The following is a 55717-nucleotide window of genomic DNA, read 5'->3' as shown; positions in this document are numbered from 1 at the left end:
CTTGGCCCACAGCCCCACCCCTTTCTGCCCCTTCCCTGTGACCCACCCCTGTTCCATCCAGGGTCGCTCCCCCATTCCGCCCACCCCACAACCCATTTGTTCCTTTCTACCCCTCCCCACTCCGGCAGCCCCCAGACTGGAGAAGGTCTGTCCCAGCATGGCACAGTCCCAGGGCTGTAGTAGGGGTCCAGGTGCTTGGGCTTCCCCTGCCACCCCCCGCGCTTATGTGGGGGACCAGGGTTGGGGTGCCGGGGTTTCTCCCGCCCAGAGCTTCTGCTGGAGAGTGGGGTCGGGCATGGGGGCTTTCCCTGCTGCCCTGCGGCTTCTGCCAGGGATGGGGTCGGGAATCACCCGGGGGCTACTGCTGCAGAGGGGGCAGCTGCAGGGGATTTCCCCCATCCCGCGGCTTTTGTTGGGGTTGGTGGGTTGGTGGGGCTGCTTTCCCTGTCCCTGCGGCTTCTGCCAGGGATGGAATCAGGAGGTTGCTGAGGGCGCTTCCTTCATCGCGCGGCTTGAGATGGGGATGGGAGTGTTGCTGAGGGTGCTTCTCCTGTTCTGCGGCTTCTGCCAGGGATGGGATTGGGTGGGCCACGAGGGCTTCTGATGGGGATGGGCCAGGGGTCCACAGGGGCTTCCCCTGTCCCACAGCTTCTGATGGGGTCAGGGGGCTCAGGGGCTTCCCCCACCAGGCAGCAGAAGCTGGGGCCCCTGGCCAAGACCTCATGGGCCCAGTGGCTAATCTGTCACTGGCATTTGAGTTAGCTGTCAACTTTCTATACAATCTAAAATATATAATTATCCCAAGCAAGATGGTAAAAATGCCCAAGCTATGACTATAGTAGTGGGTTTACAGCTCTAGTGATGCTATGCAGTTACTGTAAATATGGGTATTAATTTTGCTAGTATATACATGGCCTGAAAGGGTATCAGAAAAGGAAGCTAATGCAGACTCTGGAAGGCAGTTACAAAAAAGCAGCAGCCAGAACAGAGTTTTGTTTAAAATACAACCACCACTACCTTCTTTCACCTCCCAAGAGATAATAAATACCTCTTTCAAAAAAACAAAAAAACACTGCTTCAATTAACTGGCTATTTTTTGTTTCTAAATCAGTGCAAGACCAAAACATTGCAAATACCTGAGCAGAATTCAACCTGGAAATATTCACTTTCCAATGGAAAGGCAGATCTTTTTAAAGAGACTGACTTTTACGGGGCGGTAGAGAGAGTTACTCCTACGGACTACTTTGTGTGTGTGTGCGCATGCGAGGGGGGGGGGAGGGGGAAAGGAATGGAATTCTGGTGATACTTAGCTAAATAGTTCTATATATTGTAATTTTTGGCAAATCCCATTCCCTAGAAAAATTCATACATTTTTGTGTAGTATTTCTAAAACTGAAAATGAGATTTAATAAATAAATTCCTGTCTTTCTTGGTGTTAGGGGGCTTATTCCTTCACCCATCTACTTCCCTGGTCCTTCTTGCATGAACAGAGAGCAACAATACCCGAAGTCCAAACGTGCAAACAATTTGATGTTTATTGGGGTGAACTTCCAGCAAGCATGATTCCAGTTTCCTTCTTTAGTGTCCCCCCGCCCTTCCCAGCTCTGAGACCACAGAGCCTTAACTGTGTCCCTGTTCCCATTTCCACCCCCCCTTAGCAAAACGTTATTCCAATTTCCCCACCCCCATTCCCTGTTCCCATTCCTCCCTTACTTCCTGATTGACTGCAGACTATATAGTAAAACTTGAGTTCTGCTTAACTATACCTTAACCAATCATTTTCCTGATATTTAACTAACCAATCCTAACATATTGTAACATGCTTATTTAACCAATTATATCCCACCACCTTATACAGCAGACAGAAACAATCACAAAACCAGACAGAGATTACACAGACAAACAACAGGGAAATGGGGACTACAGTGATAGAACAACACAGAAATGAGGATTTCACATCCCAGCTATTGATAAATGAGTTCTTGCCAGACAGGATGCTATCAAACTAAGTTTCCTTTTACATCTTCTAGGTACTTCCCTTTCTCTGGAGGCACTAGGCATTATCAGGACAGGACTGTATTCCTAACAGCCCAATAGCACCTTATTTCAATGTGACTAGTTTGGAATGTAAAGATGTGACTGTTCGCTTCCCAGCTTGTGGCTGCCTCTGCTGCTTAGCCAAAGGCCTTAGCCTAAGAACAGGGCCTCAGCCTGTAAGAGAAGGCCCTTACACTGGCAGACAGTGATTTTGATTCTCTCTTTTATACCTCTATAACTAGAGAAGTGATAAGGATACACCTACATTCTTAGAGTATAGGCCTTTACAGACAGGCCTGAATATCTGTATCCTAACACCTGGTGCTGTGGATTGCAGTCTTTTGTTTGTGCCTTGACTCTTTCCAGCTACATTTAATAGTGTTATAATACATATGAGTATTATAACACTATCTATTTACAACTATCTAAGGCTCCCATCTAGCAAAACACTGGAGCATGTGTTAGTTTTGTTGTATGAGTAATCCTATTTGAAGTCAATGAGACTACTCTCATACTTAAAAGTTAAGCACAAGCTCCACTGTTTTGCTGGATTGAGGCCTAAATGTTTGGCTCAATTTCTTACTTTAGACATGTTAAGCAATCTCTTCTGAATCTGGAGACCGAAACTGTCTGTCTGGTATTGATGGGTGAAGGTATCATGTAATGGTATGGCAATAGCATAATGTATCCTTTATTATGATGGTACCAGTCATGACTCTATAGTTACAATTGCACTAGTTTTGCACATAAAGCATCTTTAAGTATGAAAAATACAGCATACCTTTCCCCAAAATTACAACACCTTGAATACAGAATGAATTTTTTAAGAATTTGTAAGGAAATCCATTAATTAGCATGAGTTAAAATTAATTCTAAAACTGATCCTTTACAAAATTTAGCACCTTGTCTTTTCTATTCCATTCCTGATACTATGGTGATTGGGGTGGTATCTGAGCACCTTTCAATATTGCATTGACATGACTAACATCTGTCACTTATGGTTTGTTCTTTCTCATCCTGTCCCCAGAGGGAGAATTACATACAGAGTGGAGTGTTTTGTTTTAGATGGGTCTGGACTCTGTGTGTGTGTGTGTGTGTGTGTAGTCTTTTGTTGCATATTTTGCTGTATGTTTATATTAGGGAAGGCAAGGTCAAAGAAGCCACCCCTTTGCCCTTGGAGCGTAAGGTGGTGAGATTTGTGATGGTTAAGGCTATGATTTAGTCACTGAGATCGCGCAAGTCCCAAAATCGGTGACTTCTGGCAACCTCTTAAGCGGTTGGGTACCCTGCAGCTCCCAGCCACCACCAGTGGCGTACCCCACTGCTCCCAGCTGCTGTGGGTCGTGGGGAAACCCCAAGCTCTCAGGTGGCTACAAGGGAACCCCCGAGGTCCCCGGTGGTGCGGGAACTACAGAGCTCCTAGGCAGCAGGGGAACCCTGGAGCTCGTGGGTGGCACCTGGGGATGGCAGGGGAACTTCTGGGTGGTGGCAGCGGCGGCTGGGGAACCCCTGAGCTCGTGGGGGGGGGCCCCAAGCTCCCCTGAGCTCCCAGCCACCGTGAGCCCCCGGAGCTGCAGGTAGTGGGGGTTCCCTACGGCTCCCAGCTGACAGAGGAGCCGGGGCACTGTATAACCATTTAAAACAGATGGCTAAAGCATGATTGGGAAGCATTTTATCATAGTAATAGCCTATCAAAATGCATTATTCCCCATCACTTTTAAAACAACATATTTAATGCTCTAAGCCAAAATGTTAAGATAATTTGTGTTTAATTTATATCTTGACAATTACTACTTAAGGACATGTGAATATTTTCTGCTGTTTCAAATCCTGAAATCAAATTATTTTGGAAACAGCAACTTTAAAGGATTGTCCTTGTTATCCTGGGTTTATATCTGGAACAATTAATTTTATGTAGATTTTTGTCTTCTGCTAACCAACCATTTAGTCAGCTGTGGGCCTGATCCAACTCCTGTTTGAAGTTGGCTTGAGCCTTTTTAGAGACTTAGTGGTCATTGGTTAAAAACAATGAGGAGTCCGGTGGCACCTTAAAGACTAGATTTATTTGGGCATAAACTTTTGTGGGTAAAAAAGTCTCTTCAGATGCATGGAGTGAAAATGACAGATACAGGCATAAATATATATTGGCACATGAAGAAAAGGGAGTTACCTTACAAGTGGAGAACCAATGCTGAAGGCCAATTGAGTCAGGGTGGATGTTGTCCACTCCTAATAATTGATGAGGATGTATCAATACCAAGAGAGGAAAAATTGCTTTTGTAGTGAGCCAGCCACTTCCAGTCCCTATTCAAGCCCAAATTGAAGGTGTTAAGGTTGCAAATGAATTGTAGCTGAGCAGTTTGAGGGACTGGAGCAAATGCCTGTATCTGTAATTTTCACTCCATGGATCTGAAGAAGTGGGTTTTTAACCTACGAAAGCTTATGCCCAAAAACTCTGTTAGTCTTTGAGGTGCCACCGCACTCCTTGTTGTGTTTGTGGATACCGACCCCTCTGATGCTTGGTCTTAAGTTAGGTCACGAATATTTACATACATTACACAGGTTCAGATTTTGGCAGCCAAAACATCCTTCATCCTTTTCAAACTTGTAAATGGTGTTCAGGGCAGCATAACTCTTTGTTTTATAAGAATGGGGATTTGCCCCAGAGTGCTTCTCCAGATTTCCTTTCACTGTACCCCTGCATTTCAAATTCGCAGCATATCAGTGATGGTGTCTCCAAGGGTCCGTGCAGTGGTTTGGGATCCTTGGTTGTAATAAGATGCTAAATAAATGTGCAATTATTAACTATCTTCTCTGCTGTGTATGCTGGTAGCTTCTGTGTAAAAGAGGTACAGTGCTTTTACATTATCAACCCAAGGCCCTCCTGTCCTTTGTACAGGCTGCCCTTCTCAGTAATCCCTGGCTGGTAGTATGGGTCCCAAGTAAAAAATGTGAGATCGTTCTTAGCTAATCTAAATTTTGTTAAGAAATGTTGCTGGCTATTGCTCACCTCCTTCAATCCTACGGTCTTGCTCTGCAACCTTCTGCTAACCTTCTGCGGGGGGGGGGGGGATTTATTTTTTACTCCTTTTTGTCTCTGACACTTTGTCATGCTTGGCACTACACCGAACTATGTCTGGGTCATAAATGAACGCGGCCAGGCTCTGCCCTCCACCCTCCTTTTCCCGGCTTGCTATCTGCAAAGTACTTTGCCCCCTCGTCGTGTTGTCCTACCCCTACCTTCTGCCCTATGTCTCACTCACCTCTACCCCGCCTGCCCCTTTTCTCCACCGTCACCCGCCAGCTTACGGAAACTGCCGTCCTTCCCCACTCCCCATCCCCTCCCAAGCGGTGCAAACCAATGGGCCGCTTTCGACGCAGGCGAGACGGTTTATAAGGCAGCCCCCGCCGGGCCCCTCCCCTGCCCTGACCCTCTCTCGCCGCACGCCCCAGCCCAGCGCGCGCTCCTGGCCGCTTCCCCACAGCCCAGCAGCGACGTCCCGCCTTGTGCTTGGTGCAGCTCCGGCTGGGGGGGTGAGCGCTGCCTAGTCTCCTCCGTGCAGCGCTCGCCTGGGGGGGCGCCCTTTGCACCGCTCCCCAGCTCTCCCCGCTGCAGAGCGGGGCTCGGGTTTCAGCGGCTTGGCAGCCCGGCGCTGCTGGTCTTCGCTGGCCGCTGAGCATCTTGGGGGCTGCATCCGTCTGCGCTCCGGCCGGCTCTCGGTTCCCCGAGCCAGGATGCTGCTGTGGCTGAGCTGGACAGGCGGCTGCTGCCTGCTGCTGCTGCTGCTCCCCGGCGGCGGCGGGGCTGAGCGGGCCGCCGGCTGCCCCGAGCGCTGCGAGCGGGCGCGCTGCCCCGCCGTGCCCGCCGACTGCGCGGGCGGAGAGGCGCTGGACGCGTGCGGCTGCTGCCTGGTGTGCGCGGCCCAGGAGGGCGAGCCCTGCGGCGGGCCCGCCGGGGAGCCGCCCTGCGGAGAGGGGCTCCAGTGCCGGCTCCCGCCCGGCGGGGGAGTGGCGGCGACGGCCACGGTGAGGAAGCGAGCCAAAGCCGGGCTCTGCGTCTGCACCAGCAGCGAGCCCGTGTGCGGCAGCGACGCCAGGACCTACGGCAACCTGTGCCAGCTGCGGGCGGCCAGCCGGCGCTCCGAGCGCCTGCAGCAGCCGCCGGTCATCGCCATCCAGCGGGGCGCCTGCGGCCAGGGTAAGAGCCGGCGGGCGCCTCCCCAGCCGCCGCGGGAGTGCGGGGCGGGCCGGGCCGGGGGGAGCGAGGGTCTGGGATTCCCTGGGGCGCTAAACCGGGCTAATCCAATGGGCAGCCGCACTCTTAATGATCCGTATTACTTGGGCAGATGTCCGCTCCGCTGCCGAGCTTTGTAGTGAGCCCCGGGCCTGAAATCGGCTCCGCTGACCGCAAAAGAACCTCGTCGCCCCGTAAGGATCGGGGGTTGTGTTGGGCACCTCTGTCCGGGCGGCGCCCAAAGCCTGCTCAGGGCTCGGCCAGCAACCCAGGTGCCTGCTGCTAATCTCGTCTCCGTTTTATAGTGCCCCATTAACAACGGCTAGCTGTGTTACTTGCGATCTCGCCATTAATCTCAGTTTTGACTGGGTAGGTGCCCAATAAACTGACGCATGTAAAGGAGATAAACGAGACAATGAATGTTCAAGTCTCAAGACTTGGTCAAGGATTCCAGAGCAAGCCCCTTTGCTCGTGAATGGCCTTGTCGAGCTCGATTTTTAAGATCTCACCCCACAGGCACACAGTAAATTGCAAAGAAGAATGGAGTGTTAATCCAGGGTGGTTTTTTTTTTTTTTTTTTTTTTTTTAGTCTGTGGTTTCCGGGAATCCGTAGTTCAAACCATTCAGTGGCCATTCAGCCTGATACAGTGTACTGGTCCTAATAGAGACTTCAAACCTAAATTTATAACAGGTTGCTGCTCAACACCTTTAAAAATGACCATGTAGACTGTTTTTCATTTATGCATTTCTGTAGGTTTTGTAGCAAAACGAACATTAGCAAATAAACTATAATTCTTAGCCTCTTAGAATTTAAAACAATTTTAAATAACATTTTGGGGTGAGGGGAAGAGGAGATCCTCTGCTCTTGCTTGAAGTGGCTTCCCCTTCCAGTTGTAGCTTACATACCTGGGTGAGTGGGAGTGAAAAAGTTTTAGCCACGTGGCCTCCCACTAAATTAGTATAGGGGAGTTGGGAAATCTCTGAGACAAACTAGCAAAATCTCAGTCTTATCAATTGTCATTGTCATCATCATGCAGGGAACTGTCAATATTGAGTAATAAGGCTCCCTAAGTGCTTTATAAATTGGTATATAATTTCTACAGGAAGATTGTACCACTGAAATGCAGCCACCTTGGTGGTAAAATAAGTTAATTTTATTATATATGCACAGAGGAAAGGGTTGTCCTTGACCGATATTTGGCTTTCAAGTTTGGTCAGAAACTAGGCAAGAATGCAATATTTTTAGTATGCAAAGTAACAAGGAAAATTGTTTTTATGTTCCACTTAAAATAAAACAAATACCCCCCCATCCCATCCTTTAAAACTAGATACAATAAATTTTATCTGAATGAAATTGTATTGCCTGATGTAGGTTCTGAGAAATACTGGTGAGGGGGTTTATAACTGGCTACTCTTTCATGAAGAGATGTCATGGAAAATGAAATAAAAATACTAAGTTGGCAGCTTCTGTTGTAAAACCAGGTATTACTAAATGAATGCAGTATGTCCATGACAACAGAGCAAGCAGTGAGCTGCTGCCACCCACCTCATCAGATGTTTTATCTTGTTCTGTTTAGTAATAATACGTTTAGGTGGGAGTGGGAAAGATATAAACCTAAAAGCACAATAGGTCAACTTTCTAAATTCTCTTCAAAAGGAACACAGGATCAGCACAATACAAGTAACAGTGCACATAATAATGAAGAGGCATAATGTTTTCTCTTTGGTATTGTTTATAAGCATTTATGGTTATGCTAATTGAATCTGACAAATTAGGGGAAGTGAATATTTATTTGTAGTTTAATGAGATTATTTTTCCCCATAACAAAAATATGATGGGTTTTAAATTAGTTTTGTTAGGTATAGTTAAATGTATTCCAAGGTAGAGTTCTGTAAATTTGAGCGGTTCATTGATCATGTATATTGAAATGAAGTCTCCTCACATATTATATCAGGATAAAAAAGGTAATAGCATTCTGTTCTCATATAAATGAGGCCCTACCAAATTCAAAGTCCATTTTGGTCAATTTCACGATCATAGGATTTAAAAAAAAAACCCATGATTTCAGCTATTTAAATCTGAAATGTCACTGTGTTGTAATTGTAGGGGTCCTCACCCAAAAAGGAGTTGTCGGGTGGCGGGGGTCGCAAGATTATTGTAGCGGGGGGTTGCGGTACTGCTATCCATACTTCTGTGCTGCTGCTGGCCACGGCGCTGCCTTCAGAGCTGGGCAGATGGAGAGTGAAGGCTGCTGGCCGAGACTCCAGATCTGAAGGCATCAGCACAGAAGTAAGGGTGGCATGGTATGGTATTGCCACCCTTACTTCTGCACTGCTGCCTTCAGAGCTGGGCAGCCAGAGAGCGGTGACTGCTGACGGAGGGCCCAGCTCTGAAGGCAGCAGTGCAGAAGTAAGGGTGGCATGGTATGATATTGCCACCCTTACTTCTGCACTGCTGCCTTCAGAGCTGGGCAGCCAGAGAGCGGTGATGGCTGACGGAGGGCCCAGCTCTGAAGGCAGCAGTGCAGAAGTAAGGGTGGCATGGTATGGTATTGCCACCCTTACTTCTGCACTGCTGCCTTCAGAGCTGGGCAGCCAGAGAGCGGTGATTGCTGATGGAGGGCCCAGCTCTGAAGGTAGCAGTGCAGAAGTAAGGGTGGCATGGTATGGTATTGCCACCCTTACTTCTGCACTGCTGCTGCCAAGGTGCTGCCTTCAGAGCTGGGCGCCCGGCTCACAGCTGCCATTCTCCAGCTACCCAGTTCTGAAGGCAGCGCAAAAGTAAGGGTGGCAATACCATGACCCCCCTAAAATAACCTTCTGACCCCTGACTCCTCCCTTTTGGGTCAGGACCCCCAATTTGAGAAACGCTGATCTCCCCTGTGAAATCTGTAGAGTGTAGGATAAAAGCACACAAAAGACCAGATTTCACCAGGGGAAACCAGATTTCACGGTCCAAGACGCATTTTTCATGGCTGTGAATTTGGTAGGGTCCTACATATAAATAACAGTAAGAAACACATAATGAAGTTACATGCATCTATTATACTCTTGTACATGGAATTGCCATACTGAATCAGACCAATAGTCCGTGTAGTCCTGTTTCAAGTCTCTTAACAGTGGCCAATACCAGATACTTCAAAGGAATATGCAGCATCTCCTCCAAACCCATCCTTAGGCAGGAGTGGGATAATCTGTCCCCCATTCCTCTAGAAGGTTTCATCTTAATCACTTACAGTTAGAGATTGTTAAACCCTGGATCATAAGGATTTATATCCATTCCAAACTTTTGGAAGTTGTTTACAAAAAATAGGATAGAATATATGGCTCAGTTTCTAAAATATTAGTCATGTTTAGTGATTCAAATGTTGTTCCCCTTGAGGTCAATCATTCTGATAAAAAGCATGCAGAAACTTTTCATCATCTTTCTTCACAGAAACATCTGCAACTGTTTGAATGTTTTACTCTTTCGTGTTCAGTAAAATAATATCTGTGTGGCTCAGTGCATGTATATTCCAGCTCTGAGTGAAAAACTTTTGTGGAATAGGTTTTGAGTGTCAGAAGTGATTGATATAAGTGTAGTGGTTGTACAAATCTTGCTTTAATGGAGCATCATATTTGGTACACAAACAGAAAAGTGAGATCTTGAGTTTTGTACTTCTCGGTACAAATTTTTTAAAATTTAAAAGCTATACTATATTCTATTAGAACAATCTCAACCAGTTAACTTCAGCAAACACTCAAAGCTTTCATTTCCTCAGTAAAATATAAGCCTTTGATTTTAGATCTCAATTCATGAAAACAATATTGTCTCTTGGTCTTTTTGCAGAATGGTCACAGAATTTGGGCTGTGTTTGAGCAGTAGGGAAATACCACTCTGCTGTTGGTTATGCAGATAAAGCATAAGCCTGAATTGACTCATTCAGTTCATAGTCTTACATTTTCAGTAGAAAACGTAAAAATTATTTTTAGGGTAAATTTTCAATAAAAAAACATCAAACATCCAGAAATAGAGCATGTCTGGACAATCATTCTGCTCCTGTAGCATCTCTGATTAGTGCTTTGTTTGATGTCTGTATCAATGAGAACAAAAGGGAGGTGCTGGAAAAGCAGACCAGTTGTGTGACATCTCATCCCTGGTACAGAGCAAATGTTGTTGTAAGCAAAAATGTTTCAAACATAAAAAATTCCAAAACAAGGACACAGAGGCTAGTCTGTAGGCAGGCGAGAAGGGAGGGAGGCTTCTAGCGATTTCTGATAAAGCAAGCATTGCCTACTGCATGACTTGTAAAACTTTAGCTGTGGCTTTTTTTTTCCCAATCCTATTTCTAACAAGAAGGTTTTTTTATTCATATCCAGTGAAGTTCGGTTTCCTAACTATAAAATTGAGGAGAGGAGGGAGAAATCCTATAACAGTCTTTTATTTGTAGAATAAATGTACTGAGTATATCATGAATTGCATAAGGAAACAGGGCAGTGGATTTGTAACAGTTTCCTTCAAATTCAGAAAATACAAAGCATTTTACATAATATTGGGTCATTTTAACAACTGATATAAAACAATCCATAGTGCAAACAGTCAAGTACTATGTTCAAAATCCCTTTTTTCTTGAAGTTGTCTGAAGATATGCAGCTGTTGACCATAAAGAACAACTTCTCCTCCAGTTATTTCCCAGGAAAGCATATAGGAAATTCTATCCCATCTTTAGTTTTGTAGGATATGGAATTACTACCTCTGCCTTGTTCTTTACAAAAGGTCCTCAGATCAGAAAACCTGCTTGCCTTTCGGTCTCAGTACATGGACCATCATTAGGAAAAAATGAAATGTACTTAACTTTGTACCGCCTATCTTTTGGTTCCCTGGCTGTTGTAAATATTCTTTACTTGTCCCAGGAGTCTTATCACAATGCTGCATAACTTGCATCTGTACTAGCCTTTTTCTTGGTTCTGATATTCTGTTTCATACACAGAGGTCCAGGCATGATGTCCTTTTCTTAATATGGCACACAGAGGACTGCAAGGATCCAAACATTATGATAATACATCTTATTCTTTAGCTGTCAGTTATTCAGTACTTAAACTTAGGCATCACACATTTTGCTCATTGTTTAATCTATCGCAGTCTGTGCTGAACATTTGCATTGGCTGTCTGCCTGATTGCTGCTGTGGGATATCTTTCTCCTCTAGAAATCAAACATTCAAATAAATTTTATTTAACTCTAGGGCTATGCGTGTGAGTGTTGTGTTCTCTACAGAGAATGCAAAAGTGGGAATTTGAGTCATAGGTTAAAAGTTGTAGAAGGCCAAGTAAGTCTGGAACGTTTTCTTGTGCTTCCTTATCCCTTCTCTTCCCCTGGCCTTCAGTTACAAATATTGTGAACTCTAGGGAAGAGGCAGTTCACTTCAGGGTCTCTGGCAGGTACTAAGACCCTGCCTAAGGATGCAGGGTCATTCTGCCGACTTGTCCTGGAAGCCAGATGAGCTTGGGAGAGTGAAAGTTGAAAACTTCTTGAAGACAGAAGGAACTAGGAGCCAGGACCCGCAGGGAGAAGTCCTAGGACCAGCAAAGTGGAGGTGAGAGAGCCCAAGCTGAATTGTTTGTTGTTGAAATTACCCCCTTCCTTGGGTTTCATACAATGGTAAGTTTGAATCAGATGAGATGGACCAATTGAGGAAACTTATGTACAGGGTGCCACATTCCACATACAAACAGGCTATTTGAATTTTTTTCATATACAAGCACCCCCTCATCTCCCCCCCCCCCCCTAAAAAAATGCATCCACAAAATTTTAATTTGTGAATTGCATGCCATTTTCATGCAGTATATTGCAAACTACTTTAACAAAACAGAAGAAATTCTCCATCTTTGGAAAAGCATGAGAAATGTCAGCCTAGAGGGTTCAGAAAGATATTTTAATCTCTGTCCTATGTAGAGAGTCATTATGAAGACAGATCTTTTTTCTTCAGCAGTGTTCAGAGGTTTCAATCAGGCTTTGGGACCCCATCGTGTTAGGTAGCGTACAAGAGCATACAAAGATATTGGTAATGTCGCTCAGCCCTGGTAAAGGGGAGCTTATCTATAAATGCAAATGTCATTATACTATAAAAATAATGAGGAAAGTGAAACAAAGTATCAGTACTTGGTATCTAGATACTGCAGCAATGAGGGCATTAGAAATAGCTAAGGCAGATCACCCTGAGTTACTAGGAAATAAACTTTCTTTTGCTTCTTCCTCCACAAGGATGTGTTTCAGTGGCTCTAACTTCCTCCTGGTCCTGTAGGTCAAAGGGAAGAAAATCCTAGACCTTTGCAAATAACTTCCTAAATATCATTTTTCTTTTTGCTGTCGCCTCTCCCATTATACAGTTACAGGCATTCGAGGACAGCATCCCACACAATTTTGTATCCTTGCTTGACGTTCTTATGGGGCTACAGCACAAAGTTTGGACAAATTTGGATTTTTTTTTTTAACATTTGCATCTAGTAGGAAGGATAGAAACTTTCTTGTGAATGTTGTAAAATATTAACCCTTTTCTAACAGCTCTTGTTCTGGAACGTTAGGACTCTGCCTTCTATTCTATATAGGTTCTTATACTGCCCTCATCACTGTAGTATGTGGGTGCCTTTCAATAGTGCATTAAGCAGTGTGACTATGGGCATGTCTACACTTACCTCCAGAGAGAGCGATCGATCTAGCAGGGGTCAATTTATTGCATCTAGGGAAGACGCGATAAATCGGCCGCTGAGCGCTCTCCTGTTGACTCCAGTGCTCCACCAGAGCAAGAAGCATAGGCGGAGTTGATGGGGGAGCGTCAGCAGTCGACCTACCGCAGTGAGGACACCACGGTGAGTAGATCTAAGTACGACAAGTTGCGTAACTTAGATCGATTTCTTCCCCCCTTGTCCCCCCCCCTCCACACAGACGCACACACACAGTGTAGACCAGGCCTAACAGTGTCACATGTGGTTCCTCCATTCTCTCATTCTGTCCCCAGGGGGAGGATTGTGTGTGCAGTGCAAGGTTACGTTTTGGTAGAGTTTAATTTTGTGGTTTTTTGAAATGTATATTCTGCCCTATGTTTGTATGAGAAAAGGCAGATTGAAGAGGCGTGCCTTGCACTGAGAGCAGAAGGTAGTGAGGTTTGGGATGTTCCTTAGTTCTTCTGGGACTCTGTCTCAGACCAGCCCCTGAGAAGGCTCTGTGTCCTACACAGCCCAGCTTTATGATTTACTGAGTTTTATAACCTCCAGTCAGCACATCTTCCTTTCATAGTTTCAGAGATGGAAGAAGTTTATTCATCGCTAAAGCTGACTGACTTGATATTTTGAAATGCACTAGAGCCATGCATCTTGTCCAAATAACACACTATAATTATCTGACAGAATGATTTAAATGGAAGGTCAATAACCAACCATTTGTCATTAATTCTGAGTACTTTGAAAACAACAGAGAAATGAGAACTATGCAGCAAACGATGGGAAAGAACAGTAAATGGAACGACTTAGATTCTTTAGCTTATAGGGCTGAAGTGGCTGAATGGTTTTGGCAGTGGAAAGCAGTGGAATAGTGGGGCAGGAAGAGAAACTCAGCTGAGAAATCTGGGAAGGTCAAGAACTTAGCCAGATATATATCAAGGGGAAAGCTGATACGGTTTGTTGTGAACTGAGCTTTCAGCTGTTTTCCTGAAGATAATAATAGACATGTCATGTTTCGCATTCTGGAGGGATTTTAAGAGAACTCCATAGGTTACTTAGTACACACTAAATCCACAAAAATGATCTGTGTTAGACTGGGGGGTTGAAAAGAATGGGTGCACAAAATAGAGCTCTAGAGCAAACGGAATAATTGACATAGCTTTCTTCTCCTCCTCTCCTCCCCATTGTGGCTACATCTTACTCTATCTGGGTGGCCTGAATTTGATTTTTTCCCTCTCTCTCTTTTTGTCTGGGTCTTTCTTACTCAGTGGGGAGTTGTTTTTTTGTAGTGGAAATACAACAACAAAATATTTCCTGAAGAACAGATGGCATTCCCAAACTGTGGGTATTGAAACTTCTCTGAAGCCAAATACTCAGATTAAGAGGAGAGGGAGCTGTGTGAAGTGGATTGTCTGAAGTAGCTCACCTTTCCCCCCCTTTCCATTCTAATCCTTCCTTGGTGGGAGTCAGCAGCAGTTTTGGAGTTACTGTAGGCTTTCCTTCAGGTCCTTATCAGCAAATAAAGCTTTGGAGGGTTGGACTTAATCCTCTTCCCCCCCGGATTTGAAATTTAAGAGCACCTTACAGGAATATATTAAAAACCAAGAGTAAGCGGCAAGAACTTTAAAAAGTGGAATTTGAATGTGGTGGGGCATGTTATAGTCTTACTGTTCATGGAAAATGTTGTGCTGTCCAAGAAAATGGAGACCTTGGAAAATATTTTTTGCAAATAAGAGCTTGTGTGTGCTTGGAGGGTAATGTTGGAAATAGAATCTGTGAATGGCATGCAAAATCTCTCTGAAATTTTGTTGAAATAAAGTTTGGGCCACTCTTCCCTCCCACCTCTCCCCAAACTGATTGGGCCTCTGGGATCCCTGGCCTGCCTGGGTGGTAGTACAAGTTTCAGGGTATATATAATTGGGTCCAGTCAGAAAGTGAATGCATTGCACTATTATAGTGATTTGGCTTCAGAATGTGGCAAAGGAAAGGAGGGTTCTTTATGGGATTGCAGGTGCATGTGTTTCCTGACTTTGCTCGTGTGTCTTAATTTAGGAGAGGGAGTTTAACTTCTTTAAAAAATCTGACTTCCCTGTACTGGAGGAGCACTACAGTGTATTGCCTTGATTTACACAAGTTTAACATATAATCTGCAGATGATTAAAAAAAAAAACTACATTGTAATAAATAGCACAGTTCATTACTGCTGTAGTTTTTGGAATCCATGAAGTGAGAAGATTTTTGTGCCCGATAGCTGCAATCTCATAGTGAAGATGAATTAGGCAGTCAAACATGCTAGGCTTTGCATTTCTGGATTATTCTAGCACACCTTGGCTGGTGGTAAAAGGTAGAAGGCTGAAGGCCAGCTGACACACTTAGACTGCTTGGGTTGTGTAACACCTTATGAATGCTCTGCCAAGGAAGTGTTCTATTTCTGGGGGAAGTCATTTATAAAGGAAAATTAATTGAATAAATACCTATAAATAAAAATATGCAGTGTTGTTGTAGCAACAGAGCTCTGGAGAAGAAGAGCTATGTGAACGCTCGAAAGCTTGTCTCTCTCTCCAATGAAATTGGCCCAATAAAACATATTACTTCACCCACCTTGTCTCTAGAAATAAAATGAAATAGGAAAGTCAGACTTCTGAATGTACACCTCAATCCTCTAAAACAGTGGTCTCCAACCTTTTTACGCCCAGGATCACTTTTTGAATCTAAGGGCAACCCCGGATCTACCCTGCCCCTTCCCTGAGGCCCCATCTCTTACCCAAAGCCCCGACCCGCTCACTCCATCCCCCCTCTCTCCGTCACTCGCTCTCCCCCACCCTCACTCACTTTCACCGGGCAGGGGCTTGGGGTTCGGGAGGGGATGCAGGCTCTGGGCTGGGGCCGAGGGGTTCGCAGTGTGGGAGTTTGGGTGCAGGAGGGGCAGAGTGTTGGAGTGAAGGAGGGGGTACAGGGTGCTGGCTCTGGGAGGGGGGTCAGGGCTGGGGCTTGGGGTGCAGGAGGGGGTTTGGGGTGCAGAAGGTGGTGTGGGGTAATGGCCCTGGGAGGGGACTCAGGGATGGGGTTTGGGGTGTAGCCTCCCGTCGGGCAGCACTTACCTCCGGCAGCTCCCAGTCAGTGGTGGGCGCAGTGAGGCTAAGGGAGGCTCCCTCCCTACCCTGGCCCCACACCGCTCTTGGAAGGGGCCAACACGCCCCTGGGGGAGGGCAAGGGGGCACGTGGCTCTGCGTGCTGCCCCTCTCTGCAAGCACTTCCCCCGCAGCTTTCCCAGCCAATGGGAGCTGCGGGGGCGGTGCTTGCAGGCAGGATCAGCGCACTGAGGGAGACTCCTGCCCCGCATTCCCGGGGCTGTGCTGGCCACTTCCAGGAGTGGTGTGGGACCAGGTTAGGCAGGGAGTCTGCCTTAGTGGCAGCCACACTGTGCCACCACAAATCGCAATCGACTAGGAGATCCTCTAGGATCGATCAGTTGATCGCAATCGACTGGTTGGTGACCACTGTTCTAAAACATGCCTGCCTATGCTTAACCTTCCCACAAATAGTCCCACAAATGGGTATAGTAGTCCCATTAAGTAAAGTATGTATACCCATTTGTGGGAAGGTTAAGCACATGTTTAGTATACTTTTTTTGTTTTGTTAATTTTTCCTCATGAATAGATTTTTTTTTTTTTAAACAGGCTGCTTATAATGTACTTAATTGGTCTTCCTTTATGCTGTATTTTCATCTTTTCAGAGTTCAGGTGTGATCCCTGAAAATATATTCTTTTCATCACCAGAGTTTGAAATCCATTTCTACCGACTTGCATAACTTCTCCACAATGAGCTATTTGTAAGATGTTACCAGAAACACGGATGATGCCAAATTTAGGAAGGGTTTACATAGTAGCTGGAATTAGTAAATACACTTTAATTTTTAAGGCATCCATGCTTCATGCCTTACTTGGATATTTGTGTTTTTAAAGAAATGAGTAAATAATTTTCCAGAGTAGAACATAAGTTTTTGAAATTTCTGCAAAATAGGTTTAGGTGTACAAGCTTTTCTGTACACCTCACTTTTTTCAATTTGATGCTATCCCTGACCTTTTTATTGCAATAAATGCACCTATCACTTCCTGTTTTCCTGGGGTTTAGTAATTAGAGGTAGGCAAAGAGACTATTTCAGTTTGAAAATAACATGGGGAAAGAATGAATGTGGGCCCTGCAGGAAGTAAAGTAGCATAGACCTATGGATGAGAAGTGCTGTATAAGAATAGGTATTATTAATAAAAATATGTTGTGACTGTTACACAGTAGCTTTAAAATCTCCAGATAAGACTACGGTCCCATCTTCTTCTGTGATATCAAGCTTTTTAGCATAGTAATTTGTATGTGTCTTTAACTTCTGCCATTAGGGGAAGCTATGCAAAAGTTGGGTTTGTGTTTTTCCCCTGCTTTCTTGCCCTTGATTGCCAAATATTCCTAGAAAATGAAAAAAAAATCAGTCTCCCCAAAATAGGGACATCTGTTAAATATTAAAAGCAAAAGTCTCATGCCTTCAGAATGTGACTTTACCTTTTTTTAAATACTTAAACAAAATGTTCTGGATAACACTTTTGTTGTTTACATTTGGAATAGGTAAACTTGCAATGTGATTGTTACCTAATACCATTTAAATGGGCATTTTATTCATTCTCTCTCTGAGGCGTATGGAACTGGGGAGGAGAACAGGATGATGACCTGAATTGGAAACTTTAAAAGCTGTAAACTGAGCTGGGTGGAAAAAGGAGAAGGCGGAATGATTGCTGACTCATCCATCGTGTTTTCAGAATTCTGCAGAAAAGAAAATAACACGTCTGCTTTGAATCCTGTTGTCTGAAGTGCTCATTGCTCCTGCCTACAGGATCTATTACAGATCCTTTTCCACATCTACCAGAAGGACATGTCTTAATATTTCTATTTCAGGCAGGTTTTCCTCAGTGATGTTTTCCAGTTCAATATGCCTCACTCTTGTCCTGAATATCTTTCTTCTACCTGTTTAGCTTTTTCCTAGCTCTGGTCCAGATGTTAAGCAGAACTTTCTGGGTACATAAAACGCTAGAGAGTGGGACAACTGTTGGACGTTTAAGCTCCATTTCTGTTGTTTTTTCCACTATGGAAGTCAGCTCTCCCCATCACCACTTACATTTACAATGAGGGTCTTTCACGCCTGATTTATTTTAGTTGTTTGTCACTGTGCTCTGCAGTTTCTTTCCATTTAATCATCCCAACGTGTCTCCCTCATTGATTTGAAAATCAATTGGTTTGATGTGGATGTTTCCACTGATGTAACTTTTAGATTGTTTTGATGGCACACTAATGCTGCACAGTTTAAAGAAGAATTTCTGGAGGCTTTGAGCATTTATGTAGCAGCTTCATTTGAGGTTCTCCAAGCATTAGTTAAGCCTGAATATACTTCATTTTAAAGATAAACTTGTAATATTGAGAGGATAAATGGCACTTCCATGATTGCACAGTGAGTCAGTAGCATAGCTGAGAAGTCCTGAATCCCAGCCATAACCATGAGACACACTTCCTTCAGCAAAAAATGTTCCGGTTGATGTTTAACTAGCAATCCTGATATTACTTTGCAGCAAGAGTCATAATCATAAGGATGTTCCCCTGATTCATACACCACTAATGGTGTCTTTTATATTAGTGGTGAGAAGATCTGCTTGAAATACATCATTAAAATCCTAGCCAAATAAGGAATACACTATAATACTCAATAAGAAAGTCATAGGCACTTTATCCAAGAGAGGACATTTACCACTTCTATTCAGTGATAAGGAGATATAATATTTGCACGGGCTGGGTGTCAATAGTCGATATGTGTCCACAGAGGTCTATTTCATCCTCACTAAGAACCTAGAGTAATTTATGGATCTGAAATAACAAATTCTTTGAAGGCTTCCATGGTGGATAATTAAATTCTCTAAAGATGTTTGCACGTTTTGACTCCAATTTTATAAATATGCAAGTGCATTGCCTATGTTACATTGTTTACATAACATGATTATTAGTAAATGCCCAGTACCTATGCTTGTTCCTTAATAATTTGTCTCCAAAGCACTGCTCCTTTTTAGACCCCTTTTGAAGGGAGTAAACTTTACTGTCCATGTTACAGTTTGGGGGAGAGGAGGAACAGAAGTACAGAGTGGCAAAGTGAGCTATCCAGCACCCCACAGCAAGTCTGTGGTATAATTCATGTTAGAACTTCCTGACTGCCAACCCTCAACTCATCCCTTCAGTCCATTCTGCCTCCAGTCAGAAGTTGTGGGAGCTATTTAGTTCTATAAATAGAATATCTTTGGTATAGATTCCTGTGTTTGTTTAACCATGAAACAATGAAACAGACTATAGTTAGACACCAGTGCTTTTTATCCACAAGGGAAGCAAGAGTTTTGAGGCTGACATTCACAGGAGCATAATCAGGCCATGTGACACATTACTTGTAAGAAGATCCTGACAGCTGGCCAAGAAAGAATTGATCCTCATGTAAATATTATGAGGATGAGAATACAGTGCATACTGTTGACACCAAACAAGAAGCTTTACTTTAAATCCTCACGAAAGCTTATGCTCAAATAAATTTGTTAGTCTCTAAGGTGCCACAAGTACTCCTTTTCTTTTTGCGAATACAGACTAACGCAGCTGCTACTCTGAAACCTCTTAATCCTGTAGAGTTTCTAGCTTCAGGAAACGTTTGATGAAGTGAATACTAGATTTTGGTCAATTTATTATTCACTTGAGTAGGACATTTGAAATGTCTCCATGGTACTCTCTGTCATGCAAGCATATTCTTTGTTAGGGATATTAAGTGATGGGTATAGCTATTTCCTAAGCAATTGTGAGTGAAATCTCTTTAGTTTGTCCTCTCTAGTTTGTTAGCATAATAATGCTGGCAGTATTGATAGACCATCTCAAAACCCGCTCCTTTGATCTTCGTTTATGTTGTTGGATCCCACTCTTGATCTTTTTTTATGCTGTTAGATAAGTGGGTTGTTTTTACAACATGTAAATTGCTGCTCCTTGTTTTATTAATACCATCCTTTTCCTTTATAGTGAATTACACTATATTTATCCTTCAATAGTGCGTGGAATATTATGGTTTACAGTTTGATGTAATTTTAAAGATAAAATGGAAGAGATGGGGAGAAAAATTTCAAATATCATTTTTCTTTACTTTCCAATGGGGCAGTAAGTACCTTTCCCTGTGAGCTAAATAAATACGCTGCGCTTCAAAGAAAAAAAGAAAAGAAAAGAAAAACTACAGTTATAGAGCTTTAAAATACAGCTGTTCTGGATGACGAGACATTTTACACTGCAACTCATTGTTCAGTGGAATTTTCCCCACAGAGTTGGAAGTCACCTACAGGACGGATAACATTTTAAGGTTCTGTGGCCCCGAATCAGCAATCCATCCTTATTAATCAGCAATCCATCCTTATTCAAACAAAGCACATAATCGTGCGCTCAGGTCCTATTGACTTTTTTTATGCTGGGAGTATTGTGACTTCAGTTGGGTTTAAGCATGTGTCTAAAGTTAAGCATGTGTTTAACTACTTTGCTGAATTGGAGCCTATAACCATAGTGTGTATGTAATGTTAAACAAGTAGCAGGTAAATGAAGTAATAGTCAATTGGCAGCAAGTCGATTTGCTCGTGCAAAATTGATACCGTTTGTAGCTTATCAGTAGACACCGGAGCAGGATACTGTGGGTATAAATTTATATAGAGGGCCAGTTTGGGGGGGGGGGTGCGTGGCCCGGCCTCCACCCCCCCTGCTTCTTGCCCCATGACCCTCCCCCCCCCCCCCCCCCCCCCCCCCCCCCCCCCCCCCCCCCCCCCCCCCCGGAACTCCTGCCCCATCCAAACCCCCTGTTCCCTGACAGGCCCCAGAACCCCCACCCCTGACTGCCCCCCACCACCCCATCCAACCCCTCCTCTCCTTCCTGATGGCCCCCCTGGGACCCCTGCCCCATCCAACCACCCCTTCTCCCTGTCCCCTGACTGCCCCCGAACCTCCGCCCCTGACTGCCCCCCACCGCCCCATCCAACCCCTCCTCTCATTCCTGACTGCCCCCCCAGAACGACTGCCCCCATCAACCCCCCTGTTCCCCACCCTCTGACCGCCCCACCTCCCCACCCCCGACCACCCCTCCAAACTCCCCTGCCCTCTATCCAACCCCACCGCTCCCTGCCCCCTTACCCCGCTGCCTGAGGCACCGGTGGCTGGAGACAGCCACGCACCGTGCAGCACAGAGCACCGAGTCAGGCCGGGCTCTGCAGCTGTGCTGCCCCAGGAGCTCACAGCCCCACCGCCCAGAGCATTGCGCCGGCGTCGTGGCGAGGTGAGGCTGCGGGGGAGGGGGAACAGCGGGGGAGAGGCGGGGGGGGCTAGCCTCCTGGGCCAGGAGCTCAGGGGCCGGGCAGTAGGGGCCCATGGGCCGGATGTGGCCCACAGGCCGTAGTTTGCTGACCTCTGCTTTATATGGTGCAAGGACCTTCTGGAAAGAATTTTGATAACTGTAGCATTAACAAGGAAAAAGAGATTAATCCTTGGATATGATTCTTACTCTCTGAAGGGCTACCAGGCACCAGCCTGGTTTTAGCATACCACGGGATCTGCTGCTGAGCACACAGATCTGTGTTGTTAACAATGGTTCTGATGAATGAAGGAAAAAAACTCTTGAAACCAAATCTTTTCATTGAGGATGCTACTGCTTCACAAAGAGTCCTAAACAAAATAAAGAAAAACAAAAAACCCAAAACCCATTATTTCATTGAAAGCACCAGGGTGTTGGTGGTAGAGGAAATCTTTTTCAAGTACAAAACTACAATTAGACATGGGTGACCAGCCAGATGCCCCATTTTTCTAGGGACAGTCCTGGTTATGGGGACTTTTTCTTATATAGGCACCTATTACCCCCACCCCCGTCCTGTTTTTTCACAGTTGCTATCTGGTCACCCCACTTAGACATCATATTTCAAAGAGGATGCTTCAAACAATTAGCATGTATATGCATGTACACTATCTTTTATTTTTGTTTTAATAAGAGTACTGATAATCAGAGCTGTCCAGAGAATAATTCTGTTTTGCAGCAGTTTTTGAGGTTTCAAAGTTTGTTTAGGTTCCATAATGAAAGAAAACCCATTGAAGATTTTCACACAAAAAGAATTGTCTAAATGTCTGTTTTCTGATTGAAACGTAAGCTTTTTGGTTTGGAAAGGTTTTTTGGGTACAGGGGTCTCTGGTTTACCCTCCTGTTTGAAACAGCATTACTTCAAAGCACACTCAGAACTTTTAGTACATGATGTACTGTCCACATGGCCAGTTAGTGTGCTATAGAGTCACACCCCATTTTGCCACACACTAACTGACCTGATTCAGAGTGTTCTGGGATGAAAACTATGTCCTGAATCAGGCAGAGCAGGGCCTTGAACTCTGGATTTCCTACATCCCGGCCCAGTGCCCTAACCACCAGACAATAGAGCATGATCATCTTTCTTTGTCTTTCCCTTTCTTGAAGTGTCCAGAGACTTGGATGAAATTAAATTGTTCACCCAAATGTTCCCATTCCCTTTATTGCTAGTGTTGTTTGACTGCTCTGTTTCTTTTCTGAAGTCTTTGATTAGAGTCCATACTGGTCACTTGCCGTTCCAGCACTCTGTTACTCTGCTGGGAAATGCAAAGATCAGAGATGGGATAAACCTTTAGTCTAAATCCTTCAAGTTTTTGAAGGTAGGGTATGAATGTTTGTTGTTCATATTGCAGTAGTCCATAGAGACCTTTTCCTGGTAAGGTTTGTGGAGTTACTGTATAAACACACTGTAAATGACAGTCACAGCTCCAAACTGCTTACACTTTATGTAATGTGGGTGAAATAAACAAAGTAAAAGGTGGAGAGGGAAGATGGGGTGGTAATAGGATGTTTTAGCATATATTAGCTGTGTGGTGTGCAACTCGTAGATACAGGAGGCTGATCAATAATAGTGGTCACAGACATAATTTGCCACCTGCCCATAGGGTATTGAATGGAACCCAACCCCTACAGTTCTGGTACCAGGTTGGATTCAGAACTGGATGGGGAGGGGAGGGAATCTTGATAGTGAGGGAGTCCTCCTGAGTGTCAGCCCAAGATGATGAGAAGCTCACATCATAAGATTTCCAACACGCGAGATGGAAATCTCATAAGAGTAAATGACCTCCAAAGTTGCCTTCCAGTTTGGGCCAAAATCTTAAAAAAACAAAAAACAAAACCAGTTTGCAAGATATTGGCTCTACTAAACACTATAGCCTTGAATCCTGATTCAGTCTCAAACTAAATCTAACATAAATCTAGATCCAGATATGCTCTTTGGCTCATCTCTTATCAAGGTAGGTTGTCATTGGAGAGTTACTCAGGACAATGATTTCAAATACTTGACTTTCCCAAGTGTAGTATACAGCAATGGTTCTCAACCAGGGGTATTCGTACCCCTGGGGATACGCGGAGATCTTCCATAGGGTACATCAACTCATCTAGATATTTGCCTAGTTTTACCACAGGCTACATAAAAAGCACTAGTGAAGTCAGTACAAACTAAAATTTCATACAGACAATGACTTGTTCAGACTGCTCTATATGCTGAAATGTAAGTACAATATTTATATTCCAATTGATTTATTTTATAATTATATGGTAAAAATGAGAAAGTAAGCAATTTTTCAGTAATAGTGTGCTGTGACACTTTTTTGATTTTTTGTGTGAGATTTTTCTAAGCAAGTGAGGTGAAACTTAGGGGTACGCAAGACAAATCAAACTCCTGAAAGGAGTGCAGTAGTCTGGAACGATTGAGAGCCACAGGTATACTTCATGTAAAGTATGTGTGAGTGCATTGCCCTCTAATGGCTAGTCCACTGAAAATGGCCGCCATGCTGACAGCTAATAGAGATTTTCTTTATGTCCAGTTGCAGAGAGCCATGATGTTTTCCAATTATTCTTTGAAAATTAGTTGCCTCAGGAAATTTTCATGTTGTAACCTATTAGTGTTTTAGTCAGTCAGTCATCATCTACCAATTAATCATCACTAACTTGATGATCATCCTCGTAACTTCATTAATTAATCACCACTAGGCATTGTATAATAGTTCAATACAAGAATTACAAAACCCAATAAACAGTGTGCTATAAATAGAGATGGGTCCAATCTGTAAAGAACCAAACTTCCCCAAGTTCAAAAGTATTCAAAGTCAGAGTTTTGTTCAGGCTCCTCTCCCAGTATAAGGCTTTTTCTACACTGCCAATTGAACTTTTGTCGTTCACAGGTGCTTAAGCCTCCCCTCCCCCAAAAGAAGCAGCCGTGTACGTTGTCTACTGACAATGGTATTTTGTCAGCAAAAATGCCAACAAACGGCGTTTACACTGCCCAAGTTTTAGCGACATGACCCTGTCACTAAAAGCAGTGTAGTGTAGACAAAGCCCTAAGACACCATCAAGAAAATACCAAGTGGAAAGGGAAAAACAATAAGGGCGTGACAAAGAAATAAGAAAATAAGCACAAAGGTTTTAAATATGGAGCCAATCGTGTCCATACCAAATGTAGGTTAGAAATCTAGATTTTAATTAAAAGTTTACAAGTGGGGAGAGATCCACAGAAATGGAAATAAAGTGGGCTCTAATTACAAGCCTTATCTAATAGTGGGCTCCCTAAACAGCAGGGTGAAGGTGTCCGCTTATGCATATCAGCATGAAACACAAGGAGGAGTTAAAATTTGTAAGAACCTACACCTCTAAGGGCTTCTGTATGATGCTTTCTATATTAGTAGGTGGAAAGTGGTGGGAGTAATTAGATAACATCTCTGAGTTTGGAGGAAGAGACATTATCTTTAGTCAAAATAGTAACCCAGTCTATTTGTATTTTTTGTTTTGGTAGTCATGGCAAATGCTGCAGTTAAAATGCTGCAGTTAAAGAGAGTAACTTTCATTATTTGAAATCAGGAAGTACTTTGTTTGCAAAAGGAACTTGTAAAACCCTGTACATCATTCTTTGCACTCACTTTTCTCTCGAATTCCTTGCTGTCACCAAAGCTGGTTGGAAAATTTGGACAACAATGAAACAAATGAAATTGCTCAAAGTTGAGAATTTTTCACCCCTGTTTTCCAGTCAGCTCTAGCTGTTGCAGCAATTACCTTGTGATTCAATTATGAGCAACTATTGTTCATATATAGTTGTGTGAGTAGAGATTACATGATAATTTAGACTGCTATGTGGATGTCTTCTAGTGATTTATTTTCCTCTTGGTTTAGCCTGTTTATTTTTGGTATAAAAGATACAATGACAAATGTACTTAATGGTCACTGCACTGTTATAGGAAATAGTAAATATATACTTACATACATAACAAATAGCTGTGCAAGTAGCATTTTAAGGAAAAGCAAACTTTGGGGTAGGTTTCAGAGTAGCAGCCGTGTTAGTCTGTATTCGCAAAAAGAAAAGGAGTACTTGTGGCACCTTAGAGACTAACCAATTTATTTGAGCATAAGCTTTCGTGAGCTACAGCTCACTTCATCGGATGCATACTGTGGAAAGTATAGAAGATCTTTTTATACACACAAAGCATGAAAAAATGGGTGTTTACCACTACAAAAGGTTTTCTCTCCCCCCACCCCACTCTCCTGCTGGTAATAGCTTACCTAAAGTGATCACTCTCCTTACAATGTGTATGATAATCAAGGTGGGCCATTTCCAGCACAAATCCAGGGTTTAACAAGAACGTGGGGGGGGGAGGGGGCGGGTTTGTGCTGGAAATGGCCCACCTTGATTATCATACACATTGTAAGGAGAGTGATCACTTTAGGTAAGCTATTACCAGCAGGAGAGTGGGGTGGGGGGAGAGAAAACCTTTTGTAGTGGTAAACACCCATTTTTTCATGCTTTGTGTGTATAAAAAGATCTTCTATACTTTCCACAGTATGCATCCGATGAAGTGAGCTGTAGCTCACGAAAGCTTATGCTCAAATAAATTGGTTAGTCTCTAAGGTGCCACAAGTACTCCTTTTCTTTTTGGGGTAGGTGTCACCCTGCCTCTGTGGGTCACAACTGAGAACTCCAAATTCAGGACAAACCCCTAAGAAATATGGTAGACACACTGCAAAATTGGTGGTTATTCTTCCATAAGAGATACCAAACCTGCAAGAAAAGTAAACTTCTGTTTTACCACACTGGCTAACAAGAAGTCAGAAAAGCAATCTCCTTAGGCATTCCAGTCCTGGATTCAACACCAAGACACTAGACTTAAAGATGAGTGGTCATTTAAAACCAATTTCATCAAACAAAAGGGTTCTTCTGATCCCAAAGGACCAGCCACATACCCAAGTCAATATACAACTCAGATCTTACCCAATAATCACGCTGTTGCCAGTTCTCTAGTATCTAATATCTAAATGTTTATTTATAAAAAGAAAGAAAGAAAGGTAAGAATTAAAATTGGTTAAAGGAATCAAATACATACAATAATCTACTCCTGGGGGAATTCTGTGCCACTGCATGCGTGCAGAATTCATGTCCCCCACAGATTTCTTTGCTTCCCCGCAAAAAAATGACTCTCACAGGGAAGCAAAGAGAAGCTGTAAGAGCAATCACGCACCACTCCCTAGCTGCGCAGGTACATCGTTTCAGGCAGCCTGCAGAAAGGTAAATCACCACGGTGCTGGGGACACCTGAGCCAGGATCAGCTGCTAGTCCCAGCTGGGCTGGAAGCAGGAGAGGATGGGACTCTCTCTTCCCCTGCAAGGAGTGGCTGGGGCTATGTCAGACCCACCCCCAGAAACTTCCCCCAGCTGCAGGAAGCTCAGCATCTTCCCCTGCTTCCTGCCCCCATCACTCCTCAGCTGCAGAGGGGAGTGGTCACTGTATGGGGAACTGCTCCCCCATCTTTCCGATCCCGTGCATCCAGACCTCCCATACCCAGATACCTCTGCCAAGCCTCACCCAGTACATCCAGAACCCCCCTAGCCCTCCATACCTGAACCGCACTCCACTGAACCTCAACCCCTGCATCTGGAGCTCCCCCTGCACCCAGACCCCCTGCCTCCGGACCCACACCCCAGACCACCCCCGCACTGAGCTCCCTGCACTCAACCCCCAACCCTGATGAGTCCCCCCACACCACCCTGAGCCTCCACATCTAGACACCCACGCCACTGACCCCCCAAATAGTTGCACCCAGACCCCTACCCCACTAAGCTCCACTCCCATAGCACTCAGAGCCCTCCGATGAACCCCAACCACCATCACCTGGAAGCCCCTGCAGAGACCCATTGCCCCTACACCTGGGACCCTCCCAAAGAGCCTGTGTGCATCCAGATTCCTCCACAGCTAGATCCCCCACTGAGCTGCCTGCACCCAGATTGTCCTACACAGAACCCTCTCACCCCACACCTGGATCCCCCCCACCCTGAGTCCCTTCACACTTGGATCCTGCCTGGCTGAGCCCGCCTTCCCCACACCGAGTGTGCCTGGCGCAGAGGGTTGTTTCTGGGGCAGTCTCGGGCCTTGTGCTGGGTCAGGATCGGGTGGAGCCTCACCGTTCAGTCCACGTCCCAGGGGTGGGGGGGCTGTAAGGTGATCTCCCGCCTTCATGCAGCCAGTGTTCTGTGCTCCCCACTGCCACGCTGGAGCCTCTGCATTTATTTATTGACAAAACTTGCAGAATATTGTGCACAGAATGCCCTCCGGTATAAATAATTGCAAAGTTCTTGGATCAGGCTTGTAGCAGTGATAGAATAAACTGCTGGCTGGTTAAGTCTCTGGTTGCTTCCAAATCATTGGAAGGTCCTCAGTCCCTTGGTTAGAATGCTCCCATCAGTATAAGTTCATAGTCCAGAGGTCTGAGCAGGAAAGAGGCCAAATGGAGATGTTTCCAGCTTTTTATGGCTTCTGCCAATTGAAGGGAAACCCATTGTTCTTCCTGTGAAAAATTACAGGAAACAAGATGGTGTTTGGAGTCACATGTCCGTGCATGCTTAGTCATAGTAGAGGCCATCACAGGAAAGTCCATTAAGTGTAGATAGGTATCTCCCCTGATCCATTGTGAGTTAAGTGTTCTTTGATGAGCCTTTTAAATTGAATAGTCCATTCAAGATGTGCAGGCTAAATACCTTGTGGGCGTTACCACGGGAGCAAACATATTTGAAATACAGGTATAGACCCAGTGCTTATAACTTCAAATACAAAAATGATACATGCATACAAATAACATAATCATATCCAGCAAATCATAACCTTTCCATGGACCCCTTATTTGACATATTTGTACAAGTCCCATTGTTAAGAATCGATCAGCGTTCATCAATGAAATCTTTCACTGGATAGCACTCTGATTTTTGTTTACGTATTTAAAAAAAAAACAGCAGGTGTCTTCCATTCCATTTTTAAACCATTGTTGCAAAACCATATTATACAACACAAGACTCTCTAATACGTAAGAAGGGAAAAGGAGGGTCTGAGTTATTTAGGTCACCATGCCATGACTCAGTCTTTGTTACCTAATGTTTTCAGACAAAATATGAATAATTTTGGCCTTTCAGTTGTGTATGCAATTTGACTGGAGACTGCACAATAGCCCAAATTTTAGACCGTGACAGTCTAAGCTCTAAAGTTCCTTGCAATTGTAGATTCAAATGTAAAGTGAAGACGACTCATTTAATATCCTTACCATGTATGCATTTGTTATAATGAAAAAAAATTTGAAAACAATTCAGTAATGCTATGTACTGTCTGTCTGTGAAGTTCCCATCACTAACAGTGCGAGTTCTAGATATGTCTCAGATATATAGATATATAGCCCTAAGTGCCTACAACATTGTTATTAATATCCAGTTATTTTATAAGTGATGTACAAAAAGTAAACTGATTTAAGTGGCAGTGTCCATGGCTTTTTTTAGCCAAACAAAATAGTCATCCAAGCTGACAATCTGTCCAGCTTCTGTTTAGTTTGAATGAATACTTCCAAAGTATAATTTTTATTCACCCAGTTTCCAAAATAGCTTGGTAGTACAGCTGGTCAGCAGAGCTTTACAGATGATGGTGCTGTGGTTCAGTGGGCAATGAATTTATCCAATAAGCAATACGAATCTCATTGAGATGAGATATTGATCAGCCATCCTTTATGCCCTGTTTTGATGACTACCTAAAATGAAGTTCAAGAGCCTGCTGCACTTATGTGGTGATAACTCTGGGATCCTGGCCAACATCCTCTTTGTAATACAGATTCTTATGTCCAAACTGAGAATTGTCGCTGTAGTTCAGTACGTAATTACTACTGCTTGCTATTGTCCAGTGAACAAATTGCTATATAAAGCACTTCGGGGGCTTCAAATATTATGGTGATGTGGAGAAGCGAGGAACATATGAGACATTAAGGATGAGGGACGCAGTGCAGACTAGCTGGTATAGTGTCTTGTCTGTACAAGCCCGCCGGGAATCTTGGGTGCCGATTTGCGTTGCTAATCTGTGCCAGAGTCCAAGCTGCTGCATCTTCACTTCTATTTTAGCCATGCTACTTAGATTAAAGCTAGCATGGGTATTCCCACCTGAGCTGCCATCACACCTCCGGTTGCAATATAAGATGTAACCTAAAACTCACCAGACTTCCCGGGGCTTTCCTTTATTCTTCGTTTAGGAACAACCTGAGCCTGAGATCCCCCTTGAACTGACTGCTTCTAGGTTTTATATTTTCTCTGCAATGCTTCCCTCTCTTGCCTTAGAAATCATCTACTTTTTGTTCTTCTGAATTGTAATTAATGAGACTCCTCCATGTATGATGCTGGGGTGAGTCATCACAATAGCCCTGCATCTCTCACCAGGGTCCTAGAGTCTGATAAGATATCACAGATACCTATGACAGGTTTCAGAGTAGCAGCTGTGTTAGTCTGTATTCACAAAAAGAAAAGGAGTACTTGTGGCATCTTAGCGACTAACAAATTTATTTGAGCATAAGCTTTCGTGAGCTACAGATCACTTCATCAGATGCAGTCAGAGCCAGAAGAGTACCCAGAAGTCACCTACTACAGGACAGGCCCAACAAAGAAAATAACAGAACGCCACTAGCCATCACCTTCAGCCCCCGACTAAAACCTCTCTAACGCATCATCAGGGATCTACAACCTATCCTGAAGGACGACCCATCACTCTCACAGATCTTGGGAGACAGGCCAGTCTTTGCTTACAGACAATCCCCCAACCTGAAGCAAATACTCATGAGCAACCACACAACAGAACCACTAACCCAGGAACCTATTCTTGCAACAAAGCCCGTTGCCAACTGTGTCCACATATCTATTCAGGGGACACCATCATAGGGCCTAATCACATCAGCCACACTATCAGAGGCTCGTTCACCTGCACATCCACCAATGTGATATATGCCACCATGTGCCAGCAATGCCCCTCTGCCATGTACATTGGTCAAACTGGACAGTCTCTACGTAAAAGAATAAATGGACACAAATCAGACGTCAAGAATTATAACATTCAAAAACCAGTCGGAGAACACTTCAATCTCTCTGGTCACTCGATTACAGACCTAAAAGTGGCAATTCTTTAACAAAAAAACTTCAAAAACAGACTCCAACAAGAGACTGCTGAATTGGAATTAATTTGCAAACTGGATACAATTAACTTAGGCTTGAATAGAGACTGGGAGTGGATGGGTCATTATACAAAGTAAAACTATATTTCCCCTTGTTTATTCCCCTCCCCCACCCCCCATTCTTCAGACGTTCTTGTCAACTGCTGGAAATGGCCTACCTTGATTATCAGTACAAAAGGTACCCGCCCCCCCGCCCCCACTTTCCTGCTGGTAATAGCTCACCTTAAGTGATCAGGTCGTTACAGTGTGTATGGTAACACCCATTGTTTCATGTTCTCTGTGTATATAAATCTCCTCACTGTATTTTCCACTGTATGCATCCGATGAAGTGAGCTGTAGCTCACGAAAGCTTATGCTCAAATAAATTTGTTAATCTCTAAGGTGCCACGAGTACTCCTTTTCTTTTCACAGATACCTATAGTATTATAAAACCACATTTTATTCTCATCTATTTGACAGATCAAAGGATTACAATATGAAGGAAATTTGGCTAGAAATTTACATTTTTATAAATTTATGTGCGTAACAAAACAAGTTTGAAATTAATGTGCTTAATTCTATTAGGGCAAAAATCTCTCACATATGGACAAAACCCAAATAATTAAGCTTTGTGTGGTTCGTGTAAGAAGAAGGGGATCCCTGACACCCAGGCAGAGCCTAAGACATTTCAGTAGTCCCTCCACACTCACTACTTCAGACCGTGACATATTTAAACAGTTTTGGGGAAGTTGGTCAGAACAACCAAAAAATTGTTTATGGAACCTTGCACTGCATTTACAGGGAACACAATATTTCTGCACTGAAAAAAAAATTAATGACTTACATAAATGGTAAAAATACTTTAAACACTTACAGTAAGGACAAATAGAGAGGAATGGGAAATACTACATTATAGGATAAGAAGAGTCCCTTACTTTTTCTGTTTTACCATTTCTTTTTTGTGCTTTTGTAACATGAGATCAGTGTATGAGATCAAAACAGTCACATTGATGAAAACAAAGCAATTGTATTTGCCTCTAGGCACATGCAGAGAACACACGTGTTGTTCCCAACACTTCTGTACCAAGAAACAAGGCTTTGTCCTATAACTGTAGCAAGCTGTGGTTAAGAGACTGAGGTTAAAACAGTGGTGGCTAAGCTCTTACCACATGGGGCACAAAGGGCCACTAAAGATGCAGAGAGGCACCTACTAGGACTGTCAAAAGTGCCTTGGTACCAACGCCCATTGGAACCAATGGAAGTTAGGCCCCAGGTGCTTTTGAATATCTTGCTAGAGGCTACGTTCACAAGGGGAACTTAGTCACAAAGTGGCAGTTAGGCTCGAAAGTCTAGCGTTTAGATGCCAGTGGCATTCATAAAACCATGACTCAGCTTTTGCCTAACCCTGTAGGTGCCTACTGTCCTCCAGGCACCTGTATTTCTGTTGGGGGAATGCACACAGTCCTGATACCCTCAGCAGCTCGGCACCTAACTTGTACCAAGCCATGGGAAGATTCACAAATTAGGAGATCCCCCTGCCTGTCTCGCCTCTAGTACCTGATCTTATAAGTGTACTTTGAACATACCTATCCCACACAAAGGACAGCCAGCAGGAGTAGATGTGATGGTGCTGCACATTGCTCCCCAAATTCCCAGCGCTTACGGCACTCTCCTGGGAGGTGGAAGACCTGGGTTCAAATCTGTCCTCTGCCTGATTCAGAGCAGAGATTTGAACCCAGCTCTCACATCTAAAAGGACTGTGCTATAAACACTGGGTGATAGGGTATTCTGGGATGTGAGATTCTCTCTGTCTCTCCTGTTGAAGCCATTCCACTTTATATGAAATACTTTAGTCACTGGGCCAGAGGGTAAGTGATAATGACTCTAGCCTGGTGGTTAGGGCACTTACCTAGGATGTGGGAGACCCAAGTTCATGTCCGGCTCCAATGACTAATTATTAAAAATAGAACCACTTCAGCAGGAGTGATTAAGAGATTTCCATACCTCAGTGACTGCGGTGCCCTTCTGCAATGTGGGAGACCCAAGTTCAAATCACATCAGGCAGACAGGGAATTGGTACCTAAGATCTCAGGTGAGTGCCCTGTACTAAAAGTTACCAGTAGGACAACACCCCCAGCCACTTCCTTTGGTCATTTTGTGAATCTAACACTTTAAAAATACCCAATAGAAAATGGTTTCAAAGTAGCAGCCGTGTTAGTCTGTATTCGCAAAAAGAAAAGGAGTACTTGTGGCACCTTAGAGACTAATTTGTTAGTCTCTAACATGCCACAAGTACTCCTTTTCTTTTTGCCAATAGAAAATGTTTCAGATCAACTACATGTTTCATTCAACCCAGTATGGATTTTTTGATTCACTGGAGGGTTTTCTTTTGCAGTTTTCAGGTTCAGTTCAACCCAAACCATTAAAAAAAAAAATCGGCACTGTCAGTGAACCAAAAACCTGGTTATACTCCCAGCTCTACAGGCAATTAAGTTACAGCCAAGCCCTGTATGAAGGGGTCAGGAGGATAGAGGCCAAATTAGGTAATCTCAAATTTGAATTAATATTATTACTTGTATTACAGCAGCCTCAACTGAGATTGGGGCACTGTTGTGCTGAATAGAACAGAGAAGGGTGAGAGGGGAAATGGAGGCACATAAATATGAACTGACTTGCCTACAGAGACCCAGAAGGTCAGTGGCAGAACTGGGACTAGAACCCAGGTCTCCTGCTTTCCAGCCTAGTACTCTGTCCAATGGCTCTCTCCCCCTCTGGTGCAAGTGCATTGGATATAGAAAGAGGTTCCATATCTATTCAGAATTTTCCATAGACCCCTTTGCCCTATGAACTGGCTATGTTGCCAGTAAAACTTTTCCCAAAAATTAGGGGAATGGTTTAGGGCGGGAATCAGACTCAGAACTACAAGACTCTTTTGTTCCTTTTAAAAAGTCATCTCTGCCTAGTGTTTTTTAATACAAGTGTTTTGCAACAATTCTTCTCCTGCCATTTGAAGAACAACATGTGTTTTCTGTGTCTATTCTCAGGCCAGGAAGATCCTAACAGCCTACGGCACAAATACAACTTTATTGCAGATGTGGTGGAGAAGATAGCCCCTGCTGTGGTTCATATTGAATTGTTTCGCAAGTAAACAAGATATCCAGTTTTGATTTATATTTCTGTAGCTCTCAAGGATTAAACTTTCCAGAATTGGTTAATATACTGATATATAGATATAAAAGAAAATGATGCTGTTTTCAAGATATTTATTCAAGATAATAAATATTTGTTACATTTAAGTAACATAGTATGTTTCACTTTTTATTTTTTTTGCCACATATTTTGACGATAGTAGACTAATGCATGTCCAATTAAATGTTAACGGATATATTTAATAAATTATACTAAATTTTCTAAAATATTTTTAAAAGTGCCAAATACTTGTTGGCAGTCTAGGAACGAAAACAGTAATCACAAATGATTTGTCATCTCTGAAGAAAATTCAGGTTGTTTCAAACTTAAATGTTTATTTCCCATATTTTCTAGGCTTCCTTTTACAAAGAGGGAGGTTCCTGTTGCTAGTGGTTCAGGCTTTATTGTCTCAGAAGATGGACTAATAGTGACAAATGCCCATGTAGTTACCAATAAACATAGGGTAAAAGTGGAGCTGAAGAATGGTGCAACATACGAAGCCAAAATTAAAGATGTTGATGAAAAAGCAGATATTGCACTAATTAAAATAGACACTCAGGTGAGTCAAGACATTGTCAGTTTCTCTTGCTACACTATATTATTTCTAAAAGTGATGGTTAATTGTAATGTTTACAGAAAACACAGCTTAATGGCATGGACCATAATGTATCTGTGTGATCTGACAAGATGAATAGATTTTTAAAAGCTGTGTCACAGTGAATTTTGGTAGTTACATTCTTCTGTACAAAAACTCTGTACTTTATAAAAGCAAGGGTATTTGGTCTCCCAAAAAAGAAAAGTATAGTTTACTAAATGGTTAACCCAGGCTAGTGTAATCATTAGAGCCATGAGAGGAAGTTTTGTCTTCTGGCTGGTACGGGGCTATAGCAGTACATATCTCATGTACATATTGTGAAATTGTCAATTAGAGTTTATAAAACATGTTGACATCCTCAGATGGAACATGCTATATTAACACCAAATGTTAAAATGGACAATATTTATATTTGGTACCATGTTTTATAAAAATTTGCTTAAAAAATACCCATATCAAAAGCATTCTTTGGGAAGAATACTGAGTCACTCTTCCATTGAATGTGGACTTGTGAATAAAGCAAAGGCATGATTTTCAACACTATTCCTCCTATCTGCAAAAATGCTACATTTTGTTTGAACTTAATCATATAATTTAAATGTTGCTGGATTCAGATGATTACTTGAGATGCTTATCATACTGTTTACTTGTTTGGGCTTCCTATTTAAATGAACTTCATACATCCAGTGTAAGAAGGCAAACCATATTTAGGAAGAATATTAACATAAATACAGCAGGCAAGTAGGCATCATCTGAAACACATGACTCAAAAATGTGTAGCTCCTCCAGTGTTTAGTTCTAATCTATTCCACATCAAGGTCAGAGGATTTCAGTCCAGAGTTCATTAAAATAGCCGACATCAGTCAACTCGGAACTCGTCTAATTCATCCTATGAAATGATACAACATGCTTTCCCTACTATAACATTTAAAGGTTCCTTTTGCTCTTACCAGCAGCATGCCTGCAAAATCTTTACTGTACCCAAACATTCTTTCCTGTGTCTTTCTGACTCTCACTGGATCAAATGACTATGACATACAAATACAGACATTGTTTCACTCCATACTTGCAGGTACAGTTTGGCTTCACCTTCATTTGCGTATCTACCAACTTAATCTGAGAAGTCTTAAATTCTTCTTTGTACATTTATGGGTTAAGATAATCAAATACAAACCTGTTCTTTGGAAATAGTGGCAGGGCAATGGGAAGGAGGCAAGGGGATACTATAGGTGAGAACAGACACTGTCAAGTCGAGTGGGATGGGAGAAGGAGAAGATAGCAGGAAAACAGGAAGTCAGAAAAGAGGAAGTGTGAGCAAATAGAATGATAATGTAATGGAAAGGCAGGACATAGGCTATATAGGTGGGAAAGGTGGCAGGGCAGGAGTAAGAGAAGGAAAAGAGGATGGTGAGAAAAAGGTGTGGAGAAGATGATGAGGTAGTGGAAGAAGAGAAGAAAGGAAAGAGAAGACAATGGAGAGGAGTGGCAGGATGTGAGGTGGGGCGGACTGAGTTTTCTCAGGACAGGTTCTTTCCACTGACACTACCACCCACACCCAATAGATATGACTCCTGGATTTCATTAGCACTTGCAGGGAGTGAGATTAGAATAGTTTTAGAAAAGAAAAATGCTCAGCTCTGCAGAGCCACACATGCTAAACGTTGTAAGGACTTGCTCTGCAGAACAGTTTGATGGTGGTCCATGGAGAACTAGCTGGCTGGCTGTTCTTATTTCCAGCTGCTTCTACAACTCTCTAGAGTGGTGGGCTGCCTAGGAAGGAAGAACCTGGAGGCTGTAGAAGCAGCTGGAAACAAGAAGAGTGGGAGGCAGTCTTGCTACATAAGAACATGAGTTTATGGTCCCTTGGAGTAGATAAATAAGGAAATGGCAGATGAGAATATATGCTAGCTAAGTGCCGGGGTCTCTTTGGGATTTGTACATTGGTTTTTAGAAAGAGAAAAAGAGATGCATGAGTACAGTATGCTCCTAAAACATAAAGCACAATAATTCTGTTTATATACAGCAGGAAGTTAACTTGTTTGGATATCCTGACAGAGGTTATCCATGATTTTTATTACACCTTAGTTACAATTCATAGCTAGTAGATTATTTTATCAGTGCCATTTTTAAAAAAATGTTTGCACAATGTCCACGAACAGTTTATTCCAGTTCATTTTTTGCAGCTTTCTCCAGCAAATAATTGTTGATCAGCTGGTAACTTGCAATTTGCTATTCCAAATTCATGGTATGTTACGCTGTCCAAGCAGGGAACAGAAACAATACCATGTGACTTATGTAATTCATCAGTACATTTTGAATTTTATATTTAATTATAATATACCCAAATTGTTCTGTGTTGGTTAGTTACATAAGGCACGTGGTATTGTCTGTTTGGTGGTTAGATGACTTGTGTAGCTAACACCATATAGCACAGATAGTAACACTGACAATTTGCAATCTAATGTATATATTCTAATTTATAGGCTGTTTAGGGCACGAACTGTCTGCGCTATGAGTTGTACAAACACACAGTAGAAGTGGGAACCCAATCCTGACTGAGGCCTTTAGGTGCTTCCATTTGTTGTCCAAATAATAGTACATTTGTATTTGGTGAACATCAAGTTAAAAATTCATTCTTCATCAGTGTTCATGCTGAGAAGCTTGAATGATGATGAAATGTGAAAATAAAAAGGTCACAAATGCAGTCAACTAAAAAAATTCACTTTCAATCTGAATATTCATGAAACACTTTCATTTATGTGCACAACTAGTGTTTATGTATCCTTTTGCATTTAAATGTCACACAACCTTTAGATCCGTAAAAGCCGTTTAAAAATCTCAAATTTACTTGAGTCAAATTTATTCAGATTTTAACTGATTTCTTGATTTAAAGATTCTGCTATAATCCTTTCAAATCCTGATGTGACATGAAAACACCCATCCAACAATTTAATTTCTAAGCCAGAGGTAACCTACCTTCCTTTAGATAGATCATTTGAAGACGACATCAAAGATGAAGAATAAATTGTGTTCTGCCCTAGCATGTTAAGGCAGGCTCTGAAAGGCACAAAAATGTGTCTGTGGCAGAAACAGATAGACCTGAAGTATGAGTCCAGGTTACCAGTTGGTATTCCCAAAATAGTTAAGTTCTTGCAGCAATGTGCATGCTATTTTCCTTTAAACAGTGCACTTCTGACTGAAGACAGACTGGTTGAAGTAATGTGGCTTTTTTGAGTGGAATAGGAAATTAGATAGCATATTAGACACCAGTAGAATGGAACTGGTTTTCACTGACTGACCTATTTCTCTACTGAAAATCTACTTGAAATCAGTGAGAAACAAATCTCTTTGGGGGTTTTCTCCTTCTGCCCATTAATTATGTTATGGCCTAGAAAAAAAGAAACCTTGCATTAATAAGAATGTCTATGGTCAAATACAGTTAAATTACTAAAGCATTAAAGATAGGAAATTAAATCAGAGCCAACCCCAGAAAAGCCCCCAAACAATATATAATATTTGGGAAAATAATTCCAAACTCATGATACCCAATGGAAGAGAGAGATTTGGAAAGCAGTAATGCTGAAAAAGGTCTAAGGTCTAGTCTACACTAGGGGTGGGGGGCGAGCAATCTAAGTTACGCAACTTCAGCTACGTGAATAATGTAGCTGAAGTCGACATACTTAGATCTACTCGCCTCGGTGTCTTCAATGCGGTAGGTCGACTCCGCCTGCACGTCGATACTCCACCAGAGCGAGGAGTCGACAGGAGAGCGCTTGGCGGTCGATTTATTGCATCTTCACTAGACGCAATAAATCAACCCCAGCTGGATCGTTCGCTCTGGAGGTAAGTGTAGACATGCCCAAAGCATGGTAGCAGACAGCTTACTGGATATGATCTTGTGATGTAATAAGGCCCCAGAAAAAAAAAAAAAAAGCAGCCGCGCTGCACTTCTGAGCCTGCGCAGGCAGAAATTCTGTCCCAGACTGGAGGAGCAATAGTGTACTGGTGAGACTGCAGCTCGAGTGCAACATCTCAAAATTGTTGCCAAATTGGAGAGCATTCTGAGAACAGCAACAAAATGATTTATGAGCTAGATGGCTGAATTATGTGGAGTATTTTCACACAAATATTTACAGTTTGGTTAAATGATTGCATATAGCTGCCTTCAAATATTTGGAAGTTGTAAATGCCAAGGAAGGAGAAGCTTTTGGGGTGGTCTAATGGGTAGTAACTGGGACAGGCATAGCACAGGAAAAGTAAGGTTGCATAACAAGTTGTGTTTCCTAATGACAGGGTTGGTTAGATTGTCTTCAGCAAAACCAAACTGGGCAAAGCACTTGGGATTGTTGGACTAATCCTGTGCTCTGTCAAGCAGTGGAAGCAAAAGCACGTTTGCTGCTCAGTGTCAAAACTGAGGCGAGCCCCTGATGACTGTATGCCCTAGAAGTGAACTCTGTGGCAGGTTTCTCAGCTCACTCCACAAGGGAACAATGTGGGTGGGCTGCGGGTGTACACTCTGGGAGCCAACCCCACCACAGAGGAGCCCAATACTGGTCTGCTTATGCTATTCTCTGTAATTGCAGCTATGACATGGCTACATGGGCTCAGCGTTCTCGGTTCTCAGCACCACCCCAGTCATTTGGGCTTTGCTTTATTGACAAGATTTGGCCCATAAACTAGGGAGCAATGTTTCATTGGCAGAAGGAAATGGGTAGATTACATTATGAGAGAAAATACAGATGAAAGACCTTTAACTTCCTTCAAACCTACTCATTACAGCGCTTTAAAGTAAATCAGAACTTTTGCCCTCATTTCTCTCTCCTTTTTGCCTGCCTTTCAATCAGATTTCACTTTCCTTGGAGCACCATAGTTTGTCGGTGTGCAGAGGGGATTTGGCTTTCTCTGTGTGCACAAACTGGAGGAAGCAGAAAAGCAATTTTTTTTTATTTGTGCACAAATATTTTAATAGCCAGCATCTTTGAAAACAAACTAATTGAGCTTCAGATGTAAGTGACTTTTAAAAACATGTGGAATCAATGCTTATTTTACTTGAAATACAAAACTGAATACTATAAAGCTTCCTTGCAGGAGTCTACCACTAGAAAACCCTCATGGTAGTTCTAGGAGATCTTAAATGACACACACAAATGAAAGATGGTGGCGGGGGTCAGCGGGAGGAACAAAGGCAATCCGTGAAGTGCTTTCAGGTGGCAGTGCTGGTGATTTATTGTTTTTAGATTGCAATAATACCCACCACGTGCTAGGCTTTATCAAACAGAGAAGAGTTTCCTGCAATATTTGTATGAGAATCTAGGAGTATGTTCACTGGGGATGGATCTGGGGACATGTCTTTTATCAGTTCCTTTGTCAGTAGAAATTAGGGTGTGGTTTTTTTGTTTTGTTTTTTTAAATATATTGAATGCAATGTGAAAGATTTCTATGAAAATACAACCATGTAGCATGGGCTACTTGCTTTCTAAAACCCACTGTTTGCTAAAACAACAAAGCAAGATGCTTTCAATTAAAGGTTCACAAAAAGAACAAAGTATATTAAGCTGTCTCTGCTGAGACACCCATAAGAATAAGAAATTCCAGTGGACTGTAAGTTTCACAGTTCTTGTAACACCTTTCTTTAAAAGGAAACAAGTGAAATACAAGTACAAATTTCTTCAAATCCGAGCATCTCTTTTCCCCCAATATTTAATTTCCGCCTTATCAAGTTCCCCCTTGCCTTACTACTTTCCATCTTTTTTCACTTCCTTTTTCTCCTTCCCGATCTTAAGACTTGATCTTTCCTTTTCACCTTTTTCTTGTTTTTTTTATCAACATAATCATTTGTTCGGATGCTGAGCCTGCAGTTATCCTAGCGTAGAGGATTAGTATGCTGGATGCAGTTGTGCTCCTATTTCAGTACTGATTCTATTATATGTTTTAGGGTTAATGTTTATATGTTGTTAGATGACCTAAATCCCAATGACATCATGAAATATTATTTCTCCTTTGTGCAAGCTCATCAGATTTTATCTGATGGAAATTTTTTAAAATATGTGAAAATACTACAAGCTGTGAAACTATCCAAAATTGGAAGTATTTTGTTTTCTTTGGCATTTTGTCAAGGAATTCATAGATTGTAAAGGACATTTCTTGTTTTAATATGGTAAGGCCTTTGTATTTTTTGGTGTAATTTATTCTGCAAGTTTAATTGAATTCCATATTTATAATAGAAAGGCAGTTCCCAAGACTTTCAGAGTTATATTTTTTGCAAAAGTTGAAGTGACAGCTGAATTTGTAGATGCAAATATACAAGCATCTGTTTCTTTTCCACTTAAAAACAAATTAAGGGACTATATGTCACGTCTCAGCATAAATCAGAATGTTGTCCCATCTTCACTGATTTATGGAGCTCCAAAACCACTGAGTGCAGATTCATCACATTCCTTCTGTGAATTTAGTAGATTCTAGAATAAAAAGAGAGAAGTCAACATGCTTTTCCCCACCCAGATGCATTCACATGTCTTATGGTTTAAGTTCTAACTGAAATATCCTTGTATGTTTCTGGTTGGACTGTTCTCTTATGTTTTTAACCCCAATGTACTAGGCAAATTCTGACTATGATTATTACAGTCTGCCTGTCTAGATTCCCTGCCCTTAGTTTCAGGGTGCAATCCTTATCTGGTACAATTTGGCAAAATTCCATTGACTTAAGTTGGTGTGGCTCCATTGCCAGTTTACACCAGCTGAGGATCTGGCTGTCAGGGTTCAGAGTTTGTCATCCTCGTGATAAAGTTACCATTGGGTAGTGTTACTGTGCATAGTTGAACAGCTGCTGAAATCCACAGAAGAGAGAGCTGCATTTCAGTGGTGGTTGAAAGGATTCATTGGTGAATGAAAGTAGTGGGATATAAACTTAGTCCTGTAAATCTACTGTGAAACTCACATTATACTCAGTGGAAGTTCTGTGTATCACGAGTTTGTAGGATTGAACCCATAGCCTGTAAAATGTGCAAAGTAGTGGGATGAAAAGTGCTGAGATATTATTTCTAACTGATGGTTTATCCTATGAGAAGGTGTAATCGTGAATTATGGGTTTACATGGTTAGTCATATGTTAGTTTGCAGACTGTGTACTCGCATGTTTATACTGTTGTGTTACCAGAGTTGCCCGAGGTCACACAGTGAGTCACTGGCAGAGATGGGATTAGAACTGGAGTGTTTGGCTTTCAGCCATGTGCTTTATTCACTGCATTATGCTGCAAGGCAGATGCGTTAACGTTGGATTTTAATTAATAATCATGGCATATCTGTAGTTAATTTGAAGTGATTATCTCCGATAGACTGTTTTCTGACAGTAAACTGATCTACGACCTGCTGGTGTTAGATAAAAAGAAAAATGAATCAATTTATTAATTGTTTCATGAGGCCCGTGGACACAAGTGCTTAAGCTTGAATTACTAAGTGGTGTTTTCATACTCCAGCCATCATGAGAAAGGATTGTTAACTGGAGCTTGTGGAGGGCACCTTTTATAGTTTTGTTTCAACTACTGAATTATAAGATGCCTTGTATTTAATCAGACTCCTCTTGTAGGCTGGAACAAGATCCTTTATGTGAACCAGGTGTGTTGTACACATCTTATTATTCATTTCTAACGAGGTCTACTAATTTTAGTCGCATTTTTCCCTAGTGCCAGTTGATAATTTTTACCACTTGGATTAAATTCTTGTTTGTTTTCAAGAAGTGAAATACTGTTAGTTGTCACTGTGGCTGTGGATCGTAAAGATGACATACCATAGGTAGCTTACAAAATCGATTGACTATAATGAGTGCATTTACATGTACTGACACTTAGCAATTGCTATGTCTTTTTTTTTTTTTTTTTTTTATAAATTAACATTTGCATAATGCTGTAGGTATCTTTAATTTCTCAGTATAGTGTCACAGACAAGGATTAACATTCTGAAAAGTGTTATTGATTTTCAGTGATCTGAAAGTCTTGGGCTCCTAAGCCACTTAGGTGCTTTTGAAAACTTTACCTAGGATTCTTTGCAGTCTAGGGTGCTTGCAATAAGCTCTGCATGGATCATCCCCTACATCCACAGAGCTTCATTAAGGGTAAAAATTAACTATGTACGCTGATGCAACTTCAATAATTTTGACAAATAATAATAATGAATCAAATTTGTAGTTACAGACCACAAGCTCAAAATGCTTTCTCTTAAAGTACACAACAGTCTCATCGAGAAACACCCTGTATAGGGAACACATGCTTTTCAAAACCATGTTTCATAATGTGTGCAGAGGGAAGCAATTTTCTGAGTTTGTTTTTTTGTTCTAAGCCAATGAAAGGTTAGTCTAACTCTTTCCAGAAGGCACGTTGAATCACACAGATGATCCACAGCCAATCCATACAGTGTTAGATTCTGAACTGAAGTTTAACTAATATGGGCCCAGGCTTGAAAACTGAGCACCATTAAAAAATAATTGCACTAGTCAGTGATTGCTTATAATGTATTTTCTTTCTACTGCCAGATTTCACTTTGGCTACAAAAATGTTTATACAGGAATATTTTATAAATCTCTGAAGTATCAACAGAATAATGTAAAAAAAAAAAAAGATTAACTGAAGAGAATATTGTCGATTCAGATTTTTTTTGGTCAGTTTCTTTTTTAATCTGTTTTTAAATATCCCCCTGCTCTAAAAGTACTTTACAACATACCACTAAAAGTTCGTGCTCTAATTGGTTAAATCTGAAGTAGGTTGAAATACAAACATAGGGCAAATTTATGCTTCTACAAAAGAGGAACTAGGCAGAGAGGGAGGTGTGACACTACCAGAGCAACAGCATCTTGAACTTATGCTGTAAAGGTCATAAGCCATTTAGGGGAGTGTGCTCAGCACTGGCACTTCCACCACTAATAGCTGAAAGAGGAGGTAGGACTATGATCCTATCACCATCGAGACAGTACCCCTCTGGGGCTGCTAGCACAGCTGACGTTACACACACTTTGTACTTCTCAGTGCAGCCAGTCAAATTATGGCCGCCCTGCATGTGGTATTGGTGAGGTTCTCTGTGAATACCAGATTAATCTGTATTCATGGCCCTTATTTGGCCCATAGATAGTGCTTGTTTAATCATACTATATTTTAACTCACTAAAAGTGTTTCTTCTAAACATGATTAGAAAGTAAACTGTTCCTCCCTTGCTGTGTTGCCTATTTCGTTGCCTACCCAGATGAATTTCTTTAGTCAGCAGTTGGTTAATTATTTTCTTGCTGTCTTGAAACTGCAGAAGATGAAGTATCTTATCCTGTTTTATGGGTTTGGCACTGAGTTTTATTAAAACAATATGCTCATCTCAGTAAAACTTTGTTGGTAGAACTGAAATGCAGTTAGATAAAATGATATAGTGAGTCAAGCTTTAGCTGTGAAAGTTGGGACTGCTGTTTTCATAGTAGCATATATGGATCTGATCACTGTAGTAATGGAACCATTTTTATTTTCTTGTTACAAATACTTAATATTTTCCGGAATATACTTTATGAAATAAAACCCTAACTGAAAAATTCCAAGCAAAATATTCTTGAGAGATTTGTATATTTTGTTGTTTTACGCTAGGGATTTTTTTCTCAGTCCCAAACTAAGAAATTATGATGAAATGATTGATGAATGAAAACTGTTAAAGGTCTGACTCCAGAAACTAGCTGTAGCCAAATTTCCAAAAGCGACTAGTGATTTTTGGGTGCCTCATGTTTTGGGTGCTCAACGCAAAGATACCTGGAAGGGGACCGTTTTTCAAGAAACGCTGAGCCCTGAAAATCAGGTCCTTTAAGGTGTCTCAAACGGGACTTCCCAGAATAAAACATCCAGAATCACTGGCCTGATTTGAAAATTTAGGCTGGTGTGTTTCATGGCTGCTGCTTGAGAACAAGGAAGTGAATCTTAAAATGGACTGAGAAAGGAGGAAGTTACGCCTAGCAAGCAGGTTACTCCTCTCTTCAGGTCTGTGTATGTGAGACTTCTACTTTATCTGATTTCCCTTTTCCCTCATCCTACCAATCAACAGTATAACTCCTGCATCATGCTCTTGTAACAAAATCAGTGTAGTTTAAACTAGATTTCAGAAATCTAGGCCCTTGGCCTATGAACATTTACATATGTGCTCAGCTTTACGTGCTTGAGTTAGGGCTGCTGCCTCATAGGTACAAAAAAAGGAACGTCTGCCCTCTTAGCTACAAAAAAACAGGATATCTACCTGTTTGCCTGCCCTCCAGACTCCACCTAGGGCTGCCACCTCTGAGGCGCAAAAGTCCACGACATGTGTGACACCCCTGGGTACTGCCTGCCCCCCCCACCTGGGCACTGTCTCCTCATCCCATCCCCAGGAGATGGCGTCAGCACTCATGGACTCTTGCTCCTGGAGCTTCCCCAGGCGCTAATCTCACCAAGCTGGATGTGGCACTGGCCAGATCCACCCCATTCCCGCCTGGCTATGACCCCCATAGCCCGTACTGTGCAGTGGTGACTAGTACTGCCAGCCCCGAGCTCCCTCTGTCCACTTGCTACTCCCACGCCATCCTGTCCCTGCTGTTCCTAGACACACTAGAGCCAGAGCTCCCTCTATGCAGGCTCCGCTACCTTGTGGGTCCCCCTGCTACAGCCACTCAGGGCTGCGAGGCAGCAAGGGTGCAGCTAACAAAACCTGGGAAGGTTCATGTCCCAGGAGGACCTTTTAAATAAATAAAATAAAATAAAATAAAAAATAAAAGGAGGGTGGGGAGAGAAGATGAACCTGGAAAAACCAGGGTAGGTGACAACCCTACAGTGAGTAATGCATTGACCTCAATGGGACCTGTCGGATGATTAAATTAAGCACACACATAATGTTCAAAGGATCAGGGCCATGTTTACAAAATGTTAAACATCTTCCAAGAACCAAAGAGCTAGTTAAATTATGGAGAGCAACAAAATGGAGATTGAAATAGTTACTCAGCCTAGCCCTTTCTTAATATCTGTTTGATTAAAAGTATTTTTATAATAGGTATAACTTAGGGGGGATAAAAATCCCACCCACCATGCCACCTTTGTAGACGGATGCTGTTGAATAAAGAATATGGAAGTTGAGTGACCACTTCAAAATGAACTCTAATACAGGGGTCTCTTGAGAACCTAAAGTAATCTGCAAGTTACTGCTGCCTTAGAATTTTAGTAACAGTCACCCAAATATGGCTCCTGTTGGAGGGAGAGAAGGGGTGGAAACAAGAAGGGACCCATATATTTCCTTTTATATAAATAAATGTGAGGGTGGCTAAGGGGCCAATCTTCTCCAGTTGCCATATGGGAATCTTCATCCTGACAGGGCCCATCTGTGTTCTCTCCATAAGATAGCCAGCTAATTCAGTCTTTCCCTAGATGTTAGTCAGCCTGGGAGGAACCCAATCCAATACATTGGAAAAGCACTGCATGTGCCTTCACTGCCTTCATTCTCCACAGCCCAACTGCCGTATGTGTCAGTTGAGTGGATAGAACCACTCTCTCCAGGGCAGGTGTATTACCAGCCATGCCAATTTGCTGCTGATAGTTTACCACGGACGCTGCTTGGGCCTGCATTTGGTTCACTGAAAGCAATGAAGAGTGAAATGAATTCTTCAGAAGTGGAATCCTTAGGGAAATGTCTGGATCTCTTGGATGTTAGAATGGGTGTTCTTTGGCTCAGTGCAATCTCGGTTAGGGATAGTAGGTTTTCCGGCATAGGGTTACCAGCCTAGAAGTTAGAAAGCATGTTGGGGGTATCTTAGATTGTAAGATCTTTGGACAGAGACTTTATTTTTGTTCTGTGTTTGTACAGCTTCTATCACAAAGAGGTGCTAGTGCATGACAGACTTCTAGATGCTGCCATAATACAAATAATAATACTGTAAAACCTTTATTAACAATGTCCCCTCAGAAGAAGAGATCAGCATGTCAGGGAGGAGATAGGGTTAATTATGTTCCAGATTTCCCCAAAATCTCTAGGATGGAGTAGCTGTGTCTGATTTAATCTCCTCTTCAGAATAGAAATTACTTTTATCCACCTGCACGTCTGGTTATGTACCTTAACTCTACTTTGTATTTTACTTTTCAGTATTATTAAGCAATGCACGTATTTTATTTTACATCTACAGCTGTTTTGCTAATTTATTTCAAGAAGCTGTCAGACAAGTCCAAACCTGGTGTGTTCAGGTATTTGCCTTGGAGAGTACAAATATTAATTTATTTTGTAATTGCTTTTGATTTAATGGCTATACTATGTGGAAAAAAGAAATGTTATCTGAAGAACACACCCCTTAGATTTAAAAGCTCATGGAGATATTATTTACATAGTCACACAAAATCCCTGGTGATAGCCGAGCATGTTTTTTCATTTTTTCTGTGAAATCAATTTGTGTGTGTTTCAGCGGTATAGATTTTATTTGCAAAGGAATATCTTATGATGATTCTGACCATAATTTATGCATAGGGTAAATTGCCAGTCCTGCTGCTTGGTCGATCTGCAGACTTGAGGCCTGGAGAATTCGTGGTTGCCATTGGAAGTCCATTTTCACTCCAAAACACAGTGACTACAGGGATTGTTAGTACTACCCAGCGTGGAGGAAAGGAATTAGGGCTTCGAAACTCTGATATGGACTACATTCAGACGGATGCAATTATCAACGTAGGTCACTTCTACACAGCTGAATAGCCCTTGTTCCATTCAATTTAGACTTCTGACTCTAGCTGGAGCTAGAAGTTTGTCAACCGTTTTCCCAAAGAAAAGTGGGTATTGCTGGATTTTATTGTTTAAAAGGATTTTTATCAGTATGAACATGGACAACTGCCATGGCTACAGTATTTTTGAAAAGTCCCTAAAGGGACAATATCAAGTAATTAATCATAAAATATCTGACCTAACTTGGAATTGTTTGAACTTGTAAAGAGTATTCCCTGGATGCTAAATAGCGTTTAAAAATTCATCACGCTGTCACCAAGAAATTTTTTTTACAAATATCCAAGCTTGTATTTATGTGGGACCATGGCAAAGCAATATGCTGACGTCTGTGTTTTTACCCTTGGCCTCAAGAGCTGTTGTCGTGGTCCTGGGAGTTAGGTTTGATAGTTAACAATACTACATAAACTGTTAAAGTTTTCTGTGTTGCTATGTGTATTTTCTTAAGCTTTATTGGCAAAAGAATTAAAAACTCAGTTTTGAAAAAGTTGAACTGTAAGGGGGTATGGTTAGCAGGGAATTATTTTCTGATTCCAAAGGGGTGCTATCTTGCAACTGGTTTATAAAAAGTGGAAAATAATGTTAGAAATATTTCAACATTTCTTTTAAAATACTTAAATTTGTGCTTGTCGTAACTTCATGGAAACGGATATTAAAATATAATCTGTCTAAATTTATTTTCAGTATGGAAACTCTGGAGGACCTTTAGTAAACCTGGTAAGGGTTTCTTTTTAAACAAAATTCTTTAAGGTTGTGTGTTTAATATTAAACCTGACCATTTTTTGAAAGAAATTTTTAAACTTTCTTTTTATTGTTTTTATATAGAACATAAACACATAATGAAATAAAACATATGCATATGTGCACAAGTTGGAAAAAGAATATAAACAACAAAATTCATTGTTCCGAAAGAACTTTGCCAAAGAAAGTGATTCAGTTCTGATGATAACTGGCTGACTGTACAAACATGGCAGGGTGCTTACTAATTGCTCATCAGTGTTTATGTTGGCCAGTCACCTGATATACTTGAGGAGTTCAGTATTCCAAGTGTTTGCCATTTGCATAGTTTAAAATGAGTGTAATGACTAGTATGTTTGCTCATGCCATGCAAAAGGTAATATTAAACATACATTTTACGTTTAAGAAATAATTGCACGTGTCAAAGTATGTAAGCTCTTTGCAAACTGAAGTTAAGTTCAGTGGTATCCATATGTATTCTCCTTCATGGTGCATTCGTCACTGTGATAGGGCAGAAAATCGCCACTCTGGATCAGGGCAGGAAGGGGTCAATGGTCTGTTCTACAGTCAGATGTTGAACTGACCAGCCCAACAACTGCCAGCAGATTCAAGTACAATTTTGTCTTGTGGGCATTTCCAGACATTTAAGAATAAAGTTGTGGCCTAGTTCTGTCGTCCTTCCAGCATAGCCAGTGTGACAAAACTCCAAGCCTGTATTGGTGGGTCCTGCACTTCCAGGCAGATTCAGTGGCTTCAGAAGCTCGCTAAAGCCCTTAGTGTGACCTCCCTTTCTCAGTATAGCAGCAAAGGTCACAGCTTATTGAGCTACTTTCATCATAGGCCAGTATGGGAGGTGAGAAGGTGGAATACCCACAGTCTCTGTTGCTCCTTAAAGCTCTGTAAGTGCAGTTTGGCCTCCTGTCTGGACCAAGGCCTGCTTCCCCTCTCAAGGGGACCTCTGTAGAGCATGGGAGGAAGGAGGGAACCTGGGCGTCCTCTACTACAGGTTCTAGCCCAGGGACCCTAATGATAGCAGCTGTTGGCAGTTTTCCCTTCACCACTGATGCTCTTTGATTCCCTGGGCCACTTCCCCGTGGTCCCCTTTTCCTAGCTTCACCCTTACCTCAGGATTCAGCAGTGTTTCCTCTCCTCCATCTCCTTTCACCTGGGGCCTCCCCCGAGGGAACTGGGAAGGAGAGCTTTTAAGGAGTATGAGTGAGACCTTGATTGGTTCCAACCGTCTCCATTAGCCTAACGGCCTTAACTGACCCTTTACTAGTTAATTCAGGTCAGGTGCTGGCATTAGCCTAACTACCTTAACTGGTTAATTGGCGTCAGGTGTCTTGATTAGCCTGGAGTAGCCTTTGTTTGGCTATCCAGGGAACAGGGATCTGCTCATTCTGAAGCTGATATACCTGCCTTCTAAGTGTTTCAGATATAGTTTGTATTTGTATTTTTTTAATTTTATTGCTTCATGAGTTTCTTGTAAGTCATCTATAACTGACAGATGATTGTAGACCTTGCCTGAGTATTTTTTCTAATAAAACAAAAAAACTACTCTCTTATATTCTTCTAGTCTGAGTCTGTCACACCAGACCATGTATGCTTGGAGGTCCTCACTACGGAGAAACTACTTAGTCTGCATCAGAAAGGACAATTTTGCCTTGAAAAAGATACAACAAGACAGATAGAATATTAAAGTTACTTTTGGCCTACCACACTGTACAAGTTCAGCAATGATTGTCTGACATTTTAGTATTTCCATTTAAGGGCCCAGAATCCGATAAAGTTACTCATGCTGAATATAGGGTGCCACTGAAATAAGCAAATTGAAAATATGGGACCAATTGTGCAATAGGTGCTGTTTATTGCAAGTAGAAGCATTTCCAGATTCTGATCTTGACTATACTGGTGTAAATCTGGAGTAGTTATATTGGATTTTAATGTAGTTACTCTAAATTTACAGCAGTGAAATTTATATCAGAATTTATATCCCAGACTTTTTTAATTACGGCAAAATCTTTGCGTTTAAACTTAAAAATATAAAGTTAAAAAACCTTGAAAAAAGGAGTTTAAGCCAAGTTTAGTGGCTAATAAATTAGCTTAAAAACACTTTGCATACACCTTATTAACTTTCTTTGTGACTTCCTGCAGAAAAATCTTCCCTTGCATTGTTTCTTCATCATGGTGTTTCATCTTTACTAACATATTTTTTTTATTTCTCCAGGATGGTGAAGTGATTGGAATTAACACTTTAAAAGTTACAGCTGGAATCTCGTTTGCAATTCCATCTGATAAAATTAAAAAGTTCTTAACTGAATCACATGACCGGCAAGCTAAAGGTATTGTACTGCACTATTTAAAAAATGGGCACATGTCACACAATAGGGAACCAACATCAAAATATTTGGTTATCTCTGTGTTTAAGTCCACCAGGACTTCTGTTAAGAGCAATAAGTCAAGATTTTCTTTTCTCTTTGTAACAGGAAAAGCAATAACTAAAAAGAAATACATTGGCATTCGAATGCTCTCACTCACTCCTAGGTGAGTAAAGATAAATTCTTTCCTCCGCCTATAATTTTATTTAGGTGTGGCCATTCCCACAAATTTTGCTTCTGTCACCTTGAAATGGGTTATTGTAATACACTTCTCAAGGCTCACCTGAAGATCTAAAAATAATGGCCTGATTTTTTCATTATTTTTGTTTTCGTCTGTTTATTGCCAGTGGAAGATACTTATCAGTATTAAGAAATCCGTATGCTGTAAAATAAGTGTAAAGTTTTAAAATCTTGTCAAGTCTTTAGGAATCTGAACTGAATTGTACCATATGTGACCTCAGTACGTATAACATACCATAGCAAATAAAGGTTAAGTGACTGAGGTTTTTCAATCCTTGCAGTTTAACTTCCTTATAAGTGAAATGACCTTCTGTCTAAATAATTTTAAATTGGTGTCACTTCTTTCAGCAAAGCTAAAGAGCTGAAGGAACACCATAAAGACTTTCCTGATGTTGTTTCTGGGGCCTACATTATTGAAGTAATTCCAGATACACCAGCTGAAGCGTAAGTGAAAGGACTTTTTTTCTTTTATTTTTTTTCTAACAGCAACCATCAGCGTAACGAATTGGAAATGAGATGCTTTCACCCTTACGACAAGTTTGACTATTCTAAAATCAACCAAACTATTGCCATCTGACAACTGTTTGGCTGTTTACATGAAAGGGGTTGGTGGGTTGAGTCCACTCCCTTGTGGGCAGCCCTCTCTATCACAAAAAAGATGATCACAGTGGAGCCCTTGTCACAGATCTCAGCAGAGAGGTTAAGCATGGAGTGGACATGCTGGCTAAATCATCCTTTCACTTCTAGAGATGATCTCACCCGGTCACGATTGGGGGACACATTGGTAGGGTAGGTTGGGGAAATTTGTGTTTCTGTTTCCTGTGCGATTATGTTTTTCATGGTCAGAGGATGTGTCCATCGAGCACCTTACATGGCCAATTAATTCCCATGATTCAGTTGGTTAATTTAAAATACATACATAAATAAACTACTTAATTCAGGTGAGTGAGGAGAGAGTTTATCCAGAACATGAAATTAGAGATCTAGGAAAAGAGCAAAGGTTACTGTGCAGCACACTTAAGGTAAGAGGCATGTATGTGTGAAACACATTGGAAAATTACCATTTCATGGCACACACTTTTAATAATCTTTGTTCAAAGAAGGGAAGAGGGCTGGCTGGCATCTCTGTGGAGCGGAGTGAAAGCAGTTGCAGGTGCTTTTTGTTCTGTAGCTAACATTTTTGAAAGGTAACGCTCATTCAAAGCATTGATATGTGCCTACAACCTGAGCCTCCCCTTAAATGATTGCAGGAATAATCTAGTTCCTTGTACTGTAGTGTGGGGTTTGTACTTGTCTTCTTGACCTGAATGGATAACACTTGGCTGTATTTGGGATGAGAAAGTGAGCCTGCATCTTGAGACCATGCAAAAAAAGATGTTCTGTAGTGTGGGAGTGACACAGTTAGCAAAGAGACAGAAGGGAAAGAAGAGAGGTCGAAGACAAGTAATGTAATTTAGCACTTAGGAAGTGAGGCCACTCAGAATCTGAATGCTTCAGGAGTTCAGAGTCACATTGATATTAACATGTTGATCATTATTACCCACCCCCACCCGCCCACAGACAACTTTATTGATGAAATTTGTACAAACTTTGATCAGGGCTGGGTTTTTCACCAACATTTTGTATTGTGTATGATATCATCTCAAAACAGCTCTTGCTGCCACAAATTCTATCAGACTTTTTAACTGAGAGCAGGGTCCTGTTGCACCTACCCACGAGGACCAAGATATTCCAATCTGACTCGTGATTTTTTCGTTGCCCAACTTGAGACACCGTAAAGGAGTCTGTTTTCAGAAAGTGCTGAGCCACCTGGCCTCTGAAAATAAAGCCCATTTAAGGTGTCCTGAGTAGGGCACCAGAAATCTTAGCCAAGGCATGTAGTTGAGAGAAGCACTTGGGTAAGACATTTCTCTGTGACTGGAAGAGACGTATGATTACTATGTGGTTGTGTAAAGAGTATGCTCAGAGGTTGAATCATGTCTGATCTGGTTACTTGTGTTAGTATTTCCATGACTTGGTGCCAGAGTTTTGTGCATGACCGGGCAAGCCAATCTGGTATGTACAATATTTCCCTTTCCACTCCTGTTCCTCAGTCCCAGCTGCAGTCTTAGCCAGCTCCTGTGTATAAAATATGAAAGGGACTCGGCACAGAATGTGGAGGATCTGAAGTAGACAGAGCCTCAGTCTGACTTATCTAGTCCCCGCCTATCTGTATCTACCTGTTGTCTCTTTACATTGTAAGCTCTTGGGGCAAGGATCATTTTTTTTGTTTTGTGTTTGTACAGTACCTGGGATGCAGAGGTCCTGGTCCATAATTGGTGCTCCAAAGTGTTATTTGCAATAAAAATAATAACAATGGGTGGAATAAAACTGCATCCTACAGAGTCCATGTGTAATAGATCTACATTATTTTCCACTTTACTTTTGAATCATAATGGGGCTGCATTTGAAATGTAATTGAGCCAACTAAGCTATTGTCGTAAATATAAAGGGAAGGGTAAACACCTTTAAATCCCTCCTGGCCAGAGGAAAAACCCTTTCACCTGTAAAGGGTTAAGAAGCTAGGATAACCTCGCTGGCACCTGACCAAAATGACCAATGAGGAGACAAGATACTTTCAAAGCTGGACGGGGGGAGAAACAAAGGTTCTCTCTGTCTGTGTGTTGCTTTTGCTGGGACCAGAGCAGGAATGCAGGTCAGAACTCCCGTAAAGGGCTAATAAGCAATCTAGTTAGATATGCGTTAGATTCTGTTTTGTTTAAATGGCTGATAAAATAAGCTGTGCTGAATGGAATGTATATTCCTGTTTTTGTGTCTTTTTGTAACTTAAGGTTTTGCCTAGAGGGATTCTCTATGTTTTGAATCTGATTACCCTGTAAGGTATTTACCATCCTGATTTTACAGAGGTGATTCTTTTACTTCAATTAAAATTCTTCTTTTAAGAACCTGATTGTTTTTTCATTGTTCTTAAGATCCAAGGATTTGGGTCTGTGTTCTCCTATGCAAATTGGTGAGGATTTTTATCAAGCCTTCCCCAGGAAAAAAGGGGGTGTAGGGTTTGGGAGGATTTTGGAGGGAAAGATGTTTCCAAACAGACTCTTTCCCTGTTATATATTTGTTAGACGCTTGGTGGTGGCAGCAATAAAGTCCAGGGGCAAAAGGTAAAATATTTTGTACCTTGGAGAAGTTTTAACCTAAGTTGGTAAAAATAAGCTTAGGGGGTCTTTCATGCAAGTCCCCACATCCATACCCTAGAGTTCAGAGTGGGGAAGGAACCTTGACATGGTGGCAGAGGGGTGGGATTAACTTGAAATCATTTTGAGATCAATTTGAGATTTTTTTGAACCAGAAGCACAGATTTTAAAAGGACATTTTTTTTTCCCTTTGGGCGGCTGGAAAGCAGATTTTAAGCTGAAAGCAGTTAGAGGGTTTTTTTGTCTCTGCTTGGGAGCCAGGGCAGAGACAAAAGGGAATTGTCTTTTGTGAGCTGGAGTTTTCTCTACCTAAAGGCAGGGTAGTTCACAAGTCTTCACAGACTGAGAGAACCTTTGTTTCTCCCCCCCTCCAGCTTTGAAAGTATCTTGTCTCCTCATTGGTCATTTTGGTCAGGTGCCAGCGAGGTTATCCTAGCTTCTTAACCCTTTACAGGTGAAAGGGTTTTTCCTCTGGCCAGGAGGGATTTAAAGGTGTTTACCCTTCTCTTTATATTTATGACAGCTATGTACAGAGAACAGTGTGGGATGCTAAATATACAGTTCTATTAAATGGTACAGGTCCCCTACTGGAGTGGGCTGAGATGTGGGTTGAAATGTATGCCATGTGTGCCTGCCACTGTACACAGTGTTGCTTCAATGGAATTGCTCTTACATTGTATAATTGAGTGAAAGGTTTGAAGGTTTCCGTGCTGAAATAAAACTCCCTCGTCTTAACTATCTGATACATGTCACCACATAACTCATCAAACCTGTTGTTGCTTCTATGCATCTCAGATTAGAATCCAGTCCTTTGAATGTCAGTCCTGGTGAATTGTGAGCATTCAGTTCTCTTTTTCAGTCGCATTATGAGGAGGATAAAATGGCAGTTGCGATAACGTATCCCTTTTTTGTATTTTAGTGGTGGTCTGAAAGAAAACGATGTGATTATAAGCATCAATGGACAGGGAATAATCTCAGCCAGTGATGTCAGTGACATTATTAAAAAGGACAATACTCTGAACATGGTTGTACGCAGGGGCAATGAAGATATTATGATAACAGTGGTTCCTGAAGAAATTGACCCTTAATCAGAAACATGAGCTGGATTTCATGTTTTCTTTTAGCAACAGTGGACTGCTTACATTATGTCTGTGCTGGTACAGGAAACATTAGACTTTTGACCAACATTCTGCTTGTTCAAAAGAATAGTATTGGCCAACAACACCAATGTAATGTCACAGATATTCCAGATGATGATATTTTCCTTCTGTATTTTATGTATGCAATATATTCTTTACTGGCTAACACAACTGTTACTGCTTAAACAGTCAACATTTTTTTTCTCTGTGTCACTCTTTCAGCTAAGACTTCAACAAAACAAAACTCATGCACACAATGTGTGTTGTGGTATTCAGGTATAAATAGGATAGCTGTTCCTTTAACTGGAAAATGCCATTGTAATAGAATTGTGGGATAAAAACACAGTTGGAAAAATGTTGGCTTGTAAACAAAAACATAAAATAACCTTTTCAGAATCCATGCTGAATTTTTACTACTTCAGTCTTTTCCTAGTGTTATTAAAATAATTCTACAGTATTTTTTTTTCTGGTGTCATTCATTTTGCCTCATGTAAGTTGTTGGATGTTTTACTTTTGAAATGTACCAAATACCTACCTTAAACTATTTCTCAATGTACTTATCTCCTCTGTCATTGAGCCAAAACCCTTTTACTTTTCAATGTACTATCACCAAAGTCTAAGGTAAACATTTGAAGGAAACAAAGCCTAGCGTTTGCACTCTGGTTTCTTAGCTTAGTCTTTAACTATAGTATCTCAGCTATCGTAGGAGGACAGGCTTCCATGTATAATTATATTTTTTACCACATTTTCTCCTCTTTACATTAAATTATACTGCAAACAGTGTCTGAAACACTTCTCCTTCAGCAGAGGTTCCTAACCTGTGAGTCATGGACCAGTGATAGCTATGTGGTCTCATTTTGCTATCTCTTCTTGTTCCAGATGCTGAATTTGAATAAAAGACT

The 55717-nt window shown here is 41.9% G+C and overlaps 1 protein-coding gene across 1 annotated transcript; it reads left to right on the top strand.

The window, feature by feature from the left end:
* The first annotated feature begins 5482 nt into the window (after positions 1-5482).
* HTRA1 (HtrA serine peptidase 1) lies at positions 5483-55272 on the top strand. The gene is made up of 9 exons (XM_037904605.2): positions 5483-6235; positions 33647-33746; positions 34146-34350; positions 46881-47075; positions 47811-47843; positions 50092-50206; positions 50351-50408; positions 50831-50926; positions 54596-55272. The coding sequence occupies exons 1-9, from the start codon at positions 5773-5775 to the stop codon at positions 54762-54764; spliced, it is 1434 nt and encodes a 477-aa protein (XP_037760533.1). The 5' UTR covers positions 5483-5772; the 3' UTR covers positions 54765-55272.
* The last annotated feature ends 445 nt before the right edge of the window (positions 55273-55717 follow it).

This window comes from Chelonia mydas, chromosome 7 (assembly GCF_015237465.2).
Source record: "Chelonia mydas isolate rCheMyd1 chromosome 7, rCheMyd1.pri.v2, whole genome shotgun sequence".
NCBI classification, from domain to species: domain Eukaryota; kingdom Metazoa; phylum Chordata; order Testudines; family Cheloniidae; genus Chelonia; species Chelonia mydas.
Note: the sequence above shows the minus strand (reverse complement) of the source record. Positions and strands in the feature narration are given on the sequence as shown.

What these genes read in the sequence shown, in the direction of transcription:
- HTRA1 (XM_037904605.2), top strand. Translation starts at nt 5,773, where the DNA reads ATGCTGCTGTGGCTGAGCTGGACAGGCGGCTGCTGCCTGCTGCTGCTG. An exon ending in ATGCTCTCACTCACTCCTAG is followed by an intron (nt 50,409 to 50,830) that starts GTGAGTAAAGAT and finishes CACTTCTTTCAG; the next exon opens with CAAAGCTAAAGAGCTGAAGG. An exon ending in CCAGATACACCAGCTGAAGC is followed by an intron (nt 50,927 to 54,595) that starts GTAAGTGAAAGG and finishes TTTGTATTTTAG; the next exon opens with TGGTGGTCTGAAAGAAAACG.